The sequence below is a fragment of the Phyllobates terribilis genome, unplaced genomic scaffold (assembly GCF_046119375.1).
Source record: "Phyllobates terribilis strain yellow unplaced genomic scaffold, ASM4611937v1 Scaffold_4__5_contigs__length_816908805, whole genome shotgun sequence".
Classification (NCBI taxonomy): Eukaryota; Metazoa; Chordata; class Amphibia; order Anura; family Dendrobatidae; genus Phyllobates; species Phyllobates terribilis.
In genome coordinates, this window is record NW_027362764.1 from 674,333,272 (window position 1) to 674,405,360 (window position 72,089).

General features: G+C 46.2%; 2 non-coding genes and 10 pseudogenes across 2 annotated transcripts; all 12 read left to right on the forward strand.

The window, feature by feature from the left end:
* The first annotated feature begins 5,689 nt into the window (after positions 1-5,689).
* On the forward strand, positions 5,690-5,809 carry LOC141267779 (5S ribosomal RNA; annotated as a pseudogene).
* A 933-nt stretch (positions 5,810-6,742) lies between these two features.
* On the forward strand, positions 6,743-6,861 carry LOC141266683 (5S ribosomal RNA). Its single transcript, XR_012320712.1, has one exon. It is a non-coding gene; the product is annotated as a 5S ribosomal RNA (ribosomal RNA).
* A 621-nt stretch (positions 6,862-7,482) lies between these two features.
* LOC141268121 (5S ribosomal RNA) lies at positions 7,483-7,602 on the forward strand (annotated as a pseudogene).
* Positions 7,603-8,535: 933 nt separating this feature from the next.
* On the forward strand, positions 8,536-8,654 carry LOC141267052 (5S ribosomal RNA). Its single transcript, XR_012321070.1, has one exon. It is a non-coding gene; the product is annotated as a 5S ribosomal RNA (ribosomal RNA).
* A 12,329-nt stretch (positions 8,655-20,983) lies between these two features.
* Positions 20,984-21,103, forward strand: LOC141268871 (5S ribosomal RNA; annotated as a pseudogene).
* A 941-nt stretch (positions 21,104-22,044) lies between these two features.
* On the forward strand, positions 22,045-22,163 carry LOC141268274 (5S ribosomal RNA; annotated as a pseudogene).
* A 621-nt stretch (positions 22,164-22,784) lies between these two features.
* On the forward strand, positions 22,785-22,904 carry LOC141267850 (5S ribosomal RNA; annotated as a pseudogene).
* Positions 22,905-24,585: 1,681 nt separating this feature from the next.
* On the forward strand, positions 24,586-24,705 carry LOC141269315 (5S ribosomal RNA; annotated as a pseudogene).
* A 941-nt stretch (positions 24,706-25,646) lies between these two features.
* On the forward strand, positions 25,647-25,766 carry LOC141267635 (5S ribosomal RNA; annotated as a pseudogene).
* Positions 25,767-26,386: 620 nt separating this feature from the next.
* Positions 26,387-26,506, forward strand: LOC141267460 (5S ribosomal RNA; annotated as a pseudogene).
* A 939-nt stretch (positions 26,507-27,445) lies between these two features.
* On the forward strand, positions 27,446-27,564 carry LOC141269895 (5S ribosomal RNA; annotated as a pseudogene).
* A 42,749-nt stretch (positions 27,565-70,313) lies between these two features.
* On the forward strand, positions 70,314-70,433 carry LOC141269684 (5S ribosomal RNA; annotated as a pseudogene).
* Positions 70,434-72,089: the final 1,656 nt, after the last annotated feature.

Below are 72,089 nucleotides of genomic sequence, written 5' to 3' on the forward strand. Positions count from 1 at the left end.
TTGAGAAAATCCACATACATTATGGAGTTCATCTTTAGCGCCTAAAGGGGATCCTAAAGGGGCCGACAATCTCTCTCCCCATGATTCCAGCCCAAAACATTACTCCACCTCCTCCTTGTTGGCGCTGTAGCCGTGTTTTCGTGGGGTGTCCATCAACCAGCCATCCTCCACTCCATCCATCTGGACTATCGAGCGCTGCACGGCACTCATCCGTGAACAAAACAGTTTTGAAATCAGTCTTCATGTAATGTTTGGCCCACTGGAGCCGTTTCTGCTTGTGTGAAGTGGATAGAGGAGGTCGACAGGATGGCGCATGCACAGCTGCAAACCTCTGAAGGACCCTGCATCTTGTTGTTCGGGGGACGTTGGAGGCACAAGCAGCTTCAAAAACTTGTCTGCTGCTATGACAAGGCTTTTTTGCCGCTGCTCTTTCAACCTGACGTAATTGCCTGTAGGAAAGAGTCCTCAATTTGCCCTTATCAGCACGCACACGTGTGTACTGTGAATCAGCTACATACTTCTTGATTGCCAAGACACTTCATCCTGATCATCGCACAATGTTGATTGTAGTCATGCCTTGACCTAAACACTCCACAATTTGTTGCTTCTCAGCAGCCGACACATCCTTTTTCTTTCCCATTTTGGCAGAAAATGTAGGCTGTTTAATAATGTGAGAGAGCCTTCTTAAGTAGTCTTGCCTTTCATTGGACACACCTGCCAAACTAATTAGCACAGGTGTCTGCAATTGCTTACAGTGATATAAAGAGCCCTGACACACATCACCATCAATGAGTTTAATTGACAAACAAACAAATTCTTCCCTTATCACTCCTAAACACTTTTTGCATAATAATTTGGAACGCAGTGTACATGTGCTTTTCCACAAAACACCAGCGGTTCACGTAGTGAATCTTACAGTTCTAACTTGCCAACCGTGGTCTGTATGGAGTTGTTCAATAAAGGGCCCAAAATTAAGATAACATAGATGGGAGAGGTCTCTATGAATAGGAATTCCTAAGTATTTGATACCCTGTGAGGGCCAGGCAAAGGGAAAGTTGGACTGGATGGAATTCTATATGGATTTGGGGAGGGAGACATCAAGGGCCTCAGACTTCGCTGCATTGATTTTAAAATTTTACCATGTAACAAAGTGATATATTTCAGCCATAACAGCATGGATGGATATATGTGATTGAGTGATATATACTAGGACATCATCAGCAAATAGAGAGCACTTGTACTCGGTGCCTCCCACCTCAATCCAGCTAATATTGGGGTTATGGCGAATTGATGAGAGCAGGTGCTCCGTCACTAGGATGTATAAGAGAGGGGACAGAGGACATCCCTGCCTTGTCCCATTGGTGATTGTGAAAGGTGATGAAAATGTTCTGACGCACCCCCTGGGCCTTGGGACACCCGGAGCCGGACCCTTTTTGGTGGATGCTGGTGGTTGTAGTCTTCGTGGCGGCGACCCGTTTCCGTGGCTCAGGGCGGTCAAACCAGTGGCGGAACTATTTATGTGGTTTTGATGTTTAAATGTCCGACTACGCCACCCGTGGATTGCGGTCAGAGTGAACCGCCGCTACAGGGCAGACCGCTGAGGCTGGTGTTGTGGGTTCAGCAGAGCGTAGCATAACTTCGCACGGGAGGAGTATAGCCTCAGGGCAGTGTATGCGGAGGATGGGGGTGATGGTGCAGGGCAGCAGCAGTAACGACACGGAGTCAGTGATGCAGTCCAGGGCCTTTACTCACAGTTCTTATTATCCAGACCACGTCTGCAGGTAACGGCTGCCCACGTCGTACTGTGCTCACCAGGTGAGGGGCTCAGACAACTCCCAGATAACTTTGGAGCACTTCACAGGACCCCCTTTGTGTGTTCTTTGTCTGGCCTTTCTTACCAACACTTCTGTCCGGCTGCCTCGGGCCTCCTCTTGGTAAACTTGGCGCCAGTTTCCCTGACCCTATGTGGTGCCTTCCTAGCGGGTGTAGCGAGGGGCTGCGCCACATAAAATGTCAGAGCCTCCGGTTTCTAGCTGAGGGTCGTTTCCTGCCTCCACTAGTTCGGGGACCGGTCTCCCCCTTTGGCCTGACCCCTCCACGCAGGTGGATTCGGGCGTGCGGTGGCGACTCGCCCGTCCGCACCCCTGGGATCCCTTCATTCCTCATTCCTGGAGCCTTCTCCGCTCCTCTTCCTTCCTTCTCCCTCTTCCAGGCCTGGGCCTCTGTTACTAGGCCCGCCTCCGGAGCAGAGCTCATGCAGAGCCCCTGCTCCCTGCCACTTCTGCTCAGACTTCTCTGCACTGAACTAAGATGGTGCCCACCTTTTATACTCCCTTCTCAATGCACCCAGGAACTGCTTCCTCCCTGCTCCTGCACTACAGGGTTCCCCTTCCTCAGTGTTCCCTCCCCCCACTCCAGCCAGGGACAGGGACTGTCGTGCCCATCTCAGGGACATATTGGTCGCCCTGCCCCACGGCAATGTCGTGTAATGCATGCAGGTGTCGGGTCCTGATCCACACTCCATCCTTACCTGAGAGTGAGATATCACACCTCTGGGTGAGGTGCAATACGTCTGTAGCAACCGAGCCCTCAGGGTGCTACAGTTCCATTTATCTTCAGCCTAGGTGACGTATTGCGATACAGGGCCGTGATTTTGGCTATAAAAGGGTCCCCTAGACCCCTACCCCAAGCTTTTTAAGAGAATCATATATGGCGTGCCAGGAGACTCTATGGAATGCTTTCTCAGCATCCAACGAGAGTATCTAATTACAAATTTTTAACTGCATCTAGCCCAGGAAATACTTTGTGCCTAGTAGCAGTGTCTGCTAGTCAGCGGATTATCCCGGCTGTTAAGCAAGCTACACCACCTGTAGTTTAGACACTTAATTTTTTCAAAGGAAATGCTTCGGGACCATGGGATACTCAGTGAAGAGCATCAGGAGGCACCCCAAGGCATAGGGGCTGGGACTGGCAGTAGGATGCCTTGCGGTGGACAGCCGAGCTCGATCCTTATAAAAGCTTTTTAACTGCAGCAGCTTTAGTGGACGCTACTGGAGCTGGAATTACGCGGCTGCTGGCATGAGACTTGCCCTCCAATAGATCCTTGTAAATGGATTTAAAGTGTATTCATTCAAATTAGAGAGACAATTTAAATTAAAAAGCTTAGAGCTGCCTCCACCACAGGGGGGCTCGCTCGACCCACCAGCGGACAGGCACCAGTATTGGGAGAGGGGGGCTGGCCATCAGGGTTCACCGCGGCTCTGGCACAAACCCGGCGGCACGGAGGTGGCACGGGCAGGAGCGGACTGGCCGTGTCGGCTTCTCACTTTTTGGATTTTAGAAGGGCATGACATGCCTATATCTGTGTCTCCCCCTCCTTTTACTCCTCCACCTCTTTTATTTTCGCATGACTATATGTACTTGTCACTTTTCCATGTGTTAGTTGTGTCTTCTGAGCAGTTTGTCAGCTTTTGGACACCTTTGAAGGTGTTTTCTATGTGTTTCTATGTGTTTTTGTTTGCCTGCCATTGGTTTTAACGGTGTTCGAAGGTGTTCGACGAACAGTTCGACGAACAGTTCGGCGAACACACGGGTGTTCAACGAACCGAACCGAACTCGAACACTACGGGGGTGGCTCAACACTACTTATCAGAGAAGCTCTCAAATGTCTCTGAATTTCTACAGGCATGGATTTTGACATCATATTTTGGCATGATTTTGTATAATTTCAGCAAATTTTTCCTCATTTTAATTTGGAGTTGAGACTGGGTAATTCCAGAATTCTCTGATATTTTTAGTGGCTCTTGTACGTCCGTTCCTCCTACGTCACTCACGTCTCCTCCCACATCACCTAGTATGTCGGTTTCTCGTATGTCAGTCATGTCTCCTCCCATGTCAGGTTTCTGTATGTCCGTCTCTTGGTCAGACCCAAGGTCACCTTCAGTTACAGACACGTGTCTTACTTCTTGTTCATTTTCCACATTACAGTCAGAATCAGTATCACCGTCTGACACTTCTACACTATTTTCCTGCTTAGAAATCTCTAACACAAGACTATGAAAAAAATCTACCAAATGTAGAATATTTCTCAATTTCTGTTTGTCTCTATTTACCAATTTAGAAGTTAACTGTAAGTTCTGCAATTCACATTCTTTGTATAAACTGAGCCACAAAACTTCTATGCCATCTCCTACATTACCTTTGAAATTAATATTACTTTGTTTAGCAAAAGAAGAAATTATATCCATATTTTGCTTACCTTAAGATTCCTTGGCTTCTCTTTATCAGCACGTCCTGTCTTCAGTTCGTCTGATTCTTTTCCTGTGTGATTCTGTTCCTTGTTAGTACCTCTGCTTCCTGTCTTTCCTCAGTCTGTAGGTCCTTTCTGCTTCTCGTGACAAACTAGTGAATTTACTGACACGTGAACAACAGCTGTTCAGCTCGTCAGGACTCCCCCCTTGTTCACGGAAGAAATTCACTTACTTAATTTAAAAAACAAAAAAACAGGACTGGCTGGCTCACCATTGTAAAATAATACTCTTCCTGTATTATTTTTTTCTACTGAGGACTTCTCAAAGTATCAATATCACGATATTCTTATAAAAAATGTATCTATTTATTCTTGGATTGTCCATTAAAAAGAATCAGATTGCAGCAGGTACATACAATAATTAGTTATAAAGTAATTGTCCATTTGTCCATAATTAGCTTAATTGTTGAGATTCACCCATCTTTCCTTGGATCCTGGCTGGTAAATCATGTCTTTGTCCAGCATGTGTCCAGGACTACATGTCATCTGCTTCTCAGCATGAAGATTCTGTGTCTTGTGGGGTGGGCAGAGCAAGAGAGCCCCCCCTTTCTGTACCATGGGCTTTTATAGCCAGTCGTATGGACACCTGTTCTACATATGGTCGTGAACAAAAAATACACACACAAATAGTGCATGTCAACTAGACACGATGGCTGAGGCATAGAACTCAGAAAAATGATTATCGATTAACATTCCAAATGAATTTCCATAATTAACCATTTAACAGAGACCGCCTGGGAATGCCAGGTGCTGTAGGCTTTTGCTTTTTCCTTCCTTCCACCAGCAGGGGGAACTCTCTTCTATGCCTTTTTTCCATTCCCTTTCACAAGTGCACACATTCATTCTCTTTTCTTTTTTTCATTTGCTTTCTCTCTTGCGCTATTTCATCTCTGCAAAATACCAGCATCCTTCTGATCACCGTGGGCCTCCAGCATTGTTGCTTATTTACTTTTAATACTAGGCTCCTTTTCACCAGGACCAGCGTCTCCCGGGTGGCTGGAGGCAACCACCGGTAACCTCAAGCAGAAGACCTTTGCAGGCAACACGACCCTCCCCCCTGAAGAGCAGCTCAAAGTCACTGGCAACCATCTCACCCTCTTCCTTCATTCACCCCTGGACGTCTCGCTCTGCCCCCAAGTTACGGGTCCAGCTTGCTCTTTCTGTCACATTACCGCGATGAAGGGTTTAGCCTGCAGGAGACCCTGCGTCGAGCCATTTTTGAAGACACCTGATGCGGCGGGTGAATCACTGCTAAACAAACCACACCTGTAGGGACGGCACAGCCTTTGCATGGACCCTTCGGAGCCCGCCCCGTCACGGCCAGATTGCTCGCCATCAAGCGATCCTGAGAAAGGCTGGCCGGGCGGTGGATCGAGCAGTGTCTACTGACCATACCACCTTGGATACGCCCGATCTCGTCTGATCTCGGAAGCAAAGCAGGGCTGGGCTTGGACAGTACTTGAATGGGAGACCTCCTGGGAACACTGGGTGCTGTAGACCATTTTGATGACGTTTTGCCCTACTGCCCAGCTCGGCTAGCATGGAACGGCGCCTTGCCGGACACCGACCTTAAGTAACTTAGATGATGGAAGCCCCAAGGCCTCTGAGCCAGTTGGCAGCTAAGTACGCTACCCCGCCGCCCTTCACGCAGGCCTGACACCGAGCTCCTTACCACGGCTAGGAGTGCTTATTGACTCCGCAGCTCGCCGTGGGGAAATGATGGCGTTAAAAGCACCCGGGGCCATGAAGGGGCCAGGCTTTCAGCAGGTGCTCAGGGAAGGTTTTGGATGCTGGCCGCCTAGCGAGGGCCAGCAGAAGTAACATGTTTCTCTGCAAAGAAGCTTGTGTAACCAAGCCAGACGTTTGACAAAGAGCTAACCTCAGGGCAAGGAAGGTGTGGAAGGAATTGGAGAGGGGGGGGTGATTCCTGCTAGGGCCCTGAAATCATAAAACAGGCAGGAGAGTCTGACGCATGGTGACGGAGAGGTTGTAGGGGCAGATAGGGGGTGTTGTCACGTGCGAGCACGTGTGCATACTGGCTTGTGTGTGAGAGTGCGCTTCCTAGGTGTGGCGCGCTGCAGACAGTCAAAGGGATTGTTCCCTTTCATTAAAAGTAAATCCCCGGCTGCAGGCTATTAGAAAGCAACTAACCGCGCTCTACTCACCCTACCCGGGTCTACCGGTGAGTCTCGCCTCTGCTCCCGGCCTGTGGCATTGGACGTGAAGCTGACGTTCCGTCGACAGTGCTGCAGCCGATGAGTGAGCTCAGCGGCTCTGAGTGGGGCGTTGTGTCTACAAGACCTTTTAAGGAAGCCAGCAAAAAAATTGAAGAGAAGGGAAAGCACAAAAGGACCTGGTCTTGCTGAACACTGGAAAGGGCATCCGGCAGCCAGACTTCAAAGTAGAAAAGCAGCAAGAGAGAGGCTTGTCTCTGCTTATGGCTACACCACCCTGAACACGCCCAATCTCGTCTGATCTTGGAAGCTAAGCAGGGTTGGGCCTGGTTTGTACTTGGATGGGAGACCACCTGGGAATACCAGGTGCTGTAGGGTTTTGCTTTTTCCTTCCTTCCACCAGCTTTGGACACTCTCTTCTATGCCTTTTTTCCATTCCCTTTCACAAGTGCGCACATTCATTCTCTTTTCTTTTTTTCATTTGCTTTCTCTCTTGCACTATTTCATCTCTGCAAAATACCAGCATCCTTCTGATCACCGTGGGCCTCCAGCATTGTTGCTTCTTTACTTTTAATACTAGGCTCCTTTTCACCAGGACCAGCGCCTCCCGCGTGGCTGGAGGCAACCACCGGTAACCCCAAGCAGAAGACCTTTGCAGACAACACGACCCTCCCCCCTGAAGAGCAGCTCAAAGTCACTGGCAACCATCTCACCCTCTTCCTTCATTCACCCCTGGACGTCTCGCTCCGCCCCCAAGTTACGGGTCCAGCTTGCTCTTTCTGTCACATTACCGCGATGAAGGGTTTAGCCTGCAGGAGACCCTGCGCCGAGACATTTTTGAAGACACCTGATGCGGCGGGTGAATCACTGCTAAACAAACCACACCTGTAGGGATGGCACAGCCTTTGCATGGACCCTTCGGAGCCCGCCCCGTCACGGCCAAATTGCTAGCCACCAAGCGATCCTGAGAAAGGCTGGCCGGGCGATGGATCGAGCAGCGTCTACTGGCCATACCACCTTGGATACGCCCGATTTCGTCTGATCTCGGAAGCAAAGCAGGGCTGGGCTCAGACAGTACTTGGATGGGATACCTCCTGGGAACACCGGGTGCTGTAGACCAATTTGATGATGTTTTGCCCTACTGCCCAGCTCGGTTAGCATGGAACGGCGCCTTGCCGGACACCGACGTTAAGTAACTTAGATGATGGAAGCCCGAAGGCCTCTGAGCCAGTTGGCAGCTAAGTACGCTACCCCGCCGCCCTTCACGCAGGCCTGACACCAAGCTCCTTGTCACGTCTAGGAGTGCTTATTGACTCCGCAGCTCGCCATGTGGAAATGATGGCGTTAAAAGCACTCGGGGCCGTGAAGGGGCCAGGCTTTCAGCAGGTGCCCAGGGAAGGTTTTGGATGCCGGCCGCCTAGCGAGGGCCAGCAGAAGTAACATGTTTCTCTGCAAAGAAGCTTGTGTAAACAAGCCAGACGGCTGCCAAAGAGCTAACCTCAGTGCAAGGAAGGTGCGGAAGGAATTGGGGAGGGGGGGGGGGTGATTCCTGATAGGGTCCTGAAATCATAAAACAGGCAGGAGAGTCTAATGCATGGTGACGGAGAGGTTGTAGGGGCAGATAGGGGGTGTTTTCACGTGCGAGCACGTGTGCATGCTGGCTTGTGTGTGAGAGTGCGCTTCCTAGGTGTGGCGCGCTGCAGACAGTCAAAGGGATTGTTCCCTTTCATTAAAAGTTAATCCCCGGCTGCAGCCCAATAGAAAGCAACTAACCGCGCTCTACTCACCCTCGGGTCTACCGGTGAGTCTCGCCACTGCTCCCGGCCTGTGGCATTGGCCGTGAAGCTGACGTTCCGTCGACAGCGCTGCAGCCGATCAGTGAGCTCAGTGGCTCTGAGTGGGGCGTTGTGTCTACAAGACCTTTTAAGGAAGCCAGCAAGAAAATTGAAGAGAAGGGAAAGCACAAAAGGACCTGGTCTTGCTGAGCACTGGAAAGGGCAGCCGGCAGCCAGGCGTCAAAGTAGAAAAGCAGCAAGTGAGAGACTAGTCTCTGCCTACGGCCACACCACCCTGAACACGCCCAATCTCGTCTGATCTCAGAAGCTAAGCAGGGTTGGGCCTAGTTAGTACTTGGATGGGAGATCACCTGGGAATACCAGGTGCTGTAGGCTTTTGCTTTTTCGTTCCTTCCACCAGCAGGGGGCACTCTCTTCTATGCCTTTTTTCCATTCACTTTCACAAGTGCACACATTCATTCTCTTTCTTTTTTTCATTTGCTTTCTCTCTTGCGCTATTTCATCTCTGCAAAATACCAACATCCTTCTGATCACCGTGGGCCTCCAGCATTGTTGCTTATTTACTTTTAATACTAGGCTCCTTTTCACCAGGACCAGCGTATCCCGGGTGGCTGGAGGCAACAACCGGTAACCCCAAGCAGAAGACCTTTGCAGGCAACACGACACTCCCCCCTGAAGAGCAGCTCAAAGTCACTGGCAACCATCTCACCCTCTTCCTTCATTCACCCCTGGACGTCTCGCTCCGCCCCCAAGTTACGGGTTCAGCTTGCTCTTTCTGTCACATTACCGCGATGAAGGGTTTAGCCTGCAGGAGACCCTGCGCCAAGACATTTTTGAAGACACCTGATGCGGCGGGTGAATCACTGGTAAACAAATCACACCTGTAGGGACGGCACAGACTTTGCATGGACCCTTCGGAGCCCGCCCCGTCACGGCCAGATTGCTCGCCATCAAGCGATCCTTAGTAAGACTGGCCGGGCAATGGATTGCGCAGCATCTACTGGCCATACCACCTTGGATACGCTTGATCTCGGAAGCAAAGCAGCGCTGGGCTTGGACAGTACTTGGATGGGAGACCTCCTGGGAACACCGGGTGCAGTAGACCATTTTGATGACGTTTTGCCCTACTGCCCAGCTCGGCTAGCATGGAACGGCGCCTTACCGGACACCGACCTTAAGTAACCTAGATGATGGAAGCCCCAAGGTCTCTGAGCCAGTTGGCAGCTAAGTACGCTACCCCGCCGCCCTTCACGCAGGCTTGACACCGAGCTCCTTGCCACGGCTAGGAGTGCTTATTGACTCCGCAGCTCGAAGTGTGGAAATGATGGCGTTAAAAGCACCCGGGGCCGTGAAGGGGCCAGGCTTTCAGCAGGTGCCCAGGGAAGGTTTTGGATGCCGGCCGCCTAGCGAGGGCCAGCAGAAGTAACATGTTTCTCTGCAAAGAAGCATGTGTAACCAAGCCAGACGGCTGACAAAGAGCTAACCTCAGTGCAAGGAAGGCAAGGAACGTGCGGAAGGAATTGGGGAGGGGGGGTGGGTGATTCCTGCTAGGGCCCTGAAATCATAAAACAGGCAGGAGAGTCTGACGCATGGTGACGGAGAGGTTGTAGGGGCAGATAGGGGGTGTTGTCACGTGCGAGCACGTGTGCATGCTGGCTTGTGTGTGAGAGTGCGCTTCCTAGGTGTGGCGCGCTGCAGACAGTCAAAGGGATTGTTCCCTTTCATTAAAAGTTAATCCCCGGCTGCAGGCTATTAGAAAGCAACTAACCGCGCTCTACTCACCCTACCCGGGTCTACCCTTGAGTCTCGCCTCTGCTCCCGGCCTGTGGTATTGGCCGCGAAGCTGACATTCCATCGACAGCGCTGCAGCCGATCAATGAGCTCAGCGGCTCTGAGTGGGGCCTTCTGTCTACAAGACCTTTTAAGGAAGCCAGCAAAAAAATTGAAGAGAAGGGAAAGCACAAAAGGACCTGGTCTTGCTGAGCACTGGAAAGGGCAGCCGGCAGCCAGACGTCAAAGTAGAAAAGCAGCAAGTGAGAGGCTTGTTTCTGCCTATGGCCACACCATCCTGAACACGCCTGATCTCATCTGATCTCGGATGCTAAGCAGGGTCGGGCCTGGTTAGTACTTGGATGGGAGACTGTAAAATAATACTCTACCTGTATTTTTTTTATCTACTGAGGACTTCTCAAAGTATCAATATCACGATATTCTTATAAAAAAATGTATCTATTTATTCTTGGATTGTCCATTAAAAAGAATCAGATTGCAGCAGGTACATACAATAATTAGTTAGAAAGTAATTGTCCATTTGTCCATAATTAGCTTAATCTTTCCTTGGATCCTGGCTGGTAAATCATGTCTTTGTCCAGCATGTGTCCAGGCCTACATGTCATCTGCTTCTCAGCATGAAGATTCTGTGTCTTGTGGGGTAGGCAGAGCAAGAGAGCCCCCCCTTTCTGTACCATGGGCTTTTATAGCCAGTCGTATGGACACCTGTTCTACATATGGTAGTGAATCAAAAATACACACACAAATAGCGCATGTCAACTAGACACGATGGCTGAGGCATAGAACTCAGAAAAATGATTATCGATTAACATTCCAAATGAATTTCCATAATTAACCATTTAACATTTCCCCCTTTTTTGAGAATAAAAGGACTTTAACTGAAATTTCTCAAAAGAAGATACATTCATCAATCATTTTTTCTTTCCTTCTTCCTTGGCAATATCATTAAATTTCCATAATAATAATAATAGTAATAATAGTATCAATATCGGATTATTGCTATATAATGATGTGAATTCATGTTATGGTAAGCCGTGACTAATATTCATTTAATATGTATAATTATACTTCCCTATATCTAAATTGAAGCAATCGCGGGTTCAATCGTCATCATCTGATGTCATCGGGTCGTCGTCTCGTCTTCTTCTTGGTTCTTTTATAACACAGTCTTTAGATGAAAACTCCTTTGAAATAAATTACAGCATGTAGATATTGTACAGTCCATAATTGTGTTCATTATTGTTCAGTCCATAAACTGTACTCTTTATTAGAAAGATCATGTGTGTCAGTTGATAAGAAAACAAAGTCCATGGATGAAATGTAGCTTTAATATCTGTGCAGTGTCACCTGGACTTACGTTGGATCGTCTTTGGAATCATCCGTGTGTCCGCACTGGTCTCGTGTCACTTTTGGAACAGATGTGAAGTCTTTGGTCAGTAAAGCAAGGGTTAACTTGACACTTTCCTGCTTTATATAGCACCATAACCAGTACTCAGTCCTTTATATACAGGACACATATGCCAGGTATTACCTGTTCACCAGCTTTCATTGAAGCGTTGCAGGTGATAAGAAACCAGTGGAACGTGATGAAACTTGAACACAACACAGTACATATAGGATCATCGTCCTCTGCCGTCCTGGTGATCAGTGGTGTGAATTGTATTGTATGTAATGGACACAGTCTATTATAACACTCAGCATTCACACCTGTTACCTTCTGAGACGTCCGGATATCAGTTTCTTCTTCTTGTAACTTTTGAGAATCTCTTTGATTTATAAAAATTAAAAGTCTTTATTAAGATAGAATTCATAATTGCGATGTCTTGATTGAAGTCTTCATTCCCTAATCTGATACCAAATCTGGCAGTTTTTCCTAACCTATAATATCACAGCGTACCATAGCAATCAGTAATATCCATCTAATTATTATCAAAATATTAAAATAAATTATGTTTGGAATAATAAACAATAATAGATAATAATTCATTATCAATCAAGTTCTCCATATGATAGAACATTTTTATGTCATAGGTGTAATTACCTTTTCCAACCCATAGGTGTCAGTGTATTTTGAAAAAACAAGTTTTTATATCTTTATTAAACCAATAATATCAAAGAATGTATACTCCTGAACCAAAATGAATAAATATATGAATGTATGAATGAATGAATAAATGAATGAATGAATGAATGAATTGTTGTGTTTACTCAGAAAATGTAAACATTTTTTTCCTTAGCAATATATATTTAATGAAGCAATACTCTTGTATTAGACATTACTTTATTAAATATTAATGTGTTTTCTCAATTGAGATAATGAACTCAAATAAAATCAAATGAGAATTAAAAAATGAAAAAATAGAAAAATAAGAAGTATAAAGTAAGAATAAAATTTTAAAAATGAAAAATAAAATTAAGAGTAAAAATACGAATAAAAATAAGGCCTTTAAATTTTAATGACAAATGCAGAGTAATTATATTCTCCATAAAAAATACCCTTATATCTCCATTATCTGGATGATTTCATATTTGTCGTAACCTTGTACCACCAAAAAATATTAAATTATGCAACTTTGCATGTAATACCCTTCTTAATTATACCATAGTACCTTATTATTATTTCTTCTTTATTAAAATGTGTGGAAAATAAGTATTGATCAAAAGTGATTATGTAATCAAGATCAAAAACACATTTTCCCCCTTAATACCAAAAATATTATTTTATAAAATTTATGTATATATCAGAACCAAATTAAAAATAATTATTCTTCTAGAAATATTGTGCATAAATTTCATATCGATGAGTAGCATAGATTTGACTAAAGAGAGGTGTGTACCTATTTAGGTAACCATTACAAATAATATTATAGTTATTCAAGAATATTATCATGTGGAAAATTATTCTAAATATAAATTTGCTTTGTAAACCATTTTGATGTGTGGTTGCCCTTATCCACTATTAGTTAAATCAAGAAATAATAATTATTAAAGAAATATAGAAATATATATATGTAGATAATACCTAATTATGTATTATAATTTCCTCAGAATTAAATATATTTTTGTACCTTCACATAAAGAAACATTTTTATTTTTTCAAACATACAAACATACGAGGCCTCTGTCACATCAATCACACTTAGCAGCTGCTGATTTACTCATCTGTCACCTTCACTCTGACATTCACAGATCTGTTCAACTCAAACATTCCAAATATGAAGTTTTAGATATATATATATATATATTTTACCCAAAATTGTTGTATCCCAATTTATTAATGCGCATTGCCATATCAATTGAATATCTTTATATTTCTTTGAATATTCCCCAAGTACATATTATATAATATGAGAGTAAGTCACTGGAATTTCAGACACTTGAAAAAACTCTTGTCTTAGATTCTTTTTTCACTGGCTGCCCGGTCTTACGTTACATCAGTTGAAAATAGAATTAATGGGATCCTATACTATTAGCTCAAAGTTCAAAGGCCGCAGCTGTCACACGTCATGCTGTAAAGCTACTTTAATTTGCACGAACACTTCATGCACAGAAAATATTAGCAACACAAAAGAATTAATAAGTATTACATATATATTATAGTTCAACTAGATATATTGTTATTATTTTAAAATGTTATACACATAAAATCACGCATTTTTTTCACTTCCTGTGTGAATAAATAAATAAATCAATTTTAGAGTTCTTTGATCAAATCCTGCTTTGGAATGAAAACTGTAAGGAAATATAAGAAAATAAAATTAAATATCAAATTCATACAGAAACAGAATTATTTAAATATCTTATACATATATTGGTTGGTTCTAATGTAATTCAAAATATTGCTACTTAAATTTATATATATGAAGTTCTAATTTATTAATTAATATATATATATATATTTTATAAACATATTTATAAATACAATTATACGCAATCTCTACTTAGACAAGTGTATATATATATATATATATATATATATATATATATATGTGTACTATTAGAAACTATGTAACTACAATTTTACTGTATGAGATTATAAATAAATATTGAGACATTGTATTACATTTTGATACAACATTATAATTACAGTTTTTCCTTAGCCACTCCCTAAACCAAATCTTCTGTCTCCCACAAATATCTCCAGGAACGCCCTATTTAGGAAAGACATTTTTCTATCCTTCAAAACCTCAGAGAACTGCCTGTTCTTCTGTCCACATTACATTACGTCACAGTGAGTTGGTCGTCTCACCTGTCTCTGTCCATCAGTTTCAGCCATTTTCCTTTTTAGAGAATCACAGTTCTGACTGAGAATTAACTCATTCTGTGGAGAGATGGATCTTTGCACTGGCTGATATGGCTTATAACATATATGAAATCTTCTGCGTATTTGATAGAGTTCACTATGGGGATGACTCAGTCTAGGAGAGTTTGATATTGGCTTTTGGTAAGATTTTACCTTTCCTGGTTTTATAAATTTAGCTTGATTTCTTTTCTTTTCACGATTCTCATGTTTTCTAACAAAATCCAGCATCTGCGCACATTCAAATAATGTATTTTTTTGTGATGCCATAACTTGGGAAACTGAATTTAGGAATTTGAATTTTTGTACCAAAGTTGTTATCATATGTTGTACTTTTCCATTTTTGATGAGAGCTTTGTACAACCGTTCAAATATGGACATGCATGTATATGTACATTCCTTCCTACCAATCCTTAGTTTCTGCAGATCTTCTATGTTGGGAAAATCCTTTGTGACACAATAAATCAAATATCTTAATCTGTCCGAATCATTTTCCCCTCCATTAGGAGAGTCATTTTCACAGGGCATTAAATGTAAACGTCTGGACAATGTCACAGGAATAAATATTTTAAATAATTGATTCCTCTCCTCATTGGATAAATCAAACTTATCAGATAAGCTCTCAAATGTCTCTGAATTTCTACAGGCATGGATTTTGACATCATATTTTGGCATGATTTTGTATAATTTCAGCAAATTTTTCCTCATTTTAATTTGGAGTTGAGCCTGGGTAATTCCAGAATTCTCTGATATTTTTAGTGGCTCTTGTACGTCCGTTCCTAGTACGTCACTCACGTCTCCTCCCACATCACCTAGTATGTCGGTTTCTCGTATGTCAGTCATGTCTCCTCCCATGTCAGGTTTCTGTATGTCCGTCTCTTGGTCAGACCCAAGGTCACCTTCAGTTACAGACACGTGTCTTACTTCTTGTTCATTTTCCACATTACAGTCAGAATCAGTATCACCGTCTGACACTTCTACACTATTTTCCTGCTTAGAAATCTCTAACACAAGACTATGAAAAAAATCTACCAAATGTAGAATATTTCTCAATTTCTGTTTGTCTCTATTTACCAATTTAGAAGTTAACTGTAAATTCTGCAATTCACATTCTTTGTATAAACTGAGCCACAAAACTTCTATGTCATCTCCTACATTACCTTTGAAATTAATATTACTTTGTTTAGCAAAAGAAGAAATTATATCCATATTTTGCTTACCTTAAGATTCCTTGGCTTCTCTTTATCAGCACGTCCTGTCTTCAGTTCGTCTGATTCTTTTCCTGTGTGATTCTGTTCCTTGTTAGTACCTCTGCTTCCTGTCTTTCCTCAGTCTGTAGGTCCTTTCTACTTCTCGTGACAAACTAGTGAATTTACTGACACGTGAACAACAGCTGTTCAGCTCGTCAGGACTCCCCACTTGTTCACGGAAGAAATTCACTTGCTTAATTTAAAAAACAAAAAAACAGGACTGGCTGGTAGTGTTGAGCCACCCCCGTAGTGTTCGGGTTCGGTTCGGTTCGTCGAACACCGGGATGTTCGAGGAACTGTTCGGCGAACTGTTCGTCGAACACCTTAGAACACCGTCGAACACCGTTAAAACCAATGGCAGGCAAACAAAAACACATAGAAACACATAGAAAACACCTTCAAAGGTGTCCAAAAGCTGACAAACTGCTCAGAAGACGCTTTCTTTAAAAAAGCCGGCCGGCAATTCAGCAGCGGCATACACCGGTACCCGACAATTTAGACAAGAAGGAATAGAGCCTCACACATAGATTAGATAGATAGAAACATGTCAGTCACATATATATGAAGTACAGTGACTGTGTTGCTTACTGTACTTGTCATTTAGTGTAAAGGATTTATTAAAAAATATAATAGTGTTTTCATGCACTGTCTCTTTAAAAAAGCCGGCCGGCAATTCAGCATCTGTACCCGACATTTTATAACAGACAGAATAGAGCTTCACACATAGATTAGATAGATAGAAACATGTCAGTCACATATATATGAAGTACAGTGATAGTGTTGGTTACTGTACTTGTCATTTAGTATTAAAATAAAGGATTTATTATTAAAAAAAATTGGCGTGGGGTTCCCCTTAATTTTAGTCTCTAGCGGAGGTTAAGCAGACAGCTGGGGCAGATGTTTGAAGCCTGGGAAGGGGGTAATACCCACGGAGCTTCCCATCAAGCCCAGGTTAGTAATGGAGAGGCGTCTAAAAGACACCCCCATTACTAACCCCATAGTCAAAGTTAAAAGAAAACACAAACACCCAGAATAAAGTCCTTTAATTGAAATAAAGACACAATCCTTTATTGTTCTAAATTAAACCATACTTACCATCACGCCCATTCCAGCTGAAGCCAACGATCTCCTGCAATAAAAGAAAAATAATAAAGCAACATCATCCTTACCTTTCCATGGTTCCCACGACAGCATCAGCTCTGCTACATCGAGATGACAGGCTGGACCGCAGCAGAACGCCGCCATCCAGCCTGTCATCCCGCAGACACTGAGAAGCGCAGGCATGCTTGCGCTCTGCAGTGTCTGGCTGTGACGGCATAAAGATGAGACGAGTTCATGTCCAATGAACTCAGCTCACCTCCTGCACGTCACTGACAGCGTGGGAGAATTCTCCTGCACTCAGCGCTTCAGCGTGAGAATTCTCCCACGCTGAAGCGCTGAGTGCAGGAGAATTTTCCCACGCTGTCAGTGACGTGCATAAGGTGAGCTCATGTCCAATGAACTCAGCTCACCTCCTGCACGTCACTGACAGCGTGGGAGAATTCTCCTGCACTCAGCGCTTCAGTGTGAGAATTCTCCCACGCTGAAGCGCTGAGTGCAGGAGAATTTTCCCACGCTGTCAGTGACGTGCATGAGGTGAGCCGAGTTCATTGGACATTAACTCGGCTCATCTGGATGCCCTCACAGAGAGACACTGTGGAGCGCAAGCAAGCCTGCGCTTCTCAGTGTCTGCGGGATGACAGGCTGGATGGCAGCGTTCTGCTGCGGTCCAGCCTGTCATCTCGATGTAGCAGAGCTGAAGCTGTCATGGGAACCATGGAAAGGTAAGGATGATGTTGCTTTATTATTTTTCTTTTATTTCAGGAGATCGTTGGCTTCAGCTGGAATGGGCGTGACGGTAAGTATGGTTTAATTTAGAACAATAAAGAATTGTGTGTTTATTTCAATTAAAGGACTTTTTTCTGGGTGTTGTGTTTTTTTTAAATACTTTACTAGAAATTCATGGTGGTCATGTCTAATATTGGCGTGACCCCATGAATTTTGGGCTTAGGGCCAGCTGATAATGACAAGCTGGCCCTAACCCCTTTATTACCCAGTGAGCCACCGCATCAGGGCCCTGGATGAGTTGGGTACAGCGCCAGAAGATGGCGCTTCTATGAACGCGCCATTTTCCAGGGTGGCTGCGGACTGCAATTTGCAGCGGGGGTGGCCCAGAAAGCTTGGGCCTCCCTGCGCTGCGGATTCCAGCCCCCAGCTGCATAGTTGTACCTGGCTGGACACAAAAACAGTGCGAAGCCCCACGTCAATTTTCTTTAAATTATTTCATGAAATAATTAAGAAAAAAAGGGCTTCCCTATATTGTTGTGTCCGGCCAGGTACAAATAGGCAGCTGGTGGTTGGGGGCAGCCCGTTCCTGCCTGCTGCACCTGACTGGACACAAATATAGTGCGAAGCCCCACGTCAATTTTTTTTTAATTATTTCATGAATTTCCTGAAATAATTAAAAAAAATTGAAGTGGGGCTTCGCACTATATTTGTGTCCAGCCAGGTACAGCAGGCAGGAACGGGCTGCCCCCAACCACCAGCTGACTATTTGTACCTGGCCGGACACAACAATATAGGGAAGCCCTTTTTTTCTTAATTATTTCATGAATTTCATGAAGTAATTAAAAAAAAAATACGTGGGGCTTCGCCCTATTTTTGTGTCCAGCCAGGTACAACTAGGCAGCTGGGGGCTGGAATCTGCAGCGCAGGGAGGCCCAAGCTTTCTGGGCCCCCCCCGCTGCAAATTGCAGTCCGCAGCCACCCCGGAAAATGGCGCGTTCATAGAAGCGCCATCTTCTGGCGCTGTACCCAACTCATCCAGGGCCCTGGTGCGGTGGCTCACTGGGTAATAAAGGGGTTAGGGCCAGCTTGGTATTATCAGCTGGCCCCAAGCCCAAAATTCATGGGGTCACGCCAGTATTAGACATGACCGCCATGAATTTCTAGTAAAGCATTTAAAAAAAACACAACACCCAGAATAAAGTCCTTTAATTGAAATAAACACACAATTCTTTATTGTTCTAAATTAAACCATACTTACCATCACGCCCATTCCAGCTGAAGCCAACGATCTCCTGCAATAAAAGAAAAATAATAAACCAACCTCATCCTTACCTTTCCATGGTTCCCACGACAGCTTCAGCTCTGCTACATCGAGATGACAGGCTGGACCGCAGCAGAACGCCGCCATCCAGCCTGTCATCCCGCGGACACTGAGAAGTGCAGGCATGCTTGCGCTCCTCAGTGTCTCGCTGTGACGGCATCCAGATGAGCCGAGGTCATGTCCAATGAACTCGGCTCACCTCATGCACGTCACTGACAGCGTGGGAAAATTCTCACGCTGAAGTGCTGAGTGCAGGAGAATTCTCCCACGCTGTCAGTGACGTGCATGAGGTGAGCCGAGTTCATTGGACATGACCTCGGCTCATCTTTATGCCGTCACAGAGAGACAATGTGGAGCGCAAGCAAGCCTGCGCTTCTCAGTGTCTGCGGGATGACAGGCTGGATGGCAGCGTTCTGCTGCGGTCCAGCCAGTCATCTCGATGTAGCAGAGCTGGAGCTGTCGTGGGAACCATGGAAAGGTAAGGATGATGTTGCTTTATTATTTTATTTTTATTACAGGAGATCGTTGGCTTCAGCTGGAATGGGCTTGATGGTAAGTATGGTTTAATTTAGAACAATAAAGAATTTACACTAAATGACAAGTACAGTAAGCAGCACTGTCACTGTACTTCGTATATATGTGGCTGACATGTTTCTATCTATCTAATCTATGTGTGAAGCTCTATTCTTTCGGTTCTAAATTGTCGGGTACCGGTGTATGCCGCTGCTGAATAGCCGGCTTTTCATGTTTCACTGTGAGCACTGTTCCCATCGATTTGGGCAATCACTGTAATGCCACAACCACCATGGCTGTGGCATTACAGTGAGTGGCAGACAATCCCTGCATGATTGGTGCCCTAAATAGCGCCAGACATGCAGGACACGCTTTTGGTGCACGAACAGTTATCGAACATAACCTCGAACAGCCGAATTTTTTGCAAATCGTTTGGGTTCGTCAAACAACTCGAACACCGCCCAAAACAGCTCGAATTTGAGATTGGCGAACAGTTCTAGTCGAACACCGCTCATCTCTACTGGCTGGCTCACCATTGTAAAATAATACTCTTCCTGTATTATTTTTTTCTACTGAGGACTTCTCAAAGTATCAATATCACGATATTCTTATAAAAAAATGTATCTATTTATTCTTGGATTGTCCATTAAAAAGAATCAGATTGCAGCAGGTACATACAATAATTAGTTATAAAGTAATTGTCCATTTGTCCATAATTAGCTTAATTGTTGAGATTCACCCATCTTTCCTTGGATCCTGGCTGGTAAATCATGTCTTTGTCCAGCATGTGTCCAGGCCTACATGTCATCTGCTTCTCAGCATGAAGATTCTGTGTCTTGTGGGGTGGGCAGAGCAAGAGAGCCCCCCCTTTCTGTACCATGGGCTTTTATAGCCAGTCGTATGGACACCTGTTCTACATATGGTAGTGAACCAAAAATACACACACAAATAGCGCATGTCAACTAGACACGATGGCTGAGGCATAGAACTCAGAAAAATGATTATCGATTAACATTCCAAATGAATTTCCATAATTAACCATTTAACAGAGACCGCCTGGGAATGCCAGGTGCTGTAGGCTTTTGCTTTTTCCTTCCTTCCACCAGCAGGGGGCACTCTCTTCTATGCCTTTTTTCCATTCCCTTTCACAAGTGCACACATTCATTCTCTTTTCTTTTTTTCATTTGCTTTCTCTCTTGCGCTATTTCATCTCTGCAAAATGCCAGCATCCTTCTGATCACCGTGGGCCTCCAGCATTGTTGCTTCTTTACTTTTAATACTAGGCTCCTTTTCACCAGGACCAGCGTCTCCCGGGTGGCTGGAGGCAACCACCGGTAACCCCATGCAGAAGGCCTTTGCAGGCAACACGACCCTCCCCCCTGAAGAGCAGCTCAAAGTCGCTGGCAACCATCTCACCCTCTTCCTTCATTCACCCCTGGACGTCTCGCTCAGCCCCCAAGTTACGGGTCCAGCTTGCTCTTTCTGTCACATTACCGCGATGAAGGGTTTAGCCTGCAGGAGATCCTGCGCCGAGCCATTTTTGAAGACACCTGATGCGGCGGGTGAATCACTGCTAAATAAACCACACCTGTAGGGACGGCACAGCCTTTGCATGGACCTTTCGGAGCCCGCCCCGTCACGGCCAGATTGGTCGCCACCAAGCGATCATGACAAAGGCTGGCCGGGTGATGGATCAAGCAGCGTCTACTGGCCATACCACCTTGGATACGCCTGATCTCGTCTGATCTCGGAAGCAAAGCATGGCTGGGCTCGGACAGTTCTTGGATGGGATACCTCCTTGGAACACCGGGTGCTGTAGACCATTTTGATGACGTTTTGCCCTACTGCCCAGCTCGGCTAGCATGGAACGGCGCCTTACCGGACACCGACCTTAAGTAACTTAGATGATGGAAGCCCCAAGGCCTCTGAGCCAGTTGGCAGCTAAGTACGCTACCCCGCCGCCTTCACGCAGGCCTGACACCGAGCTCCTTGCCACGGCTAGGAGTGCTTATTGACTCCGCAGCTCGCCGTGTGGAAATGATGGCATTAAAAGCACCCAGTGCCGTGAAGGGGCCAGGCTTTCAGCAGGTGCCCAGGGAAGGCTTTGGATGCCGGCCGCCTAGCGAGGGCAAGCAGAAGTAACATGTTTCTCTGCAAAGAAGCTTGTGTAACCAAGCCAGACGGCTGACAAAGAGCTAACCTCAGTTCAAGGAAGGCAAGGAAGGTGTGGAAGGAATTGGGGAGGGGGGGGTGATTCCTGCTAGGGCCCTGAAATCATAAAACAGGCAGGAGATTCTGACGCATGGTGACGGAGAGGTTGTAGGGGCAGATAGGTGGTGTTGTCACATGACAGCACGTGTGCATGCTGGCTTGTGTGTGAGAGTGCGCATCCTAGGTGTGGCGCGCTGCAGACAGTCAAAGGGATTGTTCCCTTTCATTAAAAGTTAATCCCCGGCTGCAGGCTATTAGATAGCAACTAACCGCGCTCTACTCACCCTACCCGGGTCTACCGGTGAGTCTCGCCTCTGCTCCCGACCTGTGGCATTGGCCGTGAAGCTGACGTTCCGTCGACAGCGCTGCAGCCGATCAGTGAGCTCAGCGGCTCTGAGTGGGGCGTTGTGTCTACAAGACCTTTTAAGGAAGCCAGCAAAAAAATTGAAGAGAAGGGAAAGCACAAAAGGACCTGGTCTTGCTGAGCACTGGAAAGGGCAGCCGGCAGCCAGACTTCAAAGTAGAAAAGCAGCAAGTGAGAAGCTTGTATCTGCCTATGGCCACACTACCCTGAACATGCCTGATCTTGTCTGATCTCAGAAGCTAACCAGGGTTGGGCCTGCTTAGTACTTGGATGGGAGATTGCCTGGGAATACCAGGTGCTGTAGGCTTTTGCTTTTTCTTTCCTTCCACCAGCAGGGGGCACTCTCTTCTATGCCTTTTTTCCATTCCCTTTCACAAGTGCACACATTCATTCTCTTTTCTTTTTTTCATTTGCTTTCTCTCTTGCGCTATTTCATCTCTGCAAAATACCAGCATCCTTCTGATCACCGTGGGCCTCCAGCATTGTTGCTTCTTTACTTTTAATACTAGGCTCCTTTTCACCAGGACCAGCGTCTCCCGCGTGGCTGGAGGCAACCACCGGTAACCCCAAGCATAAGACCTTTGCAGGCAACACGACCCTCCCCCCTGAAGAGCAGCTCAAAGTCACTGGCAACCATCTCACCCTCTTCCTTCATTCACCCCTGGACGTCTCGCTCCGCCCCCAAGTTATGGGTCCAGCTTGCTCTTTCTGTCACATTACCGCGATGAAGGGTTTAGCCTGCAGGAGACCCTGCGCCGAGACATTTTTGAAGACACCTGATGCGGCGGTTGAATCACTGCTAAACAAACCACACCTGTAGTGACGGCACAGCCTTTGCATGGACCCTTCGGAGCCCGCCCCGTCACGGCCAGATTGCTCGCCACCAAGCGATCCTGAGAAAGGCTGGCCGGGCGATGGATCGAGCAGCGTCTACTGGCCATACCACCTTGGATACGCCCGATCTCATCTGATCTCAGATGCAAAGTAGGGCTGGGCTTGGATAGTACTTGGATGGGAGACCTCCTGGGAACACCGGGTGCTGTAGACTATTTTGATGATGTTTTGCCCTACTGCCCAGCTCGGCTAGCATGGAACGGCGCCTTGCCGGACACCGACCTTAAGTAACTTAGATGATGGAAGCCCCAAGTCCTCTGAACCAGTTGGCAGCTAAGTACGCTACCCCGCCGCCTTCACGCAGGCCTGACACCGAGCTCCTTGCCACGGCTAGGAGTGCTTATTGACACCGCAGCTCGCCGTGTGGAAATGATGGCGTTAAAAGCACCCGGGGCTGTGAAGGGGCCAGGCTTTCAGCAGGTGCCCAGGGAAGGTTTTTAATGCCGGCCGCCTAGCGAGGGCCAGCAGAAGTAACATGTTTCTCTGCAAAGAAGCTTGTGTAACCAAGCCAGACGGCTGACAAAGAGCTAACCTCAGTGCAAGGAAGGCAAGGAAGGTGCGGAAGGAATTGGGGAGGGGGGGGTGATTCCTGCTAGGGCCCTGAAATCATAAAACAGGCAGGAGAGTCTGACGCATGGTGACGGAGAGGATGTAGGGGCAGATAGGGGGTGTTGTCACATGCGAGCACGTGTGCATGCTGGCTTGTGTGTGAGATAGCGCTTCCTAGGTGTGGCGCACTGCAGACAGTCAAAGGGATTGTTCCCTTTCATTAAAAGTTAATCCCCGGCTGCAGGCTATTAGAAAGCAACTAACCGCGCTCTACTCACCCTACCCGGGTCTACCGGTGAGTCTCGCCTCTGCTCCCGGCCTGTGGCATTGGCCGTGAAGCTGACGTTCCGTCGACAGCGCTGCAGCCGATCAGTGAGCTCAGCGGCTCTGAGTGGGGCGTTGTGTCTACAAGACCTTTTAAGGAAGCCAGCAAAAAAATTGAAGAGAAGAGAAAGCACAAAAGGACCTGGTCTTGCTGAGCACTGGAAAGGGCAGCCGGCAGCCAGACGTCAAAGTAGAAAAGCAGCAAGTGAGAGGCTTGCCTGACCCTAAGGCCACACCACCCTGAACAAGCCTGGTCTCATCTCATCTTGGAAGCTAAGCAGGGTCAGGCATGGTTAGTACTTGGATGGGAGACTGCCTAGGAATACCAGGTGCAGTAGGCTTTTGCCTTTTCTTTCCTTCCACCAGCAGGCGGCACTCTCCTCTGTGCCTTTTTTCCATTCCCTTTCACAAGTGCACACATACATTCCCTTTTCCTTTTTTCATTTGCTTTCTCTCTTGCACTATTTCATCTCTGCAAAATACCAGCATCCTTCTGATCACCGTGGGCCTCCAGCATTGTTGCTTCTTTACTTTTAATACTAGGCTCCTTTTGACCAGGACCGGCGTCTCCCGCGTGGCTGGAGACAACCACCGGTAACCCCAAGCAGAAGACCTTTGCAGGCAACACGACCCTCCCCCCTGAAGAGCAGCTCAAAGTCACTGGCAACCATCTCACCCTCTTCCTTCATTCACCCCTGGACGTCTCGCTCCGCCCCCAGGTTACGGATGCAGCTTGCTCTTTCTGTCACATTACCGCGATGAAGGGTTTAGCCTGCAGGAGACCCTGCGCCGAGACATTTTTGAAGACACCTGATGCGGCGGGTGAATCACTGCTAAACAAACCACACCTGTAGGGATGGCACAGCCTTTGCATGGACCCTTCGGAGCCCGCCCCGTCACGGCCAGATTGCTCGCCACCAAGCGATCCCGAGAAAGGCTGGCCGGGCGATGGATCGAGCAGTGTCTACTGGCCATACCACCTTGGATACGCCTGATCTCGTTTGACCTTGAAAGCAAAGCAGGGCTGGGCTCGGACAGTACTTCGATGGGAGACCTCCTCGGAACACCGGGTGCTGTAGACCATTTTGATGACGTTTTGCCCTACTGCCCAGCTCGGCTAGCATGGAACGGCGCCTTGCCGGACACCGACCTTAAGTAACTTAGATGATGGAAGCCCCAAGGCCTCTGAGCCAGTTGGCAGCTAAGTACGCTACCCTGCCGCCTTCACGCAGGCCTGACACCGAGCTCCTTGCCACGGCTAGGAGTGCTTATTGACTCCGCAGCTCGACGTGTGGAAATGATGGCATTAAAAGCACCCAGGGCCGTGAAGGGGCCAGGCTTTCAGAAGGTGCCCAGGGAAGATTTTGGATGCCGGCCGCCTAGCGAGGGCCAGCAGAAGTAACATGTTTCTCTGCAAAGAAGCTTGTGTAACCAAGCCAGACGTATGACAGGAGCTAACCTCAGTGCAAGGAAGGCAAGGAAGGTGCGGAAGGAATTGGGGAGGGGTGGGGTGATTCCTGCTATGGCCCTGAAATCATAAAACAGGCAGGAGGGTCTGACGCATGGTGACGGAGAGGTTGTAGGGGCAGATAGGGGGTGTTGTCACGTGCGAGCACGTGTGCATGCTGGCTTGTGTGTGAGAGTGCGCTTCCTAGGTGTGTCGCACTGCAGACAGTCAAAGGGATTGTTCCCTTTCATTAAAAGTTAATCCCCCGCTGCAGGCTATTAGAAAGCAACTAACCACGCTCTACTCACCCTACCCGGGTCTACTGGTGAGTCTCGCCTCTGCTCCGGGCCTGTGGCATTGGCCGTGAAGCTGACGTTCCGTCGACAGCGCTGCAGCCGATCAGTGAGCTCAGCGGCTCTGAGTGGGGCGTTGTGTCTACAAGACCTTTTAAGGAAGCCAGCAAAAAAATTGAAGAGAAGGGAAAGCACAAAAGGACCTGGTCTTGCTGAGCACTGGAAAGGGCAGCCGGCAGCCAGACGTCAAAGTAGAAAAGCAGCAAGTGAGAGGCTTGTCTACGCCTACGGCCATACCACCCTGGACACGCCCTGATCTTGTCTGTTCTTGGAAGCTAAGCAGGGTTGGGCCTGGTTTGTACTTGGATGGGAGACTGCCTGGGAATACCAGGTGCTGTAGGCTTTTGCTTTTTCCTTCCTCCACCAGCAGGGGGCACTCTCTTCTATGCCTTTTTTCCATTCCCATTCACAAGTGCACACATTCCTTCTCTTTTCTTTTTTTCATTTGCTTTCTCTCTTGCGCTATTTCATCTCTGCAAAATACCAGCATCCTTCTGATCACTGTGGGCCTCCAGCATTGTTGCTTCTTTACTTTTAATACTAGGCTCCTTTTCACCAGGACCAGCGTCTCCCGCGTGGCTGGAGGCAACCACAGGTAACCCCAAGCAGAAGACCTTTGCAGGCAACACGACCCTCCCCCCTGAAGAGCAGCTCAAAGTCACTGGCAACCATCTCACCCTCTTCCTTCATTCACCCCTGGACGTCTCGCTCCGCCCCCAAGTTACGGGTCCAGCTTGCTCTTTCTGTCACATTACCGCGATGAAGGGTTTAGCCTGCAGGAGACTCTGCGCCGAGACATTTTTGAAGACACCTGATGCGGCGGGTGAATCACTGCTAAACAAAACACACCTGTAGGGATGGCACAGCGTTTGCATGGACCCTTCAGAGCCCGCCCCGTTACGGCCAGATTGCTCGCCACCAAGCGATCCTAAGAAAGACTGGCCGGGCGATGGATCGAGCAGCTTCTACTGGCCATACCACCTTGGATACTCCTGATCTCATCTGATCTCGGAAGCAAAGCAGGGCTGGGCTAGGACAGTACTTGGATGGGAGACCTCCTGGGAACACCGGGTGCTGTAGTCCATTTTGATGACGTTTTGCCCTACTGCCCAGCTCGGCTAGCATGGAACGGCGCCTTGCCGGACACCGACCTTAAGTAACTTAGATGATGGCAGCCCCAAGGCCTCTGAGCCAGTTGGCAGCTAAGTACGCTACCCCGCCGCCTTCACGCAGGCCTGACACCGAGCTCCTTGCCACGGCTAGGAGTGCTTATTGACTCCGCAGCTCGCCGTGTGGAAATGATGGCGTTAAAAGCACCCGGGGCCGTGAAGGGGCCAGGCTTTCAGCAGGTGCCCAGGGAAGGTTTTGGATGCCGGCCGCCTAGCGAGGTCCAGCAGAAGTAACATGTTTCTCTGCAAAGAAGCTTGTGTAACCAAGCCAGACGACTGACAAAGAGCTAACCTCAGTGCAAGGAAGGCAAGGAAGGTGCGGAAGGAATTGGGGAGGGGGGGTGATTCCTGCTTGGGCCCTGAAATCATAAAACAGGCAGGAGAGTCTGACGCATGGTGACAGAGAGGTTGTAGGGGCAGATAGGGGGTGTTGTCATGTGCGAGCACGTGTGCATGCTGGCTTGAGTGTGAGAGTGCGCTTCCTAGGTGTGGGGCGCTGCAGACAGTCAAAGGGATTGTTCCCTTTCATTAAAAGTTAATCCCCGGCTGCAGGCTATTAGAAAGCAACTAACCACGCTCTACTCAACCTACCCGGGTCTACCGGTGAGTCTCGCCTCTGCTCCCTGCCTGTGGCATTGGCCATGAAGCCGACGTTCCGTCGACAGCGCTGCGGCCGATCAGTGAGCTCAGCGGCTCTGACTGGGGCGTTGTGTCTACAAGACATTTAAGGAAGCCAGCAAAAAAATTGAAGAGAAGGGAAAGCACAAAAGGACCTGGTCTTGCTGAGCACTGGAAAGGGCAGTCGGCAGCCAGACTTCAAAGTAGAAAAGCAGCAAGTGAGAGGCTTGACTCTGCCTATGGCCACACCAACCTGAACATGCCTAATCTCATATGATCTTGGAAGCTAAGCAGGGTTGGACCTTGTTAGTACTTGGATGGGAGACTGCCTGGGATTACCAGGTGCAGTAGGCTTTTGCTTTTCCTTCCTTCCACCAGCAGGGGGCACTCTCTTCTATGCCTTTTTTCCATTCCCTTTCACAAGTGCACACATTCATTCTCTTTTCTTTTTTTCATTTGCTTTCTCTCTTGCGCTATTTCATCTCTGCAAAATACCAACATCCTTCTGATCACCGTGGGCCTCCAGCATTGTTGCTTCTTTACTTTTAATACTAGGCTCCTTTTCACCAGGACCAGCGTCTCCCGTGTGGCTGGAGGCAACAACCGGTAACCCCAAGCAGAAGACCTTTGCAGGCAACACGACCCTCCCCACTGAAGAGCAGCTCAAAATCACTGGCAATCATCTCACCCTCTTCCTTCATTCACCCCTGGACGTCTCGCTCCGCCCCCAAGTTACGGGTCCAGCTTGCTCTTTCTGTCACATTACCGCGATGAACGGTTTAGCCTGCAGGAGACCCTGCGCCGAGACATTTTTGAAGACACCTGATGCGGCGGGTGAATCACTGCTAAACAAACCACACCTGTAGGGACGGCACAGCCTTTGCATGGATCCTTCGGAGCCCGCCCCGTCACGGCCAGATTTCTCGCCATCAAGCGATCCTGAGAAAGGCTGGCCGGGCGATGGATCGAACAGCGTCTACTGGCCATACCAACTTGAATACGCCCGATCTCATCTGATCTCGGAAATAAGCAGGGTCGGGCCTGGTTAGTACTTGGATGGGAGACTGTAAAATAATACTCTTCCTGTATTATTTTTTTCTACTGAGGACTTCTCAAAGTATCAATATCACGATTTTCTTATAAAAAAATGTATCTATTTATTCTTGGATTGTACATTAAAAAGAATCAGATTGCAGCAGGTACATACAATAATTAGTTATAAAGTAATTGTCCATTTGTCCATAATTAGCTTAATTGTTGAGATTCACCCATCTTTCCTTGGATCCTGGCTGGAAAATCATGTCTTTGTCCAGCATGTGTCCAGGCCTACATGTCATCTGCTTCTCAGCATGAAGGTTCTGTGTCTTGTGGGGTGGGCAGAGCAAGAGAGCCCCCCCTTTCTGTACCATGGGCTTTTATAGCCAGTCGTATGGCACACCTGTTCTACATATGGTAGTGAACCAAAAATACACACACAACTAGCGCATGTCAACTAGACACGATGGCTGAGGCATAGAACTCAGAAAAATGATTATCGATTAACATTCCAAATGAATTTCCATAATTAACCATTTAACATTTCCCCCTTTTTTGAGAATAAACGGACTTTAACTGAAATTTCTCAAAAGAAGATACATTCATCAATCATTTTTTCTTTCCTTCTTCCTTGGCAATATCATTAAATTTCCATAATAATAATAATAGTAATAATAGTATCAATATCGGATTATTGTTAAATAATGATGTGAATTCATGTTATGGTAAGCTGCGACTAATATTCATTTAATATGTATAATTATACTTCCCTATATCTAAATTGAAGCAATCGCGGGTTCAATCGTCATCATCTGATGTCATCGGGTCGTCGTCTCGTCTTCTTCTTGGTTCTTTTATAACACAGTCTTTAGATGAAAACTCCTTTGAAATAAATTACAGCATGTAGATATTGTACAGTCCATAATTGTGTTCATTATTGTTCAGTCCATAAACTGTACTCTTTATTAGAAAGATCATGTGTGTCAGTTGATAAGAAAACAAAGTCCATGGATGAAATGTAGCTTAAATATCTGTGCAGTGTCACCTGGACTTACGTTGGATCGTCTTTGGAATCTTCCGTGTGTCCGCACTGGTCTCGTGTCACTTTTGGAACAGATGTGACGTCTTTGGTCAGTAAAGCAAGGGTTAACTTGACACTTTCCTGCTTTATATAGCACCATAACCAGTACTCAGTCCTTTATATACAGGACACATATGCCAGGTATTACCTGTTCACCAGCTTTCATTGAAGCGTTGCAGGTTATAAGAAACCAGTGGAACGTGATGAAACTTGAACACAACACAGTACATATAGGATCATCGTCCTCTGCCGTCCTGGTGATCAGTGGTGTGAATTGTATTGTATGTAATGGACACTGTCTATTGTAACACTCAGCATTCACACCTGTTACCTTCTGAGACGTCCGGATATCAGTGGCTTCTTCTTGTAACTTTTGAGAATCTCTTTGATTTATAAAAATTAAAAGTCTTTATTAAGATAGAATTCATAATTGCGATGTCTTGATTGAAGTCTTCATTCCCTAATCTGATACCAAATCTGGCAGTTTTTCCTAACCTATAATATCACAGCGTACCTTAGCAATCAGTAATATCCATCTAATTATTATCAAAATATTAAAATAAATTATGTTTGGAATAATAAACAATAATAGATAATAATTCATTATCAATCAAGTTCTCCATATGATAGAACATTTTTATGTCATAGGTGTAATTTCCTTTTCCAACCCATAGGTGTCAGTGTATTTTGAAAAAACAAGTTTTTATATCTTTATTAAACCAATAATATCAAAGAATGTATACTCCTGAACCAAAATGAATAAATATATGAATGTATGAATGAATGAATGAATGAATAAATGAATGAATGAATTGTTGTGTTTACTGAGAAAATGTAAACATTTTTTTCCTTAGCAATATATATTTAATGAAGCAATACTCTTGTATTAGACATTACTTTATTAAATATTAATGTGTTTTCTCAATTGAGATATTGAACTCAAATAAAATCAAATGAGAATAAAAAAATGAAAAAAATAGAAAAATAAGAAGTATAAAGTAAGAATAAAATTTTAAAACTGAAAAATAAAATTAAGAGTAAAAATAAGAATAAAAATAAAAATAAGGCCTTTAAATTTTAATGACAAATGCAGAGTAATTATATTCTCCATAAAAAATACCCTTATATCTCCATTATCTGGATGATTTCATATTTGTCATAACCTTGTACCACCAAAAAATATTAAATTATGCAACTTTGCATGTAATACCCTTCTTAATTATACCATAGTACCTTATTATTATTTCTTCTTTATTAAAATGTGTGGAAAATAAGTATTGATCAAAAGTGATTATGTAATCAGGATCAAAAACACATTTTCCCCCTTAATACCAAAAATATTATTTTATAAAATTTATGTATATATCAGAGCCCAATTAAAAATAATTATTCTTCTAGAAATATTGTGCCTAAATTTCATATCGATGAGTAGCATAGATTTGACTAAAGAGAGGTGTGTACCTATTTAGGTAACCATTAAAAATAATATTATAGTTATTCAAGAATATTATCATGTGGAAAATTATTCTAAATATAAATTTGCTTTGTAAACCATTTTGATGTGTGGTTGCCCTTATCCACTATTAGTTAAATCAAGAAATAATAATTATTAAAGAAATATAGAAATATATATATGTAGATAATACCTAATTATGTATTATAATTTCCTCAGAATTAAATATATTTTTGTACCTTCACATAAAGAAACATTTTTTTTTTTTAAACATACAAACATACGAGGCCTCTGTCACATCAATCACACTTAGCAGCTGCTGATTTACTCATCTGTCACCTTCACTCTGACATTCACAGATCTGTTCAACTCAAACATTCCACATATGAAGTTTTAGATATATATATATATTTAACCCAAAATTGTTGTATCCCAATTTATTAATGCGCATTGCCATATCAATTGAATATCTTTATATTTCTTTGAATATTCCCCAAGTACATATTATATAATATGATAGTAAGTCACTGGAATTTCAGACACTTGAAAAAACTCTTGTCTTAGATTCTTTTTTCACTGGCTGCCCGGTCTTAAGTTACATCAGTTGAAAATAGAATGAATGGGATCCTATACTGTTAGCTCAAAGTTCAAAGGCCGCAGCTGTCACACGTCATGCTGTAAAGCTACTTTAATTTGCACGAACACTTCATGCACAGAAAATATTAGCAACACAAAAGAATTAATAAGTATTACATATATATTATAGTTCAACTAGATATATTGTTATTATTTTAAAATGTTATACACATAAAATCATGCAATTTTTTCACTTCCTGTGTGAATAAAGAAATAAATCCATTTTAGAGTTCTTTGATCAAATCCTGCTTTGGAATGAAAACTCTAAGGAAATATAAGAAAATAAAATTAAATATCAAATTCATACAGAAACAGAATTATTTAAATATCTTATACATACAGTGCCTACAAGTAGTATTCAACCCCCTGCAGATTTAGCTGGTTTGATAAGATGCAAATAAGTTAGAGCCTTCAAACTGCAAATGAGAGTAGGTTTTATGAACAGAAGCATAAATCTTACAAACCAAAAAGTTATGTTGCTCAGTTGAATTTTATTAAATTTTAAACATAAAAGTGTGGGTCAATTATTATTCAACCCCTATGTTTAATATTTTGTGGAATAACCCTTGTTTGCAATTACAGCTAATAATCGTCTTTTATAAGACCTGATCAGGCCGGCACAGGTATGTGGAGTTATCTTGGCCCACTCCTCCATGCAGATCTTCTCCAAGTTATCTAGGTTCTTTGGGTGTCTCATGTGGACTTTATTCTTGAGCTCCTTTCACAAGTTTTCAATTGGGTTAAGGTCAGGAGACTGACTAGGCCACTCCAACACCTTGACTTTTTCCCTCTTGAACCAGGCCTTGGTTTTCTTGGCTGTGTGCTTTGGGTCGTTGTCTTGTTGGAAGATGAAATTACGACCCATCTTAAGATCCTTGATGGAGGAGCGGAGGTTCTTGGCCAAAATCTCCAGGTAGGCCGTGCTATCCATCTTCCCATGGATGCGGACCAGATGGCCAGGCCCCTTGGCAGAGAAACAGCCCCACAGCATGATGCTGCCACCACCATGCTTGACTGTAGGGATGGTATTCTTGGGGTCGTATGCAGTGCCATCCAGTCTCCAAACGTCATGTGTGTGGTTGGCACCAAAGATCTCGATCTTGGTCTCATCAGACCATAGAACCTTGAACCAGTCTGTCTCAGAGTCCTCCAAGTGATCATGAGCAAACTGTAGACGAACCTTGACATGACGCTTTGAAAGTAAAGGTACCTTACGGGCTCGTCTGGAATGGAGACCATTGCGGTGGAGTACGTTACTTATGGTATTGACTGAAACCAATGTCCCCACTGCCATGAGATCTTCCCGGAGCTCCTTCCTTGTTGTCCTTGGGTTAGCCTTGACTCTTCGGACAAGCCTGGCCTTGGCACGGGAGGACACTTTCAAAGGCTGTCCAGGCCGTGGAAGGCTAACAGTAGTTCCATAAGCCTTCCACTTACGGATGATGCTCCCAACAGTGGAGACAGGTAGGCCCAACTCCTTGGAAAGGGTTTTGTACCCCTTGCCAGCCTTGTGACCCTCCACGATCTTGTCTCTGATGGCCTTGGAATGCTCTTTTGTCTTTCCCATGTTGACCATGTCTGAGTGCTGTTCACAAGTTTGGGGAGGGTCTTAAATAGTCAGAAAAGGCTGGCAAAAGAGATCTTTAATCCACACATGTGAAGCTCATTATTCTTGGTGCCTGAACTACTTCTTAATACTTTAGGGGGACCAAACAGAATTCTTGTGGTTTGAGGGGTTGAATAATAAATGACACTCTGAATTAACTTTTAACGTTTTAAAAAAACAAAAAAACAAAAAAAAAGTTGCTGCAGTGCATTTCCCACTTCCAGGCTGATCTACAGTACAAATGTCACAATGCCAAGTTAATTCCGCATGTGTCAACCACCTAAATCTGCAGGGGGTTGAATACTACTTGTAGGCACTGTATATTGGTTAGTTCTAATGTAATTCAAAATATTGCTACTTAAATTTATATATATGAAGTTCTAATTTATTAATTAATATATATATATATATATATTTTATAAACGTATATATAAATACAATTATGCGCAATCTCTACTTAGACAAGTGTATATATATATATATATATATATATATATATATGAACTATTAGAAACTATGTAACTACAATTTTACTGTATAAGATTATAAATAAATATTGAGACATTGTATTACATTTTGATACAACATTATAATTACAGTTTTTCCTTAGCCACTCCCTAAACCAAATCTTCTGTCTCTCTCAAATATCTCCAGGAACGCCCTATTTAGGAAAGACATTTTTCTATCCTTCAAAACCTCAGAGAACTGCCTGTTCTTCTGTCCACATTCCATGACGTCACTGTGAGTTGGTCGTCTCACCTGTCTCTGTCCATCAGTTTCAGCCATTTTCCTTTTTAGAGAATCACAGTTCTGACTGAGAATTAACTCATTCTGTGGAGAGATGGATCTTTGCACTGGCTGATATGGCTTATAACATATATGAAATCTTCTGCGTATTTGATAGAGTTCACTATAGGGATCACTCAGTCTAGAAGAGTTTGATATTGGCTTTTGGTAAGATTTTACCTTTCCTGGTTTTATAAATTTAGCTTGATTTATTTTCTTTTCACGATTCTCATGTTTTCTAACAAAATCCAGCATCTGCGCACATTCAAATAATGAATTTTTTTGTGATGCCATAACTTGGGAAACTGAATTTAGGAATTTGAATTTTTGTACAAAAGTTGTTATCATATGTTGTACTTTTCCATTTTTGATGAGAGCTTTGTACAACCGTTCAAATATGGACATTAATGTATATGTACATTCCTTCCTACCAATCCTTAGTTTCTGCAGATCTTCTATGTTGGGAAAATCCTTTGTGACACAATAAATCAAATATCTTAATCTGTCCAATCATTTTCCCATCCATTAGGAGAGTCATTTTCACAGGGCATTAAATGTAAACGTCTGGACAATGTCACAGGAATCCATATTTTAAATAATTGATTCCTCTCCTCATTGGATAAATCAAACTTATCAGAGAAGCTCTCAAATTGTAACGGGTCTGGGAGGCGGAACCTCTGAGCTACTATATAAGGGGGCGGTCCTTGTAAGGGAGCGGGTGGCGACCAGGGTAGACGGGCAGGCAGTCACAGCAGGTGACTGGGACAGTCTCTGAATGAACGGACAGGAGGTCACGGCAAGTGACCGGGGCAGTCTCTGGATGAACTGGCAGGAGGTCACGGCAAGTGACCGGGGCAGTTTCTGGATGAACGGGCAGGAGGTCACGGCAAGTGACCGGGGCAGTCTCTGGATAAACGGGCAGGAGGTCACGGCAAGTGACCGGGGCAGTCTCTGGATGAACGGGCAGGAGGTCTCTGGAATAGCAGGTGGTCACAGCACGTGACGGCAGAGCCTCCAGGAAGGCTAACAGGCAGGTAGCAGATGTGCGCTCCCAGGTGAGCGGCCAAGCTGGTCCATAGACAGACTGACAGGAGTAGGAAGGCAGACCGTCGGACCTCAGGCTAGCAAGCAGGTAGCAGGAATATCAGGCAGGAAACAGACAGCAAACTGGCAGGACTCTGGCAGGAATCAGGCAGGTTACTGGCAACGGGACCTGAGGGCTGAAGCAGAGTAGTGAACAGTGCAACAACATAGCTCGGGCACCTCCATTTTGGAGGAGGTGCCTTATAAATGGGAGGTCCTCCGGCAATTGGCCGGGGACTCCTTAGGACGGCGCGCGCGGTCCCTTTAAGAGCGGGGGAGCGCGCGCGTGCCCTAAGCACACTGCCGGGGAAGGAGCGCGTGCCGGAAGCAGCGGGGAGAGAAGCGCTGGAGGACGCCGCGCCAGGAGTGGGGAGGTGAGAGGGACGGCGTGTCTGCCTAGCACGGGCAGAGACGCCGATGCTACAGTACCCCCCCCTTTAGGCCCCCTCTTTTTTTGGCCAGAAAGAAATTTTTCAAGGAGAAGCGGGGCGTTGATGTTCTCCCTGGGCTCTCAAGTTCTCTCCTCAGGACCAAACCCCCTCCAATCTACCAGAAAAAAGGTCTTTCCTCTTACCCTCTTGGAGGCCAGAATACTCTCTACCTCAAAGACGTCATCAGCGGAAACCGGAGCAGGAGGGGCACCTGGATTATTGGAAAAAGAGTTAAAGACAACGGGTTTGAGGAGAGACACATGGAAGGAGTTAGGAATCCGTAAGGTGGCCGGGAGTTTTAGTTTGTAGGCCACCGGATTTATTTGCCTGAGGATTTCGAATGGGCCGATGAAGCGAGGACCTAACTTGTAGGAGGGTATCTTGAGCCGTACATGTTTGGAGGAGAGCCAAACCTTGTCTCCCGGACGGAATTGAGGCGGATCCAGACGTCTCTTATCAGCATATCTCTTCATCCGCTCGGAGGACAGAAGAAGTGCGGATCTAGTACTCTCCCAAATGGTAGAAAACTCGCTGACAAGAGACTGCGCGGCAGGGTTGTCCACAGAGGCGGAGACGGGAAACGGAATCTGGGGGTGCTGGCCAAAGACAACAAAGAACGGGGATTTGGAAGAGGACTCGCTCTCGTGGTTATTGTAAGAAAACTCGGCCCAAGGGAGGAGGTCCACCCAATCAGAATAGTGGGCATTAACAAAGTGCCGGAGATAGCTGCTAAGGATCTGATTGATCCGCTCCACTTGACCATTGGACTGAGGGTGGTAAGCGGAGGAGAAGTCCAGGGTGACGTCCACCAGTTTACATGTGGCTCTCCAGAAGCGCGAGGTGAACTGAACTCCTCGATCCGACACGATGTGGAGGGGTAGGCCATGAAGACGGAAGATATGGCGGATAAAGTCCTTAGCCAGCTCAGGTGCAGATGGGAGACCAGGCAGGGGAATGAAGTGGGCCATTTTAGAAAAGCGGTCAGCGACCACCCAAATGACAGTACACCCGGCAGAGACAGGAAGATCGGTAATGAAGTCCATAGCGATGTGTTGCCACGGGGAAACAGGTATGGGAAGCGGCAGGAGATGACCAGCTGGTAAGTGTCTGGGAACCTTGTTGCGGCCACAAGATGAACATGCAGAGACGAAGTCTACCACATCCTTACGCAGGGTAGGCCACCAGTAATGCCGGGAAATGAGTAGGAAGGTCTTTTTTTGTCCGGCATGGCCAGCAAGTTTAGAAGAATGACCCCAGTGAAGAACCTTCTCACGGTCAGGAGGCGCCACGAACGTCTTGCCGGGTGGAAGACGAGTCAAATCCAGGGGGGCCACATTCATCACCTTGGAGGGGTCGATAATGTGCATAGCCTCCTCCTCTTGGTCGGAGGACAGGAAGGATCGGGACAAGGCATCAGCTTTGACATTCTTGGCCGCCGGGCGGAAATGAAGGATGAAATCGAAGCGGGCAAAAAACAAAGACCACCGGGCCTGACGTGGATTAAGTCTCTGGGCATTTTGGAGATATGCCAGGTTTTTGTGATCCGTGTAGATGATCACCGGGTATAGAGCCCCTTCAAGCAGGTAACGCCACTACTCCAGCGCCAATTTAACAGCTAACAGTTCTCGGTCTCCAATGGAGTAATTGCGCTCAGAGGAGGAGAAGATTTTAGAGAAGAAACCGCAGGTTACCATTCTCCCGGAAGAAGACTTTTGGGTGAGCACCGCTCCGGCTCCAGAGGAGGAAGCATCAACCTCCAGGTAGAACTGTTTGTTGCAGTCCGGACGGTGCAGCACAGGGGCAGAGGAGAAGGCTTGCTTCAGGGAAAGGAAGGCCTCCTCAGCTTCGGTTGGCCATACCTTGGGATTTGCTCCCTTACGGGTGAGCGCAGATATGGGCGCAGTCCGAGACGAGAAGTGAGGAATGAAGAGACGATAGTAATTAGCGAAGCCCAGGAATCGCTGTATCGCCTTCAAGCCCTCCGGAAGGGGCCACTTTAGGACAGCAGAGAGCTTCTCGGAATCCATTCGCAAACCCGTCTGGGAGATAACATAGCCCAGGAATGGAAGAGAGGTCTGCTCAAAAAGGCACTTCTCGTATTTAGCATAGAGGTGGTTCTGCCTGAGCCTCAGCAGGACCTGACGAACATCCCTCCGGTGTGAGGGAAGATCCGGAGAGAAGACCAAGATGTCGTCCAGGTATACCACCACGCAGGAGTAAAGAAGGTCACAGAAGATGTCGTTGACCAGTTCTTGGAAGACGGCGGGAGCATTGCAGAGACCGAAGGGCATCACACGGTACTCATAGTGTCCGTCACGGGTATTAAATGCCGTTTTCCACTCGTCTCCCTGACGGATACGGACCAGGTTATACGCTCCACGTAGATCCAGCTTGGAAAAGATCCTGGCGCCTTTAAGGCGATCAAATTACTCGGAGATGAGCGGAAGGGGGTATTTATTTTTTACCGTGATCTGATTAAGTCCTCTATAGTCAATACAGGGGCGTAGCGAGCCATCCTTTTTTTTGACAAAGAAGAATCCGGCTCCAGCCGGGGAAGTAGACTTCCGGATGAATCCCCTGGCCAGATTCTCCTCTATGTACTCAGACATGGCCCGGGTTTCAGCCGCAGACAACGAATAAATACGCCCACGGGGTGGAGTGGCGCCAGGAACCAGGTCAATTGGGCAATCATATGGCCTATGAGGTGGTAATGTCTCTGCTTCCTTCTTACCAAAGACGTCAGCATAGGTCCAGTAAGGAGCCGGAAGACCGGGTAAATTAGCTGGGGTAGGTGGAGGACGAACCGGACGAACCGGAACCAGGCAGGTCTTATGGCAGTCCGGCCCCCACCGGAGTACTTCACCGGAATGCCAGTTCAACACGGGTTCGTGTGTTTGGAGCCAAGGTAGACCTAGCAATAGGGAGTGGGAGAGTCCGGGCAACACATGGAAGGAGATTACCTCAGAGTGCAGCATTCCCACCTGCAGGGTTATGGGTTCTGTGGCGAGCAGGATGGTCACCGGAAGGAGTCTTCCATCCACTGAGGCGACCGACAAGGGTTCAGCCAGAGACTTGGTGGGAATACCGTATTTCTCAACCAGGGACTGGGAGATGAGGTTTCCAGCGGATCCAGAATCCAGGTGGGCGAGTTCAAAGTGACGGGTCTCTCCCCAGGAGATAGATACAGACAAAGTCAGGGTTGGAGAGGATTTATTTTTGTCTAGGGCGACCTCTCCGAGCGGTCCTAGACAATGAAGCTTCCCGGCCTCTCCGGGCAGGAACGAATCAAGTGCTCCTTACTGCCACAATAGAAGCAGCTCCCCTCGGCTCGGCGAGACTCTTGGCTAGAGATGAGCGTTGTTCTACTCGAACTGTTCGCCAATCTCAAATTCGAGCTGTTTTGGGCGGTGTTCGAGCCGGTCGGCGAACACGAACAATTTGAGAAAAATTCGGCTGTTCGAGGTTATGTTCGATAACTGTTCGTGCACCAAAATCATAACTGGATTTTTTCTCAGTAATGATGAAAATTAATGTTAATACGCAGTTTGAGTGTACAGCGGGGCGGGGGGAGGGGCAGGGGATGGATCTCTGCAGGAACAATGAAGATCTCCATTTTTTTTTCTCTTTCCCGCATTTGCAGTGGGGAGGTGCAATCTGTCAGCCTATCAGCAGCGCACACACGGAGCGAAGTGCTTTTTTTCACACAAGCAAGGGCATGTGTGATTGGCAGTGTATGTCACATGTCCTTGCCCTATAAGACCAAGCCATTTTCCCCGTCGCCACCATTTTCTCACTGCTGCAGCTGCGTGTTAGACGGCACCGCTGTTGCTGTGTGCGCTATACCTTGTTAATTTCAAGCCAATTTTCGCACAAATATACAGATAGCTTGGGAGTAGGGAATAGTTGTGATTGCAGTCCTTTTAAGGACTAGGTTACAGCATTTCCTACGACTTTTATCAGGCAGGTCTGTGCTCTTAAATAGATAGATTGTGGGAGTAAAGACTAATTGTAATTGGAGTCCTTTTCAGGACTAGGTTACATCAGTTCCTATCAGTTTTTGCCAGGCAGGTCTGTGCCAGTGCTGTGCAAGTTTTTTTCACAGCATTTGGCTGAATCTAGCAAAGCTAATCCTTTTTGGCCTATTGCAGAGTGTGTTAGTCAGTGGAGTAGCCTATCTGTGTTGCAAGATATACCACCTGTGTATAGAATACCAATTTTTTTACTGCACCTAGTGAAGTAAAATCTTTTGGGCATAGCATCATTCTATTAGTCCATCTATACTGACCTCCATCAGGTTGCAAACTGAATATAATTTTTTTCTGCATCTAGCTCTGAAAAAATATTTGGGCTTCTAGCAGTGTGTGGGACTTGGTCTATTAGTCCATCTATACTGACCTCCATCAGGTTGCAAATTAAAAATAATTTTTTTCTTCATTTAGCTCTGAAACAATATTTGGGCTTCTAGCAGTGTGTGGGACTTGTTCTATTAGTCCTTCTATACTGACGTCCAGCAGGTTGCAAATTGAATATAATTTTTTTCTGCATCTAGCTCTGAAAAAATATTTGGGCTTCTAGCGGTGTGTGGGACTTGGTCTATTAGTCCATCTATACTGACCTCCATCAGGTTGCAAATTAAAAATAATTTTTTTCTGCATCTAGCTCTGAAAAAATATTTGGGCTTCTAGCAGTGTGTGGGACTTGGTCTATTAGTCCATCTATACTGACCTCCATCAGGTTGCAAATTAAAAATAATTTTTTTCTGCATCTAGCTCTGAAAAAATATTTGGGCTTCTAGCAGTGTGTGGGACTTGGTCTATTAGTCCATCTATACTGACCTCCATCAGGTTGCAAATTAAAAATAATTTTTTTCTTCATTTAGCTCTGAAAAAATATTTGGGCTTCTAGCAGTGTGTGGGACTTGTTCTATTAGTCCTTCTATACTGACCTCCAGCAGGTTGCAAATTGAATATAATTTTTTTCTGCATCTAGCTCTGAAAAAATATTTGGGCTTCTAGCGGTGTGTGGGACTTGGTCTATTAGTCCATCTATACTGACCTCCATCAGGTTGCAAATTAAAAATAATTTTTTTCTGCATCTAGCTCTGAAAAAATATTTGGGCTTCTAGCGGTGTGTGGGACTTGGTCTATTAGTCCATCTATACTGACCTCCATCAGGTTGCAAATTAAAAATAATTTTTTTCTGCATCTAGCTCTGAAAAAATATTTGGGCTTCTAGCGGTGTGTGGGACTTGGTCTATTAGTCCATCTATACTGACCTCCATCAGGTTGCAAATTAAAAATAATTTTTTTCTGCATCTAGCTCTGAAAAAATATTTGGGCTTCTAGCAGTGTGTGGGACTTGGTCTATTAGTCCATCTATACTGACCTCCATCAGGTTGCAAATTGAATAAAAAAATTTTCTGCATCTAGCTCTGAAAAAATATTTGGGCTTCTAGCGGTGTGTGGGACTTGGTCTATTAGTCCATCTATACTGACCTCCATCAGGTTGCAAATTAAAAATAATTTTTTTCTGCATCTAACCCAGCCAATAGTTTTGGCCTAATACCACAGTTTGGCCACTCAGCTCTGCTCGGTTACCATCCATTGTTTTTTTGTGCAAACAACTCCAGAGTTGTGAATTAGTTAACCACCAAAATGAGTGGAAAAAGGCCTGCTGCTGGTGGAAAGGGGAATAGGCGTGTTGGGAAGGGGAAAAAAGGTTGTGTCCGTGGGGTAGGTGCAGAAGAAAGACCATCTTCCAGCCAAACTAAAATGTCTACTTCTTTTAGCGGACAATGTGATAAGATCCCTTTCTTACGGCCACGCCAATCGCTACAAATTCCAGATGAGGCACAAAAACAGCAGGTGCTTCAACGGATATCAAGTGCTCCTTTAAGTGGGCTCTCCTCCACATCAACTTCAACATCACAAATACTCCAGTCCTCAAAGGTGTCACCCAAATCGCACTTGCTTCCTCACAGCTCCCAAATCTCCAGCTGCCCGTCTGAGTATGAGGTAGAACAGATGGTTGAGTCTGCAGAGCTGTTTACTCATACTATAGCCTGGGAATCAGAGGTCGACTCCAGCGCTTCTGTGAATCCAGACGAGGAAATGATCTGCACTGATGCCCAGAATCTTTATGAGTCGGATCCAGGACCAGACGCAGAAGGTTCTGACCATAATGTAGACCCTCATTCCCAAACTGTAACTCCTGTTGGTGGAGACAATGAGGAAGACGATGATAAGACTCAAATACCTGATTGGAGCGACAACTTTAGTTTTTTGTCAGGGCAGGAACAGGTTGGCTCTGAGGACGACGGGTGTGATAACGCACAGGGTGATGATGATGAGGTCGGAGATCCCACTTACTGTCAACCCACAGTCAGCCAAGAGATGAGGTCAGCAGAGGAGGTGGAGGAAGATGCTAGTGACGACGAGGTCAGGTTGCGCCTTCCTGGACAGAGACGTAGTACTGGAAGCACGTCAACAACTGCATCCTCAAACACAACTCTGCCTCTCACCACAAGTCGTGGTGGCTCTTCAGGTCGCATGGGTGCTAAGCCTTGCATAGCCTGGGCATTTTTTCAGATCGATAAAGATGACCCAACTCGTGTTATCTGTAACATTTGTCAGCAAAAGCTAAGTAGAGGCCAAAAAATACATAGTTTGAGTACTTCATGCATGAACCGGCACATGGACATGAAGCATAAGTTGCAGTGGGAAGCTCAGTGTGCTACAATGCGGTCTAGCCGGCCTGGCCAACCACCGTCTGCCATATCTTGTGCATCCGCGGCCTCTTCATCCTCTGTGACTGGGGGACAGCAGTCACACCTGTTTTGGGGCGCAGACCTGCCACCTCTTTACCCGCAACAGCCAGCGTGATTGGCAGGTCATCATTTTCTTTGGAGGTGGTAACACCAGCTGGTCTTGAGCGCTGTCCGACATCGATAGCACCACCTTTGGATCAAGGCAACCTAACATGTCCGCCTGCATCTTCCTCACAGACCGGCAGTTTGCCGGGGACATCCTTATCAACCCCGTCTAAGCACAATAGCCAGCCCTCGGTCCCTCAGATGTGGACAAGTAAAAGACCATTTCCTCCTAGCCATGAGAAAGCTAAGAGGTTGAATTTCACCATCTGCAAGCTCTTGGCTACAGAAATGCTGCCTTTCCGCCTGGTGGACACAGAGGATTTTCGAGACCTTATGTCCATCGCAGTGCCCCAGTACCAGATGCCCAGTCGGCACTACTTCTCAAAGAAAGGTGTGCCTGCGCTCCACCAGCATGTCGCACACAACATCACCGCTTCTTTGAGAAACTCTGTGTGTGACAGGGTGCATTTCACCACAGACACTTGGACGAGTAGGCATGGACAGGGGCGTTACATGTCGCTGACTGGGCACTGGGTAACTATGGTGACAGCAGGACAAGGGGCTGCTGTCCAAGTCTTGCCGTCCCCACGAGTTGTGCGTCAATCCTCTTTATGTCATTTTTCCTCCACTGCTTCTGCCTCCTCAACCTCCTCTCAGTCTTCCACCTGCACCCAAAGCCTGTCTGGTCATGCCACAAGCTTTCTAACTGCGCAGAAGGGATCCTGCACACCTCCTTACTATGCTGGCAGTAGGGCTCAACGTCATCAGGCGGTTTTTACATTGAAATGTCTGGGAAATGTGAGTCACACAGCTGAGGAGCTGTGGTCAGCTCTGGAGAACCAATTTCATGAATGGTTGTCTCCACTGGACCTGAAACCAGGGAAGGCCGTGTGCGACAATGCTGCAAACCTGGGTGCGGCCCTTCGCCGGGGCAATGTCACACATGTGCCTTGTATGGCTCACGTGTTGAACCTGGTTGTCCAGCAATTTTTAGCCCACTATCCCAGACTAGATGGCCTTCTGCAGAGGGCACGGTCGCTGTGTGCTCACTTCCGCCGTTCGCATCCCGCAGCTCAGCGACTTACATCTCTACAGAAGTCGTTGGGCCTGCCACTTCACCGGCTAAAATGCGATGTGCATACCCGGTGGAATTCAACTCTGCACATGTTGCAGCGACTGTGGCAGCACCGACAAGCCCTGGTGCAATACGTTCTGACGTATAGCCTGGGATAACGAGATTCAGAGGTGGGGCAAATCACGCTGGAGGAGTGGTCTCAGATCAGGGACCTATGCACCCTTCTGCACAGTTTTGAAATGGCGACGAAGATGTTTAGTGCTGACGATGCCATTATCAGCATGACTATTCCAGTGATTTACATGCTGGAGCACATGTTAAACAGAATTCGGAGTCAGGTGGTGGCACAAGAGGAGGTGGAGGAAGTAGAGGAGGAGGAGTTGTATGCGGAAGGGCTAACATCTGCAAGGTCCAGACGGTCGGCAGCACCAGGGCGGCAGGCATGTGAGGGTGGGGGAGATGATTTTACCAGGGCGCATGGTAGCAGCCAAACTAGTGAGGAAGGTGCAGGAGCCCAGGAAGAAGTGGAGGACGAACTGATGGAAGACTCATCAGATGAGGGAGACCTTGATCACATTTCTGTTGTGCGAGGTTGGGGGGAGAGGACAGAGGAAGGAAGCATGATTGTTACCTCGCCACCAACACAACAGGGACTTGGTGCTCCTGGATGCGCAACACACATGAGTGCCTTCTTGCTGCACTACCTGCAACATGACCCTCGAATTGTGAGAATTAGAAATAATCCTGACTACTGGGTTGCCACACTGTTAGATCCCCGGTACAAAAGTAAATTTGCAGAAATTATTCCTGCCATAGAAAGGGATGCACGCATGCAGGAGTATCAGCAGAGACTGTTGCAGAATCTTACATGTGCTTTTCCACAAAACACCAGTGGTTCACGTAGTGAATCTTACAGTTCTAACTTGCCAACCGTGGTCTGTATGGAATTGTTCAATAAAGGGCCCAAAATTAAGATAACATAGATGGGAGAGGTCTCTATGAATAGGAATTCCTAAGTATTTGATACCCTGTGAGGGCCAGGCAAAGGGAAAGTTGGACTGGATGGAATCCTATATGGATTTAGGGAGGGAGACATCGAGGGCCTCAGACTTCGCTGCATTGATTTTAAAATTTTACCATGCAACAAAGTGATCTATTTCAGCCATAACAGCAGGGATGGATATATGTGATTGAGTGATATATACTAGGACATCATCAGCAAATAGAGAGCACTTGTACTCGGTGCCTCCCACCTCAATCCACCTAATATTGGGGTTATGGCGAATTGATGAGAGCAGGTGCTCCGTCACTAGGATGTATAAGAGAGGGGACAGAGGACATCCCTGCCTTGTCCCATTGGTGATTGTGAAAGGTGATGAAAATGTTCTGACGCACCCCCTGGGCCTTGGGACACCCGGAGCCGGACCCTTTTTGGTGGATGCTGGTGGTTGTAGTCTTCGTGGCGGCGATCCGGTTCCGTGGCTCAGGGCGGTCAAACCAGTGGCGGAACTATTTATGTGGTTTTGATGTTTAAATGTCCGACTACGCCACCCGTGGATTGCGGTCAGAGTGAACCGCCGCACAGGGCAGACCGCTAAGGCTGGTGTTGTGGGTGCAGCAGAGCGTAGCATAACTCCCCATGGGAGGAGTATAGCCTCAGGGCAGTGTATGCGGAGGATGGGGGTGATGGTGCAGGGCAGCAGCAGTAACGACACGGAGTCAGTGATGCAGTTCAGGGCCTTTACTCACAGTTCTTATTATCCAGACCACGTCTGCAGGTAACGGCTGCCCACGTCGTACTGTGCTCACCAGGTGAGGGGCTCAGACAACTCCCAGATAACTTTGGAGCGCTTCACAGGACCCCCTTTGTGTGTCCTTTGTCTGGCCTTTCTTACCAACACTTCTGTCCGGCTGCCTCGGGCCTTCTCTTGGTAAACTTGGCGCCAGTTTCCCTGACCCTATGTGGTGCCTTCCTAGCGGGTGGAGCAAGGGGCTGCGCCACATAAAATGTCAGAGCCTCCGGTTTCTAGCTGAGGGTCGTTTCCTGCCTCCACTAGTTCGGGGACCGGTCTCCCCCTTTGGCCTGACCCCTCCACGCAGGTGGATTCGGGCGTGCGGTGGCGACTCGCCCGTCCGCACCCCTGGGATCCCTTCATTCCTCGTTCCTGGAGCCTTCTCCGCTCCTCTTCCTTCCTTCTCCCTCTTGCAGGCCTGGGCCTCTGTTACTAGGCCCGCCTCCGGAGCAGAGCTCATGCAGAGCCCCTGCTCCCTGCCACTTCTGCTCAGACTTCTCTGCACTGAACTAAGATGGTGCCCACCTTTTATACTCCCTTCTCAATGCACCCAGGAACTGCTTCCTCCCTGCTCCTGCACTGCAGGGTTCCCCTTCCTCAGTGTTCCCTCCCCCCACTCCAGCCAGGGACAGGGACTGTCGTGCCCATCTCAGGGGCATATTGGTCGCCCTGCCCCACGGCAATGTGGTGTAATGCATGCAGGTGTCGGGTCCTGACCCACACTCCATCCTTATCTGAGAGTGAGATATCACACCTCTGGGTGAGGTGCAATACGTCTGTAGCAACCGAGCCCTCGGTGCTACAGTTCCATTTATCTTCAGCCTAGGTGACGTATTGTGATACAGGGCCGTGATTTTGGCTATAAAAGGGTCCCCTAGACCCCTACCCCAAGCTTTTTAAGAGAATCATATATGGCGTGCCAGGAGACTCTATGGAATGCTTTCTCAGCATCCAACGAGAGTATCTACTTACAAATTTTTAACTGCATCTAGCCCAGGAAATACTTTGTGCCTAGTAGCAGTGTCTGCTAGTCAGCGGATTATCCCGGCTGTTAAGCAAGCTACACCACCTGTAGTTTGGACACTTAATTTTTTCAAAGGAAATGCTTCGGGACCACGGGATACTTAGTGAAGAGCATCAGGAGGCACCCCAAGGCATAGGGGCTGGGACTGGCACTAGGATGCCTTGCGGTGGACAGCCGAGCTCGATCCTTATAAAAGCTTTTTAACTGCAGCAGCTTTAGTGGACGCTACTGGAGCTGGAATTACGCGGCTGCTGGCATGAGACTTGCCCTCCAATAGATCCTTGTAAATGGATTTAAAGTGTATTCATTCAAATTAGAGGGACAATTTAAATTAAAAAGCTTAGAGCTGCCTCCACCACAGGGGGGCTCTCTCGACCCACCAGCGGACAGGCACCAGTATTGGGAGAGGGGGGCTGGCCGTCAATGTTCACCGCGGCTCTGGCACAAACCCGGCGACACGGAGGTGGCACGGGCAGGAGCGGACTGGCCGTCTCGGCTTCTCACTTTTTGGATTTTAGAAGGGCATGACATGCCTATATCTGTGTCTCCCCCTCCTTTTACTCCTCCACCTCTTTTCTTTTCGCATGACTATATGTACTTGTCACTTTTCCATGTGTTAGTTGTGTCTTCTGAGCAGTTTGTCAGCTTTTGGACACCTTTGAAGGTGTTTTCTATGTGTTTCTATGTGTTTTTGTTTGCCTGCCATTGGTTTTAACGGTGTTCGAAGGTGTTCGACGAACAGTTCGACGAACAGTTCGGCGAACACACGGGTGTTCGACGAACCGAACCGAACTCGAACACTACGGGGGTGGCTCAACACTAGTTATCATATGTTGTACTTTTCCATTTTTGATGAGAGCTTTGTACAACCGTTCAAATATGGACATGAATGTATATGTACATTCCTTCCTACCAATCCTTAGTTTCTGCAGATCTTCTATGTTGGGAAAATCCTATGTGACACAATAAAACAAATATCTTAATCTGTCCGAATCATTTTCCCATCCATTAGGAGAGTCATTTTCACAGGGCATTAAATGTAAACGTCTGGACAATGTCACAGGAATCCATATTTTAAATAATTGATTCCTCTCCTCATTGGATAAATCAAACTTATCAGAGAAGCTCTCAAATATCTCTGAATTTCTACAGGCATGGATTTTGACATCATATTTTGGCATGATTTTGTATAATTTCAGCAAATTTTTCCTCATTTTAATTTGGAGTTGAGCCTGGGTAATTCCAGAATTCTCTGATATTTTTAGTGGCTCTTGTACGTCCGTTCCTCCTACGTCACTCACGTCTCCTCCCACATCACCTAGTATGTCGGTTTCTCGTATGTCACTCATGTCTCCTCCCATGTCAGGTTTCTGTATGTCCGTCTCTTGGTCAGACCCAAGGTCACCTTCAGTTACAGACACGTGTCTTACTTCTTGTTCATTTTCCACATTACAGTCTGAATCAGTATCACCGTCTGACACTTCTACACTATTTTCCTGCTTAGAAATCTCTAACACAAGACTATGAAAAAAATCTACCAAATGTAGAATATTTCTCAATTTCTGTTTGTATCTATTTACCAATTTAGAAGTTAACTGTAAATTCTGCAATTCACATTCTTTGTATAAACTAAGCCACAAAACTTCTATGTCATCTCCTACATTAACTTTGAAATTAATATTACTTTGTTTAGCAAAAGAAGAAATTATATCCATATTTTGCTTACCTTAAGATTCCTTGGCTTCTCTTTATCAGCACGTCCTGTCTTCAGTTCGTCTGATTCTTTTCCTGTGTGATTCTGTTCCTTGTTAGTACCTCTGCTTCCTGTCTTTCCTCAGTCTGTAGGTCCTTTCTGCTTCTCGTGACAAACTAGTGAATTTACTGACACGTCAACAACAGCTGTTCAGCTCGTCAGGACTCCCCCCTTGTTCACGGAAGAAATTCACTTACTTAATTTAAAAAACAAAAAAACAGGACTGGCTGGCTCACCATTGTAAAATAATACTCTTCCTGTATTACTTTTTTCTACTGAGGACTTCTCAAAGTATCAATATCACGATATTCTTATAAAAAATGTATCTATTTATTCTTGGATTGTCCATTAAAAAGAATCAGATTGCAGCAGGTACATACAATAATTAGTTATAAAGTAATTGTCCATTTGTCCATAATTAGCTTAATTGTTGAGATTCACCCATCTTTCCTTGGATCCTGGCTGGTAAATCATGTCTTTGTCCAGCATGTGTCCAGGCCTACATGTCATCTGCTTCTCAGCATGAAGATTCTGTGTCTTGTGGGGTGGGCAGAGCAAGAGAGCCCCCCCTTTCTGTACCATGGACTTTTATAGCCAGTCGTATGGACACCTGTTCTACATATGGTAGTGAACCAAAAATACACACACAAATAGCGCATGTCAACTAGACACGATGGCTGAGGCATAGAACTCAGAAAAATGATTATCGATTAACATTCCAAATGAATTTCCATAATTAACCATTTAACAGAGACCGCCTGGGAATGCCAGGTGCTGTAGGCTTCTGCTTTTTCCTTCCTTCCACCAGCAGGGGGCACTCTCTTCTATGCCTTTTTTCCATTCCCTTTCACAAGTGCACACATTCATTCTCTTTTCGTTTTTTCATTTGCTTTCTCTCTTGCGCTATTTCATCTCTGCAAAATACCAGCATCCTTCTGATCACCGTGGGCCTCCAGCATTGTTGCTTATTTACTTTTAATACTAGGCTCCTTTTCACCAGGACCAGCGTCTCCCGGGTGGCTGGAGGCAACCACCGGTAACCCCAAGCAGAAGACCTTTGCAGGCAACACGACCCTCTCCCCTGAAGAGCAGCTCAAAGTCACTGGCAACCATCTCACCCTCTTCCTTCATTCACCCCTGGACGTCTCGCTCCGTCCCCAAGTTATGCGTCCAGATTGCTCTTTCTGTCACATTACCGCGACGAAGGGTTTAGCCTGCAGGAGACCCTGCGCCGAGACATTTTTGAAGACACCTGATGCGGCGGGTGAATCACTGCTGAACAAACCACACCTGTATTGACGGCACAGCCTTTGCATGGACCCTTCGGAGCCCGCCCCGTCACGGCCAGATTGCTCGCCACCAAGCGATCCTGAGAAAGGCTGGCCGGGCGATGGATCGGACAGTTTCTACTGGCCATACCACCTTGGATACGCCCGATCTCGTCTGATCTCGGAAGCAGGGCTGGGCTCGGACAGCTCTTGGATGGGAGACCTCCTGGGAACACCGGGTGCTGTAGACTATTTTGATGATGTTTTGCCCTACTGCCCAGCTCGGCTAGCATGGAACGGCGCCTTGCCGGACACCGACCTTAAGTAACTTAGATGATGGAAGCCCCAAGGTCTCTGAGACAGTTGGCAGCTAAGTACGCTACCCCGCCGCCCTTCACGCAGGCCTGACAACGAGCTCCTTGCCACGGCTAGGAGTGCTTATTGACTCCGCAGCTCGCCGTGTGGAAATGATGGCGTTAAAAGCACCCGGGGCCGTGAAGGGGCCAGGCTTTCAGCAGGTGCCCAGGGAAGGTTTTGGATGCCGGCCGCCTAGCGAGGGCCAGCAGAAGTTACATGTTTCTCTGCAAAGAAGCTTGTGTAGCCAAGCCAGACGGCTGACAAAGAGCTAACCTCAGTGCAAGGAAGGCAAGGAAGGAATTGGGGAGGGGGGGGGTGATTCCTGCTAGGGCCCTGAAATCATAAAACAGGCAGGAGAGTCTGACGCATGGTGACGGAGAGGTTGTAGGGGCAGATAGGGGGTGTTGTCATGTTCGAGCACGTGTGCATGCTGGCTTGTGTGTGAGAGTGCGCTTCCTAGGTGTGGCGCACTGCAGACAGTCAAAGGGATTGTTCTCTTTCATTAAAAGTTAATCCCCGGCTGCAGGCTATTAGAAAGCAACTAACCGCACTCTACTCACCCTACCCGGGTCTACCGGTGAGTCTCGCCTCTGCTCCCGGCCTGTGGCATTGGCCGTGAAGCTGACGTTCCGTCGACAGCGCTGCAGCCGATCAGTGAGCTCAGCGGCTCTGAGTGGGGCGTTGTGTCTACAAGACCTTTTAAGGAAGCCAGCAAAAAAATTGAAGAGAAGGGAAAGCACAAAAGGACCTGGTCTTGCTGAGCACTGGAAAGGGCAGCCGGCAGCCAGACATCAAAGTAGAAAAGCAGCAAGTGCGAGACGTGTCTCCGCCTACGGCCACACCACCCTGAACACGCCCGATCTCATCTGATCTTGGAAGCTAAGCAGTGTCAGGCCTGGTTAGTACTTGGATGGGAGACTGTAAAATAATACTCTTCCTGTGTTATTTGTTTCTACTGAGGACTTCTCTAAGTATCAATATCACGATATTCTTATAAAAAATGTATCTATTTATTCTTGGATTGTCCATTAAAAAGAATCAGATTGCAGCAGGTACATACAATAATTAGTTATAAAGTAATTGTCCATTTGTCCATAATTAGCTTAATTGTTTAATTGCTGAGATTCACCCATCTTTCCTTGGATCCTGGCTGGTAAATCATGTCTTTGTCCAGCATGTGTCCAGGCCTACATGTCATCTGCTTCTCAGCATGAAGATTCTGTGTCTTGTGGGGTGGGCAGAGCAAGAGAGCCCCCCCTTTCTGTACCATGGGCTTTTATAGCCAGTCGTATGGACACCTGTTCTACATATGGTAGTGAACCAAAAATACACACACAAATAGCGCATGTCAACTAGACACGATGGCTGAGGCATAGAACTCAGAAAAATGATTATCGATTAACATTCCAAATGAATTTCCATAATTAACCATTTAACATTTCCCCCTTTTTGAGAATAAAAGGACTTTAACTGAAATTTCTTAAAAGAAGATACATTCATCAATCATTTTTTCTTTCCTTCTTCCTTGGCAATATCATTAAATTTCCATAATAATAATAATAGTAATAATAGTATCAATATCGGATTATTGTTATATAATGATGTGAATTCATGTTATGGTAAGCCGTGACTAATATTCATTTAATATGTATAATTATATTTCCCTATATCTAAATTGAAGCAATCGCGGGTTCAATCGTCATCATCTGATGTCATCGGGTCGTCGTCTCGTCTTCTTCTTGGTTCTTTTATAACACAGTCTTTAGATGAAAACTGTAGCGCTGGCGTCCCTGCCCTCTGCTAGGCAGGGACGCTGTTCCCCTCACCTCCCTGCTCCGTGCCCGGCGTCCTCCTCCCGCTCTGCTGGCAGCGCGCGCTCCTTCCCGGCCACTGTGCTTAGGGCGCGCGCGCTCTCCCTCCCTCTTAAAGGGGCCGCGCGCGCCGTCCTAAGGAGTCCCCGGCCAATGGCCGGAGGACTTCACCATATATAAAGCACCTCCTCCAAAATGGAGGTGCCCGAGCAATGTTGTTGCACTGTTCTACTCTGCTTCAGCCCTCAGGTCCCGTTGCCAGTTACCTGCCAGTTACCTGCCTGATTCCTGCCAGAGTCCTGCCAGTTTGCTGTCTGTTTCCTGCCAGTTATTCCTGCTACCTGCTTGCTAGCCTGAGGTCCGACGGTCTGCCTTTCTACTCCTGTCAGTCTGTCTATGGACCAGCTTACCCGCTCACCTGGGAGCGCTCCTCCGCTACCTGCCTGCTTCCCTGCCCGGAGGCTCCGCCGTCACGTGCTGTGACCACCAGCTATTCCAGAGACTCTTGCCCGCTCACCTGGGAGCGCTTCTCCGCTACCTGCCTGCTTGCCAGCCCGGAGGCTCCGCCGTCACGTGCTGTGACCACCAGCTATTCCAGAGACTCTTGCCCGCTCACCTGGGAGCGCTTCTCCGCTACCTGCCTGCTTGCCTACCTGGAGGCTTCGCCGTCACGTGCTGTGACCACCTGCTATTCCAGAGACTCTCGCTTGCTCACCTGGGAGCACACATCCTCCATCTGCCTTGCTAGCCTACCTGGAGGTTCAGCCATCACAGGTCGTACCTACACTTTACCTAGAGACTGCCCCGGTCACTTGCCGTGACCTCCAGCCTGTTCACCCAGAGACTGCCCCGGTCACTTGCCGTGACCTCCAGCCCGTTCACCCAGAGACTGTCCCGGTCACTTGCTGTGATCTCCAGCCCGTTCACCCAGAGACTGCCCCGGTTACTTGCCGTGACCTCCAGCCCGTTCACCCAGAGACTGCCCCGGTCACTTGCCGTCACCTCCAGCCCGTTCTTCCAGAGACTGTCCCGGTCACTTGCCGTGACCTCCTGCCCGTACACCCAGAGACTGTCCCGGTCACCTGCTGTGACTGCCTGCCTGGTCGCCACCCGCTCCCTTACAAGGACCGCCCCCTTGTATAGTAGCTCAGAGGTTCCGCCTCCCAGACCCGTTACAGTTTGCTCAGGCCATGGAACCCGGTGGCACCCAAGCTCCCTCGCTCTCGGACCTCTGTCATGAACTGTCCCGTCAGAGGTCGCAACAGGAGTCCATCCTGGGTCACCTGCGGAATGTCAATTCTCGACTGGATATTCTGACTGCTCCACCAGCAACCATCGCCAGTGCCATGACTCACAACCCGGCAGCTCCGCTGCCCACCAATACCATGGTATCCTACCCCGGACCCCGGCTTTCTGCACCTCCTCGCTTCGGAGGCGACTCCGCCCAGGCTCGGGGCTTCATAAATCAGTGCACCCTGCACTTTGAACTATTGTCCCACCAGTTTAACTCCGACCGGGCCAAAATTGCCTTCATCATGTCCCATCTCACCGGGGAGGCCCTGGCCTGGCTAAATCCTCTATGGGAGAGAGGAGACCCCCTGGTGTCCGACTTGCCTGCCTTCCTCACGGCTTTCCGGAAAGTCTTCGACGAACCCGGACGGAAGACCTCATCCGCATAATCTCTGCTACGCCTCCGTCAGGGAAGTCTCACCGTGGGCCAATATGCCATACGGTTCCGTACCCTTGCCTCGGAGCTGGCCTGGGATAACGACGCTCTGGTATCCGTCTTCTGGGAGGGTCTGTCCGGCCGTATTAAAGATGAACTTGCCGGTCGGGACATTCCTACCACTCTCGATGACCTAATAACTCTTGCCACCCGGATTGACCTACGGTTCCAGGAGCGTGCCAAAGAGGTCACCCGTGAGAGGAGGTTTCCACGTCTAGCTCCTACCTTTCAGAGACCCGTCACTCCCTCCATCTCTCCCCAGGTACACTCTCTAGTCTATGCAGGTCGACCAGACCAAGATGGTCAAAACCCGTCAGGACTTACGCCGTGCCGAGGGGAGCTGCTTCTACTGTGGCAGTGAGGAGCACCGGATCCGTGCCTGCCCAGAGAGGTCGGGAAACGCCTGTGTCTAGGTTCGCTCAGAGAGGTCGACCTAGACAAGAATAAATCCTCTCCATCTCTGCTGCTGTCAGTTTCAATCGTCTGCGGGGAGAACCGTTATTTCGAACTAGCCCAACTGGACTCTGGAGCAGCCGGGAATCTTATTTCACAGTCCCTGGTAGAGAAATACCGCATCCCCACCAAACCTCTGGCTGTACCCTTGTCTGTTGCTGCCGTGGATGGGGGTCTCTTACCACGCCCCATCCAACTCATCACCGAATCCATTACTCTGCAGGTGGGAATGCTGCATTCTGAGAGTATCTCCTTTCATGTTCTGCCTGGACTCTCTCACGCCCTCTTGCTAGGTCTACCTTGGCTCCAGAGACATGCACCCGTGCTTGACTGGCAGACCGGAAAAGTCCTTCGCTGGGGACAGGACTGCCATAAGACCTGTCTGGTTCCCGTCCATCCCGTCCGTCCTTCTCCTACCCCAGCTAATCTACCTGGACTTCCGATTCCTTATTGGTCTTATGCTGATGTTTTTAATAAAAAGGAAGCAGAGACACTACCCCCTCATAGACCATACGACTGCCCTATCGACCTGTTACCCGGTACTACTCCTCCCCGTGGGCGTATTTATCCATTATCCGCTGCTGAGACCCGGTCGATGTCCGAATATATTGAGGAGAATCTGGCCAGGGGATTCATCCGGAAATCTACCTCCCCGGCGTGAGCAGGCTTCTTCTTCGTAAAAAAGAAGGACGGCTCTCTCCGTCCCTGTATAGACTATAGAGGCCTTAACCAAATCACGGTGAAGAATAAGTACCCCCATCCGCTCATTCCGGAGTTATTTGATCATCTGAGAGGGGCTAGAATCTTCACCAAACTGGACCTCCGTGGGGCGTACAACCTGGTTCGTATCCGTCAGGGGGATGAATGGAAGACGGCATTCAACACCCGGGACGGCCACTATGAATATCTGGTAATGCCCTTTGGTCTCTGTAACGCTCCTGCCGTCTTTCAAGAGTTGGTCAATGACATCTTCCGGGACCTTCTCTACTCCTGCGTAGTAGTGTACCTGGACGACATCTTGGTCTTCTCTCCGGATCTCCAGACTCACCGGAGGGACGTTCGTCAGGTCCTGCTCAGGCTCAGGCAGAATCACCTCTTCGCTAAATACGAGAAGTGCCTCTTTGAGCAGACCTCGCTTCCGTTTTTGGGCTACATTATTTCTCAGACCGGCCTACGAATGGATCCAGAGAAACTGTCTGCCATCGAGAAATGGCCTCGACCGGAGGGGTTGAAGGCCATTCAGCGGTTCCTGGGCTTCGCCAACTACTACCGCCTCTTCATACCACACTTCTCTTCTCGGACTGCCCCAATTTCCGCGCTCACCCGTAAGGGTACTATTCCCAAAGAGTGGCCGCCCGAAGCAGAGGAGGCCTTTCTTTCCTTAAAACAGGCCTTCTCTTCCGCCCCGGTGCTGCATCGCCCGGACGGCAACAAGCAGTTCTTCCTGGAAGTTGACGCCTCCTCCTCTGGAGCCGGAGCGGTACTTACTCAAAAATCATCTTCCGGGAGGATGGTAACTTGCGGCTTCTTCTCTAAACTCTTCTCCTCCTCAGAGCGCAATTATTCCATAGGAGACCGAGAGTTATTGGCCATCAAACTGGCATTGGAGGAGTGGCGTTACCTGCTCGAGGGGGCTCTTCACCCGGTAATAATTTACACGGACAACAAGAACTTGGCTTACCTCCAGCATGCCCAGAGACTTAACCCGCGCCAAGCCCGGTGGTCCTTGTTTTTTGCCCGCTTTGATTTTGTTCTTCATTTTCGCCCGGCTGACAAAAACGTCAAGGCGGACGCATTGTCTCGATCCTTTCTGGTGTCTGATCTCGAGGAAGATCCGAAACACATCATCGATCCCGCCAGAGTAATGCAGGTGGCTCCCGTGAGTCTAAATCGTCTCCCTCCCGGAAAGACGTTCGTATCAGTACCTGATCGGGAGAAGATCCTTCACTGGGGTCACTCGTCTAAACTGGCTGGCCATGCTGGTCAAAAAAAGACCCTCCAGCTTATTACCCGGCACTACTGGTGGCCTACCCTGCACAAGGACGTAATAGACTTTGTTTCTGCCTGTGTGTCCTGCGCCCGCAACAAGGTTCCGAGACATCTGCCAGCCGGTCGCCTCCTTCCGCTCCCAGTACCTGCTGCCCCCTGGCAGCATATAGCAATGGACTTTATAACTGGTGTTGAGCCACCCCCGTAGTGTTCAGGTTCGGTTCGGTTCGTCGAACACCGGGATGTTCGAGGAACTGTTCGTCGAACTGTTCGTCGAACACCTTAGAACACCGTCGAACACCGTTAAAACCAATGGCAGGCAAACAAAAACACATAGAAACACATAGAAAACACCTGCAAAGGTGTCCAAAAGCTGACAAACTGCTCAGAAGACACTCTCTTTAAAAAAGCCGGCCGGCAAATTCAGCAGCGGCATACAACGGTACCCGACAATTTAGACAAGAAGGAATAGAGCATCACACATAGATTAGATAGATAGAAACATGTCAGTCACACATATAAGAAGCACAGTGACAGTGTTGGTTACTGCACTTGTCATTTAGTGTAAAGGATTTATTAAAAAAAATATTAGTGTTTTCATGCACCGTCTCTTTAAAAAAGCCGGCCGGCAATTCAGCATCTGTACCCGACAATTTAGAACAGAAAGAATAGAGCTTCACACATAGATTAGATAGATAGAAACATGTCAGTCACATATATAATAAGTAAAGTGATAGTGTTGCTTACTGTACTTGTCATTTAGTGTAAAGGATTTATTTAAAAAAATAATAGTGTTTTCATGCACTGTCTCTTTAAAAAAGCCGGCCGGCAATTCAGCAGCGGTACCCGACAATTTAGAACAGAAAGATAGAGCATCACACATAGATTAGATAGATAGAAACATGTCAGTCACATATATATGAAGTACAGTGATAGTGTTGGTTACTGTACTTGTCATTTAGTATTAAAATAAAGGATTTATTATTAAAAAAATTGGCGTGGGGTTCCCCTTAATTTTAGGCTCTAGCGGAGGTTAAGCAGACGGCTGGGGCAGATGTTTGAAGCCTGGGAAGGGGGTAATACCCACGGAGCTTCCCAGGCTACTAATATCAGCCCCCAGCTGAATACATAGCCTTTACTAGCTATTAAAATGGGGGACCCCCCAAAAAAAATGACGTGGGGTCCCCCCTAATTTAATAGCTAGCAAAGGCTAGGCAGACAGCTGGGGGCTGATATTAATAGCCCAGGAAGGGAGCCATGAATATTGGCCCCCTCCCAGGCTAGAAACACCAGCCGTCAGCCGCCCTAGAAATGGCGCATTCATAGGATGCGCCAATTCTGGCACTTAGCCTCGCTCTTCCACGCTGCCCTGGTGCGGTGGAAAGGGGTAATAGGGTTGGGGTTGATGTCAGCTTATAATGCCAGCTGACATCAAGCCCAGGTTAGTAATGGAGAGGCGTCTATAAGACACCCCCATTACTAACCCCATAGTCAAAGTTAAAAAAAACACAAACACCCAGAATAAAGTCCTTTAATTGAAATAAAGACACAATCCTTTATTGTTCTAAATTAAACCATACTTACCATCACGCCCATTCCAGCTGAAGCCAACGATCTCCTGCAATAAAAGAAAAATAATAAAGCAACCTCATCCTTACCTTTCCATGGTTCCCACGACAGCTTCAGCTCTGCTACATCGAGATGACAGGCTGGACCGCAGCAGAACGCTGCCATCCAGCCTGTCATCCCGCAGACACTGAGAAGCGCAGGCTTGCTTGCGCTGCTCAGCGTCTCTCTGTGACGACATCCAGATGAGCCGAGTTCATGTCCAATGAACTCGGCTCACCTCATGCACGTCACTGACAGCGTGGGAAAATTCTCACGCTGAAGCGCTGATTGCAGGAGAATTTTCCCACGCTGTCAGTGACGTGCAGGAGGTGAGCTGAGTTCATTGGACATGAGCTCACCTCATGCACATCAATGACAGCGTGGGAGAATTCTCCTGCACTCAGCGCTTCAGCGTGAGAATTTTCCCACGCTGTCAGTGACGTGCATGAGGTGAGCCGAGTTCATTGGACATGACCTCGGCTCATCTGGATGCCGTCACAGCGAGACAGTGAGGAGCGCAAGCATGCCTGCGCTTCTCAGTGTCTGCGGGATGACAGACTGGATGGCAGCGTTCTGCTGCGGTCCAGCCAGTCATCTCGATGCAGCAGAGCTGAAGCTGTCGTGGGAACCATGGAAAGGTAAGGATGAGGTTTGTTTATTATTTTTCTTTTATTGCAGGAGATCGTTGGCTTCAGCTGGAATGGGTGTGATGGTAAGTATGGTTTAATTTAGAACAATAAAGAATTGTGTCTTTATTTCAATTAAAGGACTTTATTCTGGGTGTTGTGTTTTTTTTAAATACTTTACTAGAAATTCATGGCGGTCATGTCTAATACTGGCGTGACCCCATGAATTTTGGGCTTGGGGCCAGCTGATAATACCAAGCTGGCCCTAACCCCTTTATTACCCAGTGAGCCACCGCACCAGGGCCCTGGATGAGTTGGGTACAGCGCCAGAAGATGGCGCTTCTATGAACGCGCCATTTTCCGGGGTGGCTGCGGACTGCAATTTGTAGCGGGGGGGTGCCCAGAAAGCTTGGGCCTCCCTGCGCTGCGGATTCCAGCCCCCAGCTGCCTAGTTGTACCTGGCTGGACACAAAAATAGGGCGAAGCCCCACGTACTTTTTTTTTAATTATTTCATGAAATTCATGAAATAATTAAGAAAAAAAGGCCTTCCCTATATTGTTGTGTCCGGCCAGGTACAAATAGGCAGCTGGTGGTTGGGGGCAGCCCGTTCCTGCCTGCTGTACCTGGCTGGACACAAATATAGTGCGAAGCCCCACTTCAATTTTTTTTAATTATTTCATGAAATTCATGAAATAATTAAGAAAAAAAGGGCTTCCCTATATTGTTGTGTCCGGCCAGGTACAAATAGGCAGCTGGTGGATGGGGGCAGCCCGTTCCTGCCTGCTGTACCTGGCTGGACACAAATATAGTGCGAAGCCCCACTTCAATTTTTTTAAATTATTTCAGGAAATTCATGAAATAATTTAAAAAAAATTGACGTGGGGCTTCGCACTATATTTGTGTCCAGCCAGGTACAGCAGGCAGGAACGGGCTGCCCCCAACCACCAGCTGCCTATTTGTACCTGGCCGGACACAACAATATAGGGAAGCCCTTTTTTTCTTAATTATTTCATGAAATAATTTAAAGAAAATTGACGTGGGGCTTCGCCCTGTTTTTGTGTCCAGCCAGGTACAACTAGGCAGCTGGGGGCTGGAATCTGCAGCGCAGGGAGGCCCAAGCTTTCTGGGCCACCCCCGCTGCAAATTGCAGTCCGCAGCCACCCCGGAAAATGGCGCGTTCATAGAAGCGCCATCTTCTGGCGCTGTACCCAACTCATCCAGGGCCCTGATGCGGTGGCTCACTGGGTAATAAAGGGGTTAGGGCCAGCTTGTCATTATCAGCTGGCCCTAAGCCCGAAATTCATGGGGTCACGCCAATATTAGACATGACCACCATGAATTTCTAGTAAAGTATTTAAAAAAAACACAACACCCAGAATAAAGTCCTTTAATTGAAATAAACACACAATTCTTTATTGTTCTAAATTAAACCATACTTACCATCACGCCCATTCCAGCTGAAGCCAACGATCTCCTGAAATAAAAGAAAAATAATAAAGCAACATCATCCTTACCTTTCCATGGTTCCCATGACAGCTTCAGCTCTGCTACATCGAGATGACAGGCTGGACCGCAGCAGAACGCTGCCATCCAGCCTGTCATCCCGCAGACACTGAGAAGCGCAGGCTTGCTTGCGCTCCACAGTGTCTCTCTGTGAGGGCATCCAGATGAGCCGAGTTAATGTCCAATGAACTCGGCTCACCTCATGCACGTCACTGACAGCGTGGGAAAATTCTCCTGCACTCAGCGCTTCAGCGTGGGAGAATTCTCACACTGAAGCGCTGAGTGCAGGAGAATTCTCCCACGCTGTCAGTGACGTGCAGGAGGTGAGCTGAGTTCATTGGACATGAGCTCACCTTATGCACGTCACTGACAGCGTGGGAGAATTCTCCTGCACTCACCGCTTCAGCTTGAGAATTTTCCCACGCTGTCAGTGACGTGCATGAGGTGAGCCGAGTTCATTGGACATGAACTCGGCTCATCTGGATGTCGTCACAGAGAGACGCTGAGCAGCGCAAGCAAGCCTGTGCTTCTCAGTGTCTGCGGGATGAGAGGCTGGATGGCAGCGTTCTGCTGCGGTCCAGCCTGTCATCTCGATGTAGCAGAGCTGAAGCTGTCGTGGGAACCATGGAAAGGTAAGGATGAGGTTGCTTTATTATTTTTCTTTTATTGCAGGAGATCGTTGGCTTCAGCTGGAATGGGCGTGACGGTAAGTATGGTTTAATTTAGAACAATAAAGGATTGTGTCTTTATTTCAATTAAAGGACTTTATTCTGGGTGTTTGTGTTTTTTTTAACTTTGACTATGGGGTTAGTAATGGGGGTGTCTTATAGACGCCTCTCCATTACTAACCTGGGCTTGATGTCAGCTGGCATTATAAGCTGACATCAACCCCAACCCTATTACCCCCTGCCACCGCACCAGGGCAGCGTGGAAGAGCGAGGCTAAGTGCCAGAATTGGCGCATCCTATGAATGCGCCATTTCTGGGGCGACTGACGGCTGGTGTTTCTAGCCTGGGAGGGGGCCAATATTCATGGCTCCCTTCCTGGGCTATTAATATCAGCCCCCAGCTGTCTGCCTAGCCTTTGCTAGCTATTAAATTAGGGGGGACCCCACGTCATTTTTTTTGGGGGGTCCCCCATTTTAATAGCTAGTAAAGGCTATGTATTCAGCTGGGGGCTGATATTAGTAGCCTGGGAAGCTCCGTGGGTATTACCCCCTTCCCAGGCTTCAAACATCTGCCCCAGCGGTCTGCTTAACCTCCGCTAGAGCCTAAAATTAAGGGGAACCCCACGCCAATTTTTTTAATAATAAATCCTTTATTTTAATACTAAATGACAAGTACAGTAACCAACACTATCACTGTACTTCATATATATGTGACTGACATGTTTCTATCTATCTAATCTATGTGTGAAGCTCTATTCTGTCTGTTATAAATTGTCGGGTACCGCTGCTGAATTGCCGGCCGGCTTTTTTAAAGAGACGGTGCATGAAAACACTATTATTTTTTTTGATAAATCCTTTACACTAAATGACAAGTACAGTAATCAACACTGTCACTGTACTTCATATATATGTGACTGACATGTTTCCATCTATCTAATCTATGTGTGATTCTCTATTCCTTCTATTCTAAATTGTCGGGTACCGCTGCTGAATTGCCGGCCGGCTTTTTTAAAGAGACGGTGCATGAAAACACTATTATTTTTTTTGATAAATCCTTTACACTAAATGACAAGTACAGTAAGCAACACTGTCACTGTACTTCGTATATATGTGGCTGACATGTTTATATCTATCTAATCTATGTGTGATGCTCTATTCTTTCGGTTCTAAATTGTCGGGTACAGGTGTATGCCGCTGCTGAATTGCCGGCTTTTCATGTTTCACTGTGAGCACAGTTCCCATCGATTTGGGCAATCACTGTAATGCCACAACCACCATGGCTGTGGCATTACAGTGAGTGGCAGACAATCCCTGCATGATTGGTGCTCTAAATAGCGCCAGACATGCAGGACACGCTTTTGGTGCACGAACAGTTATCGAACATAACCTCGAACAGCCGAATTTTTTGCAAATCGTTCGGGTTCGTCGAACAACTCGAACACCGCCCAAAACAGCTCGAATTTGAGATTGGCGAACAGTTCTAGTTGAACACCGCTCATCTCTATTTATAACAGACCTCCCAGTCTCTGCCGGTTGTACGGTCATTTGGGTGGTCGCTGACCGCTTCTCCTAGATGGCTCATTTCGTTCCCCTGCCAGGCCTCCCGTCTGCACCCGAGCTAGCTAAAGACTTTATTCGTCACATCTTCCGTCTTCATGGCCTGCCCCTCCACATCGTGTCGGATCGTGGGGTACAGTTCACCTCACGCTTCTGGAGAGCCACTTGTAAACTGCTAGACGTCACCCTGGACTTCTCTTCCACTTACCACCCACAGTCCAATGGTCAAGTGGAGCGGATCAATCAGAACCTGACCAGTTACCTCCGGCACTTCGTTAATGCCCATCATTCAGACTGGGTGGATCTCCTACCATGGGCCGAGTTCTCTTATAACAATCACGAGAGCGAATCCTCCTCCAAATCCCCGTTTTTTGTAGTCTTCGGTCAGCATCCTGGGATTCCTTTTCCTGTCTCCACCTCTGTGGACAACCCGGCTGCGGAATCTCTCGTTGGCAAATTTTCCTCCATTTGGGAGAGTACCCGATCCGCACTCCTTCAGTCGTCCGAACGGATGAGAAGACACGCTGACAAAAAACGCCTGGATCCTCCACAATTTTGTCCCGGAGATAAAGTCTGGCTCTCATCTAAATATGTCCGACTCAAGATACCTTCTTACAAGTTAGGGCCTCTGTTCATCGGCCCCCTGGAGGTCATCAGTCAGATCAACCCGGTGGCCTATAAATTGAAACTCCCGGCCAACTTACGGATCCCTAACTCCTTCCATGTATCTCTCCTCAAACCTGTGGTACTTAACTCTTTTTCCAAGTCTACAGGTACGCCTCCTGCTCCGGTTTCTGCTGAGGACGAGTTTGAGATAGAGAACATTCTTGCCACCAAAAGGGTAAGAGGAAAGACCTTTTTTCTAGTAGATTGGAAGGGGTTTGGTCCTGAGGAGAGAACGTGGGAGCCCCGGGAGAACATCCATGCCCCTCTTATCCTTGCTAAATTTCTGTCTGGCCTAAAAAAGGGGGGGCCTAAAGGGGGAGGTACTGTAGCACCGGCGTCCCTGCCCTCTGCTAGGCAGGGACGCTGTTCCCCTCACCTCCCTGCTCCGTGCCCGGCGTCCTCCTCCCGCTCTGCTGGCAGCGCGCGCTCCTTCCCGGCCACTGTGCTTAGGGCGCGCGCGCTCTCCCTCCCTCTTAAAGGGGCCGCGCGCGCCGTCCTAAGGAGTCCCCGGCCAATGGCCGGAGGACTTCACCATATATAAGGCACCTCCTCCAAAATGGAGGTGCCCGAGCAATGTTGTTGCACTGTTCTACTCTGCTTCAGCCCTCAGGTCCCGTTGCCAGTTACCTGCCAGTTACCTGCCTGATTCCTGCCAGAGTCCTGCCAGTTTGCTGTCTGTTTCCTGCCAGTTATTCCTGCTACCTGCTTGCTAGCCTGAGGTCCGACGGTCTGCCTTTCTACTCCTGTCAGTCTGTCTATGGACCAGCTTGCCCGCTCACCTGGGAGCGCTCCTCCGCTACCTGCCTGCTTGCCTGCCCGGAGGCTCCGCCGTCACGTGCTGTGACCACCAGCTATTCCAGAGACTCTTGCCCGCTCACCTGGGAGCGCTTCTCCGCTACCTGCCTGCTTGCCAGCCCGGAGGCTCCGCCATCACGTGCTGTGACCACCAGCTATTCCAGAGACTCTTGCCCGCTCACCTGGGAGCGCTTCTCCGCTACCTGCCTGCTTGCCAGCCCGGAGGCTCCGCCGTCACGTGCTGTGACCACCAGCTATTCCAGAGACTCTTGCCCGCTCACCTGGGAGCGCTTCTCCGCTACCTGCCTGCTTGCCTACCTGGAGGCTTCGCCGTCACGTGCTGTGACCACCTGCTATTCCAGAGACTCTCGCTTGCTCACCTGGGAGCACACATCCTCCATCTGCCTTGCTAGCCTACCTGGAGCCTACCTTCAGTCATCACAGGTCGTACCTACCCTTTACCTAGAGACTGCCCCGGTCACTTACCGTGACCTCCAGCCCGTTCACCCAGAGACTGCCCCGGTCACTTGCCGTGACCTCCAGCCCGTTCACCCAGAGACTGTCCCGGTCTCTTGCCGTGATCTCCAGCCCGTTCACCCAGAGACTGCCCCGGTCACTTGCCGTGACCTCCAGCCCGTTCACCCAGAGACTGCCCCGGTCACTTGCCGTGACCTCCAGCCCGTTCACCCAGAGACTGTCCCGGTCTCTTGCCGTGATCTCCAGCCCGTTCACCCAGAGACTGCCCCGGTCACTTGCCGTGACCTCCAGCCCGTACACCCAGAGACTGTCCCGGTCACCTGCTGTGACTGCCTGCCTGGTCGCCACCCGCTCCCTTACAAGGACCGCCCCCTTGTATAGTAGCTCAGAGGTTCCGCCTCCCAGACCCGTTACAAAAACTCCTTTGAAATAAATTACAGCATGTAGATATTGTACAGTCCATAATTGTGCTCATTATTGTTCAGTCCATAAACTGTACTCTTTATTGGAAAGATCATGTGTGTCAGTTGATAAGAAAACAAAGTCCATGGATGAAATGTAGCTTTAATATCTGTGCAGTGTCACCTGGACTTACGTTGGATCATCTTTGGAATCTTCCGTGTGTCCGCACTGGTCTCGTGTCACTTTTGGAACAGATGTGACGTCTTTGGTCAGTAAAGCAAGGGTTAACTTGACACTTTCCTGCTTTATATAGCACCATAAACAGTACTCAGTCCTTTATATACAGGACACATATGCCAGGTATTACCTGTTCACCAGCTTTCATTGAAGCGTTGCAGGTGATAAGAAACCAGTGGAACGTGATGAAACTTGAACACAACACAGTACATATAGGATCATCGTCCTCTGCCATCCTGGTGATCAGTGGTGTGAATTGTATTGTATGTAATGGACACAGTCTATTATAACACTCAGCATTCACACCTGTTACCTTCTGAGACGTCCGGATATCAGTTGCTTCTTCTTGTGACTTTTGAGAATCTCTTTGATTTATAAAAATTAAAAGTCTTTATTAAGATAGAATTCATAATTGCGATGTCTTGATTGAAGTCTTCATTCCCTAATCTGATACCAAATCTGGCAGTTTTTCCTAACCTATAATATCACAGCGTAACATAGCAATCAGTAATATCCATCTAATTATTATCAAAATATTAAAATAAATTATGTTTCGAATAATAAACAATAATAGATAATAATTCATTATCAATCAAGTTCTCCATATGATAGAACATTTTTATGTCATAGGTGTAATTACCTTTTCCAACCCATAGGTGTCAGTGTATTTTGAAAAAACAAGTTTTTATATCTTTATTAAACCAATAATATCAAAGAATGTATACTCCTGAACCAAAATGAATAAATATATGAATGTATGAATGAATGAATGAATGAATAAATGAATGAATGAATTGTTGTGTTTACTCAGAAAATGTAAACATTTTTTTCCTTAGCAATATATATTTAATGAAGCAATACTCTTGTATTAGACATTACTTTATTAAATATTAATCTGTTTTCTCAATTGAGATATTGAACTGAAATAAAATCAAATGAGAATTAAAAAATGAAAAAATAGAAAAATAAGAAGTATAAAGTAAGAATAAAATTTTAAAAATGAAAAATAAAATTAAGAGTAAAAATAAGAATAAAAATAAAAATAAGGCCTTTAAATTTTAATGACAAATGCAGAGTAATTATATTCTCCATAAAAAATACCCTTATAGCTCCATTATCTGGATGCTTTCATATTTGTCATAACCTTGTACCACCAAAAAATATTAAATTATGCAACTTTGCATGTAATACCCTTCTTAATTATACCATAGTACCTTATTATTATTTCTTCTTTATTAAAATGTGTGGAAATAAGTATTGATCAAAAGTGATTATGTAATCAGGATCAAAAACACATTTTCCCCCTTAATACCAAAAATATTATTTTATAAAATTTATGTATATATCAGAACCAAATTAAAAATAATTATTCTTCTAGAAATATTGTGCATAAATTTCATATCGATGAGTAGCATAGATTTGACTAAAGAGAGGTGTGTACCTATTTAGGTAACCATTAAAAATAATATTATAGTTATTCAAGAATATTATCATGTGGAAAATTATTCTAAATATAAATTTGCTTTGTAAACCATTTTGATGTGTGGTTGCCCTTATCCACTATTAGTTAAATCAAGAAATAATAATTATTAAAGAAATATAGAAATATATATATGTAGATAATACCTAATTATGTATTATAATTTCCTCAGAATTAAATATATTTTTGTACCTTCACATAAAGAAACATTTTTTTTTTTCAAACATACAAACATACGAGGCCTCTGTCACATCAATCACACTTAGCAGCTGCTGATTTACTCATCTGTCACCTTCACTCTGACATTCACAGATCTGTTCAACTCAAACATTCCACATATGAAGTTTTAGATATATATATATATATATATTTAACCCAAAATTGTTGTATCCCAATTTATTAATGCGCATTGCCATATCAATTGAATATCTTTATATTTCTTTGAATATTCCCCAAGTACATATTATATAATATGAGAGTAAGTCACTGGAATTTCAGACACTTGAAAAAACTCTTGTCTTAGATTCTTTTTTCACTGGCTGCCCGGTCTTAAGTTACATCAGTTGAACATAGAATGAATGGGATCCTATACTATTAGCTCAAAGTTCAAAGGCCGCAGCTGTCACACGTCATGCTGTAAAGCTACTTTAATTTGCACGAACACTTCATGCACAGAAAATATTAGCAACACAAAAGAATTAATAAGTATTACATATATATTATAGTTCAACTAGATATATTGTTATTATTTTAAAATGTTATACACATAAAATCATGCAATTTTTTCACTTCCTGTGTGAATAAAGAAATAAATCCATTTTAGAGTTCTTTGATCAAATCCTGCTTTGGAATGAAAACTCTAAGGAAATATAAGAAAATAAAATTAAATATCAAATTCATACAGAAACAGAATTATTTAAATATCTTATACATATATAGGTTGGTTCTAATGTAATTCAAAATATTGCTACTTAAATTTATATATATGAAGTTCTAATTTATTAATTAATATATATATATATATATTTTATAAACGTATATATAAATACAATTATACGCAATCTCTACTTAGACAAGTGTATATATATATATATATATGTATATATATATATATATATGAACTATTAGAAACTATGTAACTACAATTTTACTGTATAAGATTATAAATAAATATTGAGACATTGTATTACATTTTGATACAACATTATAATTACAGTTTTTCCTTAGCCACTCCCTAAACCAAATCTTCTGTCTCTCTCAAATATCTCCAGGAACGCCCTATTTAGGAAAAACAGTTTTCTATCCTTCAAAACCTCAGAGAACTGCCTGTTCTTCTGTCCACATTCCATGACGTCACTGTGAGTTGGTCGTCTCACCTGTCTCTGTCCATCAGTTTCAGCCATTTTCCTTTTTAGAGAATCACAGTTCTGACTGAGAATTAACTCATTCTGTGGAGAGATGGATCTTTGCACTGGCTGATATGGCTTATAACATATATGAAATCTTCTGCGTATTTGATAGAGTTGACTATGGGGATGACTCAGTCTAGGAGAGTTTGATACTGGCTTTTGGTAAGATTTTACCTTTCCTGGTTTTATAAATTTAGCTTGATTTATTTTCACGATTCTCATGTTTTCTAACAAAATCCAGCATCTGCGCACATTCAAATAATGAATTTTTTTGTGATGCCATAACTTGGGAAACTGAATTTAGGAATTTGAATTTTTGTACAAAAGTTGTTATCATATGTTGTACTTTTCCATTTTTGATGAGAGCTTTGTACAACCGTTCAAATATGGACATGAATGTATATGTACATTCCTTCCTACCAATCCTTAGTTTCTGCAGATCTTCTATGTTGGGAAAATCCTTTGTGACAAAATAAATCAAATATCTTAATCTGTCCGAATCATTTTCCCATCCATTAGGAGAGTCATTTTCACAGGGCATTAAATGTAAACGTCTGGACAATGTCACAGGAATCCATATTTTAAATAATTGATTCCTCTCCTCATTGGATAAATCAAACTTATCAGAGAAGCTCTCAAATGTCTCTGAATTTCTACAGGCATGGATTTTGACATCATATTTTGGCATGATTTTTGTATAATTTCAGCAAATTTTTCCTCATTTTAATTTGGAGTTGAGCTTGGGTAATTCCAGAATTCTCTAATATTTTTAGTGGCTCTTGTACGTCCGTTCCTCCTACGTCACTCACGTCTCCTCCCACATCACCTAGTATATCGGTTTCTCGTATGTCAGTCATGTCTCCTCCCATGTCAGGTTTCTGTATGTCCGTCTCTTGGTCAGACCCAAGGTCACCTTCAGTTACAGACACGTGTCTTACTTCTTGTTCATTTTCCACATTACAGTCAGAATCAGTATCACCGTCTGACACTTCTACACTATTTTCCTGCTTAGAAATCTCTAACACAAGACTATGAAAAAAATCTACCAAATGTAGAATATTTCTCAATTTCTGTTTGTCTCTATTTACCAATTTAGAAGTTAACTGTAAATTCTGCAATTCACATTCTTTGTATAAACTGAGCCACAAAACTTCTATGTCATCTACTACATTAACTTTGAAATTAATATTCCTTTGTTTAGCAAAAGAAGAAATTATATCCATATTTTGCTTACCTTAAGATTCCTTGGCTTCTCTTTATCAGCACGTCCTGTCTTCAGTTCGTCTGATTCTTTTCCTGTGTGATTCTGTTCCTTGTTAGTACCTCTGCTTCCTGTCTTTCCTCAGTCTGTAGGTCCTTTCTGCTTCCCGTGACAAACTAGTGAATTTACTGACACGTGAACAACAGCTGTTCAGCTCGTCAGGACTCCCTCCTTGTTCACGGAAGAAATTCACTTACTTAATTTAAAAAACAAAAAAACAGGACTGGCTTGCTCACCATTGTAAAATAATACTCTTCCTGTATTATTTTTTTCTACTGAGGACTTCTCAAAGTATCAATATCACGATATTCTTATAAAAAATGTATCTATTTATTCTTGGATTGTCCATTAAAAAGAATCAGATTGCAGCAGGTACATACAATAATTAGTTATAAAGTAATTGTCCATTTGTCCATAATTTGCTTAATTGTTGAGATTCACCCATCTTTCCTTGGATCCTGGCTGGTAAATCATGTCTTTGTCCAGCATGTGTCCAGGCCTACATGTCATCTGCTTCTCAGCATGAAGATTCTGTGTCCTGTGGGGTGGGCAGAGCAAGAGAGACCCCCCTTTCTGTACCATGGGCTTTTATAGCCAGTCGTATGGACACCTGTTCTACATATGGTAGTGAACCAAAAATACACACACAAATAGCGCATGTCAACTAGACACGATGGCTGAGGCATAGAACTCAGAAAAATGATTATCGATTAACATTCCAAATGAATTTCCATAATTAACCATTTAACAGAGACCGCCTGGGAATGCCAGGTGCTGTAGGCTTTTGCTTTTTCCTTCCTTCCACCAGCAGGGGGCACTCTCTTCTATGCCTTTTTTCCATTCCCTTTCACAAGTGCACACATTCATTCTCTTTTCTTTTTTTCATTTGCTTTCTCTCTTGCGCTATTTCATCTCTGGACAAAGGAGCTTAATAGATAGAGGCAAAATAGTAATAGTAGCCCTAGTACGCACAATGTATTCCATATCTATAGTAGATTGCCCACCTACGGACTAATCCGGTGAGGGATCATCGTGTAACACTACACAAAGAGGGGGGAGGAGGCTGAAGCCCAAAAAAAAAAGGATGATCCATAGTGGTAAAAAGGTATAAATTTATTAGAAATGGGGGTAGGATAACACACATAAGATGCAAAGTATAAAAAATGGCGCACACATTAGGTGGAAACACTCAGGATCAGGTGAGATATACATATGGTAGCCAATAACCAAAAGACCTGAACTGGCTAGAGCATATAGCATTTGTAATATACCACATAGCACATAGAGACCTTAAATTATACATAAACTTTACTATATAACATGACAGTAAGTCCCCAAAGGATAGTCTACCTGTACCTGGTATGTGTGCGCAAACATACCAGGTACAGGTAGACTATCCTTTGGGGACTTACTGTCATGTTATATAGTAAAGTTTATGTATAATTTAAGGTCTCTATGTGCTATGTGGTATATTACAAATGCTATATGCTCTAGCCAGTTCAGGTCTTTTGGTTATTGGCTACCATATGTATATCTCACCTGATCCTCAGTGTTTCCACCTAATGTGTGCGCCATTTTTTATACTTTGCATCTTATGTGTGTTATCCTACCCCCATTTCTAATAAATTTATACCTTTTTACAACTATGGATCATCCTTTTTTTTGGGCTTCGGCCTCCTCCCGTTATTTCATCTCTGCAAAATACCAGCATCCTTCTGATCACCGTGGGCCTCCAGCATTGTTGCTTATTTACTTTTAATACTAGGCTCCTTTTCACCAGGACCAGCGTCTCCCGGGTGGCTGGAGGCAACAACCGGTAACCCCAAGCAGAAGACTTTTGCAGGCAACACGACCCTCCCCCTGAAGAGCAGCTCAAAGTCACTGGCAACTATCTCACCCTCTTCCTTCATTCAACCCTGGACGTCTCGCTCCACCCCCAAGTTACGGGTCCAGCTTGCTCTTTCTGTCACATTACCGCGATGAAGGGTTTAGCCTGCAGGAGACCCTGCGCCGAGACATTTTTGAAGACACCTGATGCGGCGGGTGAATCACTGCTAAACAAACCACACCTGTAGGGATGGCACAGACTTTGCATGGACCCTTTGGAGCCCGCCCCGTCACGGCCAGATTGCTCGCCACCAAGAGATCCTGAGAAAGGCTGGCCGGGCGATGGATCGAACAGCGTCTACTGGCCATACCACTTTGGATACGCCTGATCTCGTCTGATCTCGGAAGCAAAGCAGGGCTGGGCTTGGACAGTACTTGCATGGGAGAAATCCTGGGAACACCAGGTGCTGTAGACCATTTTGATGACGTTTTGCCCTACTGCCCAGCTCGGCTAGCATGGAACGGCGCCTTGCCGGACACCGACATTAAGTAACTTAGATGATGGAAGCCCCAAGGCCTCTGAGCCAGTTGGCAGCTAAGTACGCTACCCCGCCGCCTTCACACAGGCCTGACACCGAGCTCCTTGCCACGGCTAGGAGTGCTTATTGACTCCGCAGCTCGCCGTGTGGAAATGATGGCGTTAAATGCACCCGGGGCCGTGAAGGGGCCAGGCTTTCAGCAGGTGCCCAGGGAAGGTTTTGGATGCCGGTCGCCTAGCGAGGGCCAGCAGAAGTAACATGTTTCTCTGAAAAGAAGCTTGTGTAACCAAGCCAGACGGCTGACAAAGAGCTAACCTCAGTGCAAAGAAGGCAAGGAAGGTGCGGAAGGAATTTTGGAGGGGGGTGTTGATTCCTGCTAGGGCCCTGAAATCATAAAACAGGCAGGAGAGTCTGACGCATGGTGACGGAGAGGTTGTAGGGGCAGATAGGGGTTGTTGTCACTTGCAAGCACGTGTGCATGCTGGCTTGTGTGTGAGAGTGCGCTTCCTAGGTGTGGCGCGCTGCAGACAGTCAAAGGGATTGTTCCCTTTCATTAAAAGTTAATCCCCGGCTGCAGCCTATTAGAAAGCAACTAACCGCGCTCTACTCTCCCTACCCGGGTCTACCGGTGAGTCTCGCCTCTGCTCCCGGCCTGTGGCATTGGCCGTGAAGCTGACGTTCCGTCGACAACGCTGCAGCCGATCAGTGAGCTCAGCGGCTCTGAGTGGGGCGTTGTGTCTACAAGACCTTTTAAGGAAGCCAGCAAAAAAATTGAAGAGAAGGGAAAGCACAAAAGGACCTGGTCTTGCTGAGCACTGGAAAGGGCAGCCGGCAGCCAGACGGCAAAGTAGAAAAGCAGCAAGTGAGAGGCTTGTCTCTGCCTACGGCCACACCACCCTGAACACGCCCGATCTCATTTGATCTCGGAAGCTAAGCAGGGTCAGGTCTGGTTAGTACTTGGATGGGAAACTGTAAAATATTACTCTTCCTGTATTATTTTTTTCTACTGAGGACTTCTCAAAGTATCAATATCACGATATTCTTATAAAAAAATGTATCTATTTATTCTTGGATTGTCCATTAAAAAGAATCAGATTGCAGCAGGTACATACAATAATTAGTTATAAAGTAATTGTCCATTTGTCCATAATTAGCTTAATTGTTGAGATTCACCCATCTTTCCTTGGATCCTGGCTGGTAAATCATGTTTTTGTCCAGCATGTGTCCAGGCCTACATGTCATCTGCTTCTCAGCATGAAGATTCTGTGTCTTGTGTTGTGGGCAGAGCAAGAGAGCCCCCCTTTTCTGTACCATGGGCTTTTATAGCCAGTCGTATGGACACCTGTTCTACATATGGTAGTGAACCAAAAATATACACACAAATAGCGCATGTCAACTAGACACGATGGCTGAGGCATAGAACTCAGAAAAATGAATATCGATTAACATTCCAAATGAATTTCCATAATTAACCATTTAACATTTCCCCCTTTTTTGAGAATAAAAGGACTTTAACTGAAATTTCTCAAAAGAAGATACATTCATCAATCATTTTTTCTTTCCTTCTTCCTTGGAAATATCATTAAATTTCTA